Source organism: Nelumbo lutea, chromosome 8, assembly GCF_056320005.1.
Source record: "Nelumbo lutea isolate HS-2025 chromosome 8, American lotus-T2T, whole genome shotgun sequence".
Classification (NCBI taxonomy): Eukaryota; Viridiplantae; Streptophyta; class Magnoliopsida; order Proteales; family Nelumbonaceae; genus Nelumbo; species Nelumbo lutea.
This window is the reverse complement of record NC_142691.1, coordinates 15,445,550-15,516,750: the sequence shown is the minus strand read 5'-3', so window position 1 is coordinate 15,516,750 and position 71,201 is coordinate 15,445,550. Positions and strand designations below refer to the sequence as shown.

Here is a 71,201-nt window from a genome sequence, read left to right as displayed (position 1 = left end):
TGGAGCTGACGACGGGGAGGGAGTGCAATCATCAGGTGTCTCTGGTGCGGGCGCAGGCGACTTGGGAGTGGCGGGAGTAGAGGGAGGTGGAGAAGAGCTACCGGATGGAGGGGGTGTTGGGGCTGGTGACGGGGAGGGAGTGCAATCATCGGGTGTCTCTGATGTTGGGGCCGGCGATTTGGGAGTGGCTGCTGGAGTAGTGGGAGATGGAGAAATGCTGCCGGATGGAGGTGTGGCGGTACCGGAAGTGCCAGCGACAGTAATAGCTAACTTTTGTCCATTGGCGCAGTGACGGCCGATGGTGCAGATAAAGTAGTGATCGCCTTGAGAGTCTAGAGTGATATTGGCCGGACCGGTTGTGAGAATGGAACCGATCGGACTCTGTGAGGTGCAGGCATCGTATTCTGCCTTGGTCACTTTGGCCACGTCGTGCTCTCCGGTGGCGAAATTGAAAGCTGGAAATTAAGAAAGCTAAATTAGAAAGAAAGAATATTGAAAGAGAGTACAGTTCGCGTATATATTGTAATGGAGGGGGAGTACAGAGTTTCTTAACATCTTACTTAAAATGTCTCCAACCATGAATTTTATAGATGAAGCCCAGCTTGCGTATGTAGCTGTATCTGATGGAACGGTCCACCCCGTGCTGTTACCCACCACATATGTCGTCTGCGCAGCAGAATACCGTAGCAGAGATGCTACGAGAACGATCAAGATTCCAACCTTACTCATTGAACCCGCCATCTCTCTCAAAATACAAGCAGAGCAGAGTGATCGATGAGGGAGGGAGGTCTCTGGTGTGGATGAGATGCTCGATAACCACCCAGTGTACACTTATAAAGGCGATGAGAATGAAGGTCTGCTGCTGCCTGCTTCCATGAAGGAGCAGAAATCAACTCCGTTTGGACCGGTGATGCAATGCCATTCTCCACAGACTTGGGACCTTGACGTGGTAATAACAAAGAAACGTAGAGGCAAAGACTCGGCTCACCCAAGTTACCAGAAGTTGCGGAACGTTTCAAATTTCAACGCCGGACCGCGACCGATAAACCGATGTAACGGTTCAAATTTGAGTTCACTTCAGCCCCCATCGCCCCACAACGTCCTATAGCACATTCCAGCCGTGCATTGGGAATATCTCCCGTTGATGCTTTATCATTCCCAATACACGGCTGGGATGTGCTGTGAGACGTTGTGGGGCGCAAAACGACGATTCTTGCTTCTTACCAACTGTTATACAACTATAACATGCCCCACAACTGGGGGTTCGAATCTGACCATGGATCACAAATCAACGATCTGATCTTAGGATTATGGTGATTGGTCAGTCCGTATGAGAACATACGCGTAAGTATGCGTGCAGTTAGAGCTCTGGAAAGATCGACGGTCCTAAGTAAATAATCAACAGTTCAGGTGTACGGGTGCAATCGAGCCGAGTCAAGCCGAACTTTGACATTTCTTGGTTAGGCTTGACAGACATACTAATAGGTTCAAGTTCGATTCAAACTATATTTTTTCGGTTTGAGCAGTAATATATATATATATATATATATATATGTTAATCAATTCAAGTTCCCAAGCCTTCAATCCAAACTTAAATTGAGTCTAATTGAATTCAAGCCTAGAATATTAGATTAGAGCTCAACTCGGCTCGATTAATTTGTTGATCGGTTCGGTTTATTGGTTTTTTTATAAAAAATATATAAATATATAATAAAACACCAGAAATATATAAAATATTATATTTTAAATAATAAATAATATATTATACATTATAAATATATATTTATATATAATGTATATTTATTCATTTATAATATATAGAAAATAATATATATACATAAAAATACTTAAAATATATAATAATATATGTATATTGGTTAGTTCGGTTAACCGTTGGTTTTCTATTTTGATTAATCGAAACCAAATCAATACCTTCGATTTTTCAAAATACTGAATCAAAACCAAATCGACCGATTTGGTTAACTGAATTTTTTATTCGATTTTGGTCAGTTTAGTTTTTCAGTATTTCTTGCTCATCCCTACCCCCGACACATATCAGGGAACATCTCTCATCCCAATTCACGGTTTTGATGTGGTGCGTAGGTTGTGCTCTGTGCAGATCCAACACGAATAAAGAGGGTCATAGAGTCATAGGGGGAGTTAAGGAGGTAGATAAGGATGTCAACGGGTCGGGTTCGACATTGGATTGACTCAATGCTAACTTGACCATCTAGTGTCCCAACCAGAACCCAACTCGTCTCGTCTCAAAAATACATAATTTCTGAACATGACCCAATCCTATATGAGGTCTAGCCCTATACCAACCCAACCCGATCCAACCATTAGCATTTCAATTATATTTTTTAATTCCTTTTGAAGAACTAAAATCTATTAATTTAAGTTGTTTTATAGATTGTTAAGTGTCACTTTTTTTATTGAAAAAAAAATCAAAATCAATATGTAAATAAATCCTAAACTTTAAGGCTATAAAGAATTAGATGAATAAGTTATGAGAATACTTGGTATATATGCAAGGTATCATAACCCGTTGGGGTGGGTCATCCAAAACCTGAACCCGATCCTATAGGGTTGGGTCAAGCCAGGTTTACCATTTAACCCGACCCATTGACATCCCTAAAGGTAGATTATTATCAAAATTTCAAACCAGACATGGTTAGTGGATTTGTTTGTTGGCCTACTGAAAAATGGTACTTGTTTCCAAATTGAATTGAGATCTGCTCCTCACACCGACCTAACACTCACATTCCACCATGTATTGGGAACATCTCTCCATGAATAATAAATATAAGTAAGGGAGAGGTTTTCAATATGCAGCCAAGACATGATGTGAGGTTCGTGTATGGAGTGCTCTGTGACTGTGCAGAACAGATCCGGAGTCTCTCAAAGTGGGATAGTCCAAAAATTAGCTACATAGTTGGTTCAGATTGCCACCGACCTAATACTCACATTCCACCATGTATTGGGAACATCTCTCCATGAATAATAAATATAAGTAAGGGAGAGATTTTCAATGTGCAGCCAAGACATGATGTGAGGTTCGTGTATGGAGTGCTCTGTGACTGTGCAGAATAGATCGGGAGTCTCTCAAAGTGGGATATTCCAAAAATTAGCTACATAGTTGGTTCAGATTGCCTATGTACGGCGTACCAACACAGCCACGGCAAATTGGAATTAGCATTTGCACTCCACAAGGGCACCCCACAAAGTACCCTAGGGCACATCGTAACCGTGTATTAAAAATATTTTTTATAGTTCTCATTGGGAATGTTATCAATACACAGTTGGGATGTGCTATGGGGCACTTGTGGGGCGCAGATATAAATTCAGCAAATTGGACTGTTTCAATGCCCGTCAAACCGGGCTAGTGGGCTAATAAGATGTCTCCGTCCCATCTTTCCCTTACCATTTATTCCGGCTAGCGTTTGTTTTTGCTTACCTTTCTTTATAACGAAGGTGACGGTGTTGTCACCTAGAGAACCATATGTTTTTAAGGTCAGTGCAGATTATCCCGGATCCTACACTGCACGTAATGGATGGCCGGTGGTTAACCACTTCATTGCTCCAAATAGAAGAAAATGATAAGGACCCAAACTGATGTGTTGTATGAATGTTCTTAGGAATGGCAATGGGGTGCGGCTGTGATGGGGAGCCATTCCCTATTCCTCTCCTTACGAAAATTTTTATTCCCGTTCTCATTGAGGGCAAGGCTATTTTCATCCTTGTCCTTGATTTTTTATAATATCAATAATTTTGCTTTTTGTTTAAAAAATTAAAAATAAAATAGTTAAAATCGAGAATGCTCTCCTCATCCCTGTCAACGGGAGGGGATAATTTAAATGTTCTTGTTACTTAAACAGGATAATTTAAAGTTGAAACTTTGAGCAGAAGAATATCACTTCTAAGACAAGCTAGGCTGAATATGGAGCCCAAATGGGATGGAATCACCAACACACCGTCTATAAATAGAGCTGAATTTTGCCAAGAATTGTTAAAGCTCGGATTCAGCTCGTTTAACTCAAGTTCTTCAGGACATAATGGATTAATTAAATATGATTATTTATGGTGTTTCCATTTTTTTATAAATCAAGAAAACCACCGCTAACAAATATTGTAATTTGCTGTTTAAGAAGAATGGTAATGGGGCGGCTTCAAATGCAGGGGTCATACTCCCATCCCCACCCCAACTTTTAAGCAAGTTCTCCCAACTCCAATCTCCATCGGGATTAAAATTGATCTCCATTTCCAATCTTTAAAGGAGATTGATCATTTCCCATCAGGATCAGGGACTTGAATCCCTAAAATAAATTGTTCCCCACATCCATACCCTAATCTCCTACTAACAAATTGGGGTTGAGGCAGGGCATGGACTTCACACTCCTGTTCTCCTACTAACAAATTGTTCCTGCATCCATACTCACAGTAAACTATTACTGTGTTTTGGGAACATCTCCCTATGAATGACAAGGGAGATATGCCTGATGGGTTTATGTAGTGTCCTATGGGCATGATGTGTAAACCTGAGCTCTATATATTGATTCTTATCTATATCCATAATAGATAAAGAGAATTTTATGTTCAATTTTTCGTCAATAATCATTTTTTTCCAATAATGCCCTTTTAATTCATTATATATCCAAACAGCTTGTCTTGGACTTTTTCCTCTCTCTCTCTCTCTCTCTATCTATCTATATATATATATATATATATATATATACTAGTTATAAAAGTGAGAATGGGGTCCAAATTTCTGGAATTTTTATTGTCCCTATATCTTGAGTTCTCCTAAGGCTGTGTTTGGTTGCAATGCAAATTTATTTGCACTGATACAAAACCTTGGTAGTGTAAATGATTTCAATGCAAAATTATGATTTATTTTTATTTCAAATCTACAATTATTTTATTTGATTGCAGTACAAATAAAGTAAAATAAGACCTAAAGCAGAATAAAGTAAAACCCAAAACAAAACTAAACCAGAATTTGCATTCTTTTCATTTAAACTCCTATGTATTTGTACCAGTGCAAATGAAATTGCACTGCAACCAAACACAGCCTAAGGCTATGTTTGGAAGGAGTACAAATGCAAATATGTATGGTACAAATACAAACAAAATAATACAAAATATAAGGTTTTACACTACATATTTGCATTTTTCTCCTTCAAAACTGAGCCTAAAGGGCAAATTTGTATTTTGATAAAGAAAATGTAACTGAAATTAATTGTCATTGAAAGGTCACATAAACACACCACCTCATTCTCCCATTAAAGTCCATCCAACAAAAAAGATGAAAATGTCCCTCATACACCAAAACATTAATGACCATAAATGGATAGAAACTATTAGGATTTGGGTAAGAAAATAAAAAAAAAAACTTAAAACTGATATAGGAGGCGATTTCATTTGTGATTCAATTCTCTCTTTAGAGATTTCATTTGATATCTTTGTTCAATGTTTTAGACCCAAAATTTTGTTCTCTTTCTATTATTTATTTAATATTTTTAGGTTTCCAAATATTGGCATACTATCATGAATTTGGCCAATTTATTACATACCTTACTGGATTTTATACCAAATTGCTCAATTTTTTTTTATAATTCTTGGAGCTTTTCTCTATGGAAAGAGGGTGAACTGAAAAAACCTATCAACCTATTTTGGGTTACCCACCTTGGGCATACCATCTATTAATAAGTAGCATGTTTTTTTTCCTAAACATTGCAAAAATAGCATTGCACTTAATTTTTTATTGTTGATGAAAATGAAATTCAAAAAATAAAACTGACCAAAAATGACATATTTTCTTATTTTGTAGTGGATTAGTAGTACAACTTTTTGGGTCAAATGTGTCAATCCTTGATGTCATAATAAAATTATAAAATTAAAAAAAGATAAAAACACAAATTAGACAAAATACAAAAAAATTGTAAAAAGTATTTGGCACATCTCTAATATTTTATATTCATCATTTCAAACAAAAAAGTGAGTGTGATACATAAGAATTATTTTTATAGAAAAATATATAAATTTTGTAGAAAATTATTATTATTATTAATATCACCATCATTATATATATATATATATATATATAACTTGCCAAGTGAATCACCTCCATCCACCGATTTAATTTGCCAAGTGCCAACAAGTTCATAGAAGTTTGTTTTGGTTTTCTCTTGGAGACTCCTCTCTCTTATTTCCAATTTCCAATGGTTTCCAAACTCCAATTTAACCCACCTTTTCATTCTCATTTTCTCGATGCCGCATTTCTCCTCCTTATCTTGCTTCTCTTTGTTACTTCCCATTGATGTAGACCATTTGTCTCGATGGGCTTTTTGTGCTTTTCACATTAATGAAGTTAAAACCAGATAAAAAATAAATTGGCCCAAAAGCTCAAAGTAGGCTTTTCGCATTAAAAAAAAAAAACTGTTTGGTAAAACAGAAAAAGAAGAAAAAAACTTCATTTGTCTTTAAAGTCTGAAAAAGCTATTTTGAAAAAAAGAAGAAGCTAGTAAACAGCCAAACGCTAAAAGTTCTTTTTTAAAATGCTCGTTTAGAAAAGTATTTTTTTCTGAAGCGCATTTAGGCTAAGAAGCACTCCCAAACGGGTCCATCTCCTTTGTTTGATAGTAAAGTGTGTGGACTGTGGTTATTGGAGACTGGATTTGATCCTTACAAAATTTGTCCTTACAATTCACAACTCCAGCTTGCATTTGAAATATCTCCCTATTTATATTTTTTCATTCATGGAAAATGTAGCCAATGCATGGCTGCAAGTGTTGTAAAGATGGTGTTAGGACAAATTTTGTAAGCACTAAATCTAAATTCTGGTTATAGCACTCTGGTGCAGTAATCTAAAAACCTGAAGCCAATATCCAACCCTTTCCATTGTACTACTCTGCGCATTGTGTAGTTCCATGAATCACAGTTAGAGACCTTACCAACTAGCCAGTTGGCACCTTTAAATACTGCTTAGTTGATTTAAATGCATGTATAGACTGAAAGTTTTCTGTGTATTTGCTTTTCTGTTCAGATTATATCAATGCTCTATAGATCAGGTTGGTTGTGAATTTAAATATTATTTTGAGTTATCTTTTCGGCTATCGTTAGGCTCTATAGTGCTTTTTTTTTGGTAGGAGTCTATGTAGTTTATATACTCCTACTCAAATAGATTAATTTCATCACATTGCTGTACTATGCTATGTAGATGCTTAATTATATCAACAGCTTGTGTTCTTGATCTGATCATTTAGTTTCATCATAGTGTTGTGCAAGCATGAATAGTGGGATGCTTCATTTTATCTTGACCTTAAACTATTCAATACTAATTGCTTTTATCTTTTAACACGATCGATGCAAATACTTTTCAAAAGCCTTAGGCTGCGTTTGTTTACAATGCAAATGCCAGTTCGATGTAAATATTTATTATGGTCCAGTTTTTCCATTGTTTGTTTATGGTGTAAATATATTATCAAAATTGATGTAAATTCGTGAATATATCAGAATTTCCGTTGATATGAGCGTACATGTTTCGACTGCTGCTACAGCAATCTGGACCAGCAAGAGGAAGAAGAAGAGAAGAAGAAGAAAAAAAAGAAGGGACAGTCAAATTTGATTGGTAAACCCTATCAGTCGACCCCTTAATAGTAATTAGTCTCTAATAATTTCTACAAAGATTAAACTGCCCTTATTTAAGTGTGGGGCAGAGTGTCTCTAATAAAATTGCCACATAAGCATACAACTTAACAAAGATAAAATGACTAAACTACCCATATTCGGCTCACTTTAACAATACACTTTGAAGACCATCTCGAAGAACTCCACCAAAAAAGCAACTACAGTGGTAAAATCCGATCTCAATTGTTTTCCATTGATGACCTCTGAACCTGCAAATTTAACCAATGATCCAAGATACCGATGACTTCTTGCTACACTGCTGCTTCTACATCTGAAAGGTAAGGGATTTCATAGTCGATTCCTCTGATATTTTTTTGGAAGAAATCAAGATCATAAATATTAGAAGCACCAACAAGTGAATGATTGAACTCTCTTCTTCAACAATTGAATTATGCTTTTGGAGAGAGAAAAGGCAAGAGAAAGGAGAATGAAATCCAGTGGCTGTAGTTGGCAGGACTGAGAGGGTTTCCGAGAATTTCATTCAACAATTAACACCAATCGTAATGATTCATTTAGATTGCAACCGGAGTCCTTGATCAATTTCAATCCGTCACAGAAGACAGTTGAAACTCATGAAGGCTCTTCCGTTGTTGAAATCGTAACTTGTGAGTTGGTTGGATTTTGGTTTGGGTGTTAATGTTGAAATCACCAAAATTGATGAATGTTATTTACTTGTGAACTCTGCTTCTCAGTAAAAATCAAATGCTAACCGGTTTGAGAACTGAAACTCTCTTTTTGGATCTTTCCGATAAACCCATTTGTCTAAATCTGAACAGAGCCAAGACACACTGGCTAGAACTAAAAATGGAACTGTATATTTCCAGCAATGCAGTCACTCTTCCAATTGTTTTCATGTTATAAATCAAACGCTCACAAAACTGCATTATACTCTGTATTGTTAAATGCCAAACAAAAAGAGAACAAAAGAAAATCAAAATCCGGTTCCATTTTGTATTCACTTGAATCAGACAAGACATCATTACAGTGTGCAAAATTGTATTTGCACCGCAATCAAAAACAGCCTTAGGCTCAGTTTGGAAAATATATAAATACAAATATATATAATACAAATGCATATAAAATAATACAAAATAAAAAGCTTTGCAATCTACAAATTTGCATTTATACTCTTTTCAAACTAAGCCTTAGTTTCTCATCAATAATATAATGATCAATAGTGAAACTTATATTTAAAACCTCATCCACAGTAATGTTGTTAAGTATTTTTACAACTTGTCAGGCCTTAAATTCAGGATGAACAAGTAGATTATGAAAGAAAATGGAATTTGATTTGTTATTTTTAATCCAGATTAGGAAATGAAATTTGATATTTCTACCTGTTGGGTTTGTCCTATCCTTTTGTTTTGAAATGTTGAATTTTCAAGTTATAAATTGTAGTTATAAAATGATCCTTCTTGATCCATTAGAGTTGACCTAAGTTTTGGACTTTGAATGATAATCACATTGGATTTGACTACTGGTTCAGTGGCTAACATTAAATCTGCTTTGAAGATGAGAACCTTTTACACCATTTTCTTTTGATGAATTAAAAAAAATTAATTTGTTAATTTTTTATGTATGACAAGTTGGTCAGAAACAAGCATAACAAAAAAAATTAATTTAATTTGTTAATTTTTTAACATATTAAAAAACCCTTACTGGTGTTAAATGCCTCTAATATCCACTATTACTCTGCTAATAAGATTGTTCTCTCACCTAGATAGTCAATATTTATAACATCTTCTCTCATCCAATTAAATTTCATATATATATATATATTATTACAAGATTGTCCAAGCATAGTTATTTTTTTCTTTTTTTTTTTCCTAAATTTTATAAGCTCCAAGTGTTGACCATGATGGTGGCACAATGTCAATTTGTATAACCCTGGGCTTGTCGTAGCCAAAACATAGGTTTCAATTAATCCTATTGCCACCAAGTTTAGGGGGAAGGGGTGTTATGGTTATGGTGTTGCTCTACACAACAGCTCCTATGGGGGACATGGGTATATTATCAACATAAGAAAAAAAAGTTAAATGACAAAATTGGTCTTGAGTGCTTATAAAGCCGATGGCTTTCCAATATGCCCCTATAGGGGTTGTATCAGGTCAGACCATGGTTCAGAGGGTATTTGAGACACTAACTGACTCTTTTGAATCGGTTTTGAAAAAAAATAAAACATAAAAAGAATACCAATACAGGTTGACATGCCCTACTGATACTTTGGACCTTGCTAATATGTGACAATCAAATCAGGAAAAATTTCACCCAAATTATTATTTCATTGGCAATTTCTTATTGAAGTCTTCCCGTATAAATTGTGCAGCGCTGGTTAAGATTGAAACAAAAGGAAGTCTTTTGAGTTCTATGTTAGAGTTAGAGAGCACAAATGATCTTGCATATTGATCGTTATAAGCAAGATATTTATGATCCTACGCCTCACTATAATATTCTCTCTTGGTGTAAATTCTAATAAAAAAAGGTTTTTAATGTTAGGCAGGGAAGACAGAACCGATGGTCTGCCATAAATTGAATGATTAATTTATCGTATGGTACATAGGACGATATAATATTTTTTTTCTTATAATAATTATTAATTATGATAATAAATAGTAATTATTAAAAATAATAAATTCTATTTTATTTTGCTCAATGATACTACTTTCCATTATAATATTATGATTCCATGCCAAACATCATAAAATGATTTTACCTTTGACACAAAATCGATTTGAGCACACAATATGTGATTTTATTTTAATATGGCCACACCACATTTTGTATCCACGTTATATGCATGGGACTTAGATGCAAACATGAAAGAAACCTCCATTATTTGGGGTGGGGCAGCAAGGGATGATTACATTGCAACAAAGCCGTCAAACCAGAGGTCTTATCTTTCAAACCTATTCCAAATGATGCTTATTGTTTCCAAATAAAATTTGATTAAATCTCTTAAATTAAATAAAAATATCAAATAGAAAACTAACCTAAATATAGTTATCGACGTCAGACTCTCATATTGCTTCCAAATCCCTTTTAGAAATTTGTAGCATTTTTGGAAGCCTAATAAGAGGTGAACTTCATTAATAACTCATGGATAAGTCACAAGCAATGCATGCCTCCAAAAAGGTAAGAGTCGAGTCCCAAGTAAAAAACAGAAGATACAGAGAGGGCTTGATGTGCTAAACAAATAAACAATGGGCCGCTTTGTTTGCTGATCTAGGGGAGAATATGAAAATGTATGGAGAGAGGAAGGAATTAAGAATCTTGTAGTTTTTTGGGTTCGACTATGATATGGAAAAGATATGATATCTGAAAAATGTTTGACCAATCAATTAGAATCCTAAAGCGTGGTAGTCAATCAAGTGTTATTTATCAAAATTTATGGATGGGTTTTGATTGGTCAAAACTCTTTCGATACCATATCTTTCCCGTATCATAGATTTTCCCTTTTTTTAATATTTAAAATAAAAAGATACTGAATATGGGACTATTTAGATTCATCTACAACTAATTCAGTTAAAAAACTGAATTTAACATAGGCATCATTCTAACACCAGATCATGTATCACTGGGCTCTTCTAGTTTACAATATAAATAATGGGTATCAAACAAAATTGATCAAAATACTAGCTCCATAATTACTAGAGTATGATCATTCTCTAATATGTTACAATAAACACGCTGAATGGACCCTGATGAGGGCAGATTTGGCTCTCTAGTGAAATTGTGACACCTGACACCTCATGCAAGCCAAGTGCAGCCTCTTGGCAACTGGGTAGCTTGGCATAGCTCGCCAAAGGTAGTTCGACAGAGCCTGCCATAGCTCGCCATATGCAGCTCAACAGAGCTTGCCACAGCTCGCTACAGGTAGTTTCACATATCTCACCAAAGGAAACTCGGCAGAGCTCGCCACAAGCAGCTCGGCATAGCTCCCCCCTAGGTAGCTCGCCATAGGCAACTTGCCACTTGCAAAGTAGCTCGGTACAGAAGATCAGTTCGGCATATCACAGGAAGATCTCCTGCCTGACAACCGGACCTGACAGATCCAGAGACCTACGCCCACGTCTCTCGCCAAGCGGCGCCGTGTCAGCCAGTCCTGAGAGTTGTCCCTTGCCTGGCAGAGCCATACTCTGCAACAGCTGACTACACCCGCCACCTCAGCTCTAGTAGTAATGGCTACGGCAAAGAGGCAGAGGCAGTTATGCCTGACTTGACAGAGGCTGTTACGCCTGATTTGACAGGACACCACTATATAAGGACTCTGACCCCCAAAGACAAAGGGGGGGGGGGGGGAAATGGAGGTAATCCCTACTCTCTAGCTCTCTCATTTCTCTAATATCATCTTCAAGCTCTCTACAATCAGAGTGTTAACTTAAGCATCGGAGAGTCCCCGCCGGGTAAATACCCCCGGGTCCCCTGATTCAGTTCTTGCAGGTCCCTCAGCTCCCACCGCCTACAAAGAGTAGGAAAAGATGGAATTCTCATAGGTCCCTTAGCTTCTGCCGAGGAGGAAAAGATGGAGTTCTCGCAGGTCCCTCAGCTCCCGCCGCTTGCAAAGGAGAGAAGATCACCTCATGCAGATGGCAGTCGAGTTGCACTACACCAGGGAGCTCCACCATTCTCTGAGTCACAGGTCTTCTAGGAGCAGAGCAAATGATGAGTCCACCAAGGTAGCTCACCACAGGGAGCTCGACATAGCTCTCCCCTAGGCAGTTCACCATCAGGGAGTTTGGCATAGCTCTCCCCCAGGCAGTTTGCCATTAGGGAGCTCGGCATAGCTCTCCTTCAGGTAGTTCACCATTAAGGAGCTCGACATAGCTCTCACCCAGGCAGTTCGCCATCAGGGAGTTCGGCATAGCTCTGCCCCAGGCAGTTCGCCACCATCCTTTGAATCATAGGTCACCTGGGAGCAGGTCAAATGACGAGGTACTTAGCCAAAAAAAATAAAAAAATTGGTACGTGACCAGAATCAGTTACATCAATTGGCGTCGTTTGTGGGAACATGCTACGAAAAGCTAAGTTCTCATCCTACAAAAGCTAAGTTCTCATCTTACAAAAGGTAAGTCCTCTTCTCCCGGAAAGCTAAGTCATCACTTTTTAGAAATTGGAACTCTCGCTCTATAGTTTACATTTTTTTATGAACTCAAAGACTATGCAGGGAGCTAACAGACTAAGTAACTTTACTTTCAATTCAGATAAAGCCTCATTAGTCCACTTCGCAAGGTCCCCCTTACAAAGATGAGTTCTTCATGGCTTCCGCAGGAGTTGGCAGCCAACAGACTACATAGGCGCCCTTACTAGTCGAGCCTTCCAAGGCACCCATGTGAGCTGGTGACCTAAAGTTAGTAGTGCTGCCCCTGAAGGTCGAGCTCTTAATAGCTTCTTGTAGGAGAGTGGGTGACCGACATTACAAAGCTGATGCAGCGCAATCATAGCTCTAAGGCACCCACCCAGTCAGCTCTGCACCTGGTCATTTCAGCACCTCACAGGTAGCTCAGCACCCAGTCAGCCCGACACTTCACTGGTAGCTTGACACCTCATTGGTAACTCAGCACTTAGTCAGCTCAGCACCTCGCAGGCAGCTCAACTCCTGGTCAGTTCCGCACCTCATAGGTAGCTCGACATCCGGTCAGCCCAACACCTCACAGGTAGCTCGACACCTCACAGGCAAAGCCTACGGGCCACATTACTGCTTAAGACCTAGTAGCCTCTTCGGCACGGGCAAAGTCAAAAAAGAGTGGACTATGAGTCTCTCCCAAAGCCTACGGGCCACATTACTGCTTAAGACCCAGTCGCCTCTTCGGCATGGGCAAAGTCAAGAAGAGTGGACTACGAGTTGCTACGGGCCACATTATTGCTAAAAACCCAGTCACTTCCTCAGCATGGGAAAAATCAGCAAAAGTGAACTATAAGTTGCCCCCAAAGCCTAAGGGCTACACTACTGAACTAGCGGAGACCTCCTCACCTTACGGGCAGCTCGCCACATGTAGGCAGCTTGCCACATGCAGGCAGCTCGCCACATACAGGCAACTCCTAAAGTCTAAGGAATTGGATCAGCACTTACTAGCTCGTCGACTTATGAGCCAAAAGAACAAATCTACTCCCTTCGCTGAGTTACTCTTAGCTCGAGAGTGGGGGGCAAATGATGAGGGTGGATTTGGCCCTCTAGTGAAATTGTGACACCTGGCACCTCATGCAAGCCAAGTGCAGTCTCTTGACAACTGGGCAGCTCGGGCAGCTCAGCATAGCTTGCCACAGGTAGTTCGGCAGAGCCTGCCATAACTTGCCATATGCAGCTCAGTAGAGCTTGCCACAGCTCACCACAGGCAGCTCGGCAGAGCTCGCCACAAGCAGCTCGGCATAGGCAACTCGCCACTTGCAGGGTAGCTTGATACAAAAGAGCAGTTCAGCATATCGCAGGAAGATCTCCTACCTGACAACCGTACCTGACAGATCCAGAGACTTGCGCCCACGTTTCTTGCCAGGCGGCGTCGTGCCTGCCAGCCCTGAGAGCTGTCCCTTGCCTGGCAGAGTCGTACTCTGCAACAGCTGATTGCATCCGCCACCTCAGCTCTGGCAGTAACGGCTGCGACAGAGAGGCAGAGGCGGTTATGCCTGATTTGACAAGACATCACTATATAAGGACTCTGATCCCCAAAGACAAAGGGGGAAAATGGAGGTAATCCCTGCTCTCTAGCTCTCTCATTTCTCTAATATCATTTTCAAGCTCTCTACAATCAGAGTGCTAACGTAAGCATCGAAGAGTCCCCGCCAGGTAGATACCCCCGGGTCCCCTGATTTAGTTCTCGCAGGTCCCTCAGCTCCCGCCGCCTACAAAGAGGAGGAAAAGATGGAGTTCTCACAGGCCTCTCAGCTCCCGCCGCCTGCAAAGGAGAGAAGATCACCTCATGCAAAGGGCAGTCGGGTTGCACTACACCAGGGAGCTACACCATTCTCTGAGTCACAAGTCGCCTAGGAGTAGGGCAAATGATGAGTCCACCAAGGTAGCTCACCACAGGGAGCTCGACATAGCTCTCCCCTAGGCAGTTCACCATCAGGGAGTTCGGCATAGCTCTCCCCCAGGCAGTTTTCCATAAGGGAGCTCGGCATAGCTCTCCCCCAGGCAATTCGCCATCAGGGAGCTCGGCATAGCTCTCCCTCAGGCAGTTCGCCATCAAGGAGTTCGGCATAGCTCTGCCCCAGGCAGTTCGCCACCAGGAAGCGCCACCATCCTCTGAGTCACAGGTCACCTAGAAGCAGGTCAAATGACGAGGTGCTTAGCCAAAAAAATAAAAAAATTGGCACATGAGCAGAAAGAATTACATCAGACCCCATACAACTATACAAACACACCTCATGAGGCTTATTTGGGGAGATGATACTAAAATAGGGCAGTTGGGCTCATGTGTGTATTGCTGCACTCACGAGATTAAAAATCGATCTTCATCAAATCTACTTTGGTTTTATAAGAACTGAGAACATGTTATTAGCGAGTAGCGACCAAGTGCTTAAACATATCTTCTAGAGTTGTAAATTGGGTACCCGACGGTATCTGGTTTTATAAAAACTCTTTCCATAGTCCATACCATCTCTTTCCCGTATCATCAAGGAGGCCCATTTAAATTTTAACAAATCCAAACCCGAGCCCACTCACGTTAATATAAACCCTAATTTCATCCAAATGTCTGTTGGCTAAGTAATCCATCTCTTTGAATTGCAGAGTGTGTTCAGGTTTAATATCTTTCAATTCATTGCCAAAACTTCTCTCTCCATATGACACATTGATTCATACAGCCATACTTTGAGTTTCAGTTTCAGTAATGTTGTTGTGAAAACGGTGTCACCGCCAATGACTAAATAACGTCCCACATCACACTTCGAAATTTGAAAACACTGCTTTGACAAAAGAAGGTCCCCAACAACAAATTTTGTAACGCTTTTCAACTTTGCATCCAATGACTAATAAACGAGACCTGGCAATATAGATGTGTGTAACATCATTTTCATCCATCTCATCATCGCTAAATTTGAATACGCTTCTTGCCAGATTGGCTTAGAGAAAGCATGTAGGTGACTAAGCAATTTTATACCTGGCAATATAGCATACGTCCTTCCACAAACGATATAGAGCTCCTATGCATCATTAGGTGTCGTGTAGTTCATTTGCCCAATGCAGAGATTCACTCGTTTAAATCAAAATCAATTTAGATGAATTAGATGGAGCAATAATGGTCTAAAATATTTGGTGGATTATTAGCTAGATTGAATTGGACCAGTTCAGATTTAATGGTCTAAAGTATTTGGTGGATTAACTAGATTGGACCTGATCCATCCATAATTAATTTATATTAAATTGCGTCATATTGAATCAATATCGTGTTCATTTATAAAAGATAAGAATTACAAGTGTCAATGGACCAAGTTTAAGTTAGAACCAATCTAAATTAAAACTAATTTGAACAAATTAAACGACTAATACATTGAATTGGATTCATTGAAAATGGCCCAGAATATTCATTAGATTGAATTGTACCTGATCTATATGTAATGGACTCGTATTGGATCGGGTCAGATTGGACCAAATCAGATCCAATTGACTTAATGACAGTTATAAAAGAATACAGTGTCTAAGGTAGAGCTAGCTAGCTGATCGATGCGAGTTACAAAGTAAATATACTATCAAATAAAGGATAAGAAAATCCACCCAATTATCAATATGATCAGAGCATTGTATATTATATAATAGTAGTGGCTGAAAATCAAACAACCTTATTATTTCCAATACATAACGTAATCAGTCAATTGTATACATACAATGCAACAGTCGATCACGTATCAAATAAATGAAGTAGTAGTATGTATTTATGTATGAAGAGAATACAATCTAACAAATAAAAATAAAAAAACAGCCTACAACTACAATAGTTATTAGTGTATATATCTAAAACAAGAAGGCAACAGTGAAGGACAACAAAGTGGCAGAGATGCCGGCAACAGCAACAGCAGGGGCAGAGTTAGGGGCGGATCCTCCTGCCGTGGGAGCTGGGGATGAGGTTGGGCTTCCTGACGATGAAGGTGTGGTGCTGCTGCCGGAAGCTAAGACGTTGATGGCTAGCTTTTGACCAACTGCACAATGACCATTGAAGGTGCAGATATAGTAGTGCTGGCCTTGAGAGTTGAGTGTGATCCTTGCCGGGCCGGTCGTTTGCACGGAACCAATGGTGCTGCTCCCATCGCAGTTATCGAAATCTGTCTTGGTCACTTCGGCCACATCGTGCTGTCCGGTGGTGAAGTTGAACACTGAAACATAGAAACATCGTACGTAAAAGAGATACCAAAATTAATTAATTAGAGCATGATTCACTGAAAACCAAAACATCTAACTGACCGACTATTCTCTAGTCATCTAGCTAAGCTAATTATTCTGAAGGCAAAGACCCGTTAGCAGAGAGCCGGAGAGGGATAAGAATCTTACCGAGAATGTCACCGACCATGAAGGTGTTGCCGGAAGCCCAGGTGGAGTAGGCGATTGGGCCACCAGGTGGAATCCTCCAACCCAAGCTGTCTCCCACTACATGGGTCGTCGACTGGGCTGCGGAAGGGTGTAGCAGCAGGGCTACAATGGCAACAAGAAAGCAACCAAGCAAATCCGTGCGAGCAGCCATCTCTCTAGTATATGTTCCTTAATTTGTGTTCGATCAGTAGGTCAGGTCACCCCTGCTCTATCTGTCTTTCTCGCTCTGATCTTTGTCTTCACAATTCTATTCCACGATGTGGCCAATACTATATATAGCCTTGCCTAGCTAGCTAAGATCCTCTGCTCTTCTTTTCTTATATATATATTTTTAATAACTCTCAAAGAATCATTCAACCTAAAAACTAGGTTATTAGATGAGGTCATTGAATAATAAGTTGATATTCTCAAACAATAACTAGTATATGGAAACTTACATTCAATTTCAACAAGCAAAAAGTATGAGATAATAAGTTATGATACAAGGCAGACGGGTGGAAAGACAACCACCAAACGAATTAAGCTCTTTCAAACCTTGTTGTAACCGGCATCGTTGAATGAATGACACGCAGATTCAGAATTGGTGTGAGCTCAGCGCATATTTGATGCCGCGGGAAAACCAACGTGTCCGTGTATTACTTTGTCCACGATGTGAGGCTCTGACTGCATCACCGTCCCATCCTTTTAAATATTAATTTGAATTTTGAAGGTTTCTAGTCTCGGCGAGAAAAACGAAATCCTCCAAATAGATGTGAGAGCTGAGATGCACATGCTAGGTCAATTTTATCATTCTTGCCGCTTGATCAAACGTAATTTGAATTACAATGATAACTATAATAATAATAATAATACTCCAATGTCAGCTTCGGTGGGCTCTCAGCCTCTCGCCTCTACGCTGTGGCTTTTGACTTTTGGAAGTAGAGGTAGGATCCACATTGAAGAAATCATGGCCTTGGTCCGTTGGATGTTTGCTAAGGTGGGCCGCAATTGGAAGAAATCATGGCTTCAGTGCAAGGTCCCGTTCCAACAGTCTTTATGGCCTTCCATTGAGAATGGGAATAATAAAGTATTTAGATAGCGATATAAAGAGATATTCTCAATGCAAGGCTATTGGAACTAGATTTTTTTCATGGGCCAGGGTTTAATTTAATTTTTGTCAAAATTTTAATGGGCACGGCATGGCTTGAAGTCCAAGCCCAAGATAGTGTAAAGTTGGGCCTAAAGCTCGGCTTATGAATAGGTCTAGTTGGAACTGAATGGCCTTATCGATCTCAATTTAGTAAGCGTACAAATACAAATATTTACACAGAGCCAGATAGAGGTGGGTGACTACGAGCTGCGCTTGAGTTCAATTTACAGACTTATTTATTAATCAAACCGAGCTCAAGCCTAATAAAGCTCAGCTCGTGAGGCTCGCGAACCGAGCTTGAATAGCTACATACATACATATAATAATAGCAATAATAATAATAATAATAATAACTAATAACTAATTATTATTATTATATAATATTTTATTTTTATATATAATAATAACTAATTATTATAATTCTTAATTTTTAAATATTAAATAAAAATATTATATATATATTATTTTTATAAAATATTTTTCTCAAGTTAAACCATACTCAAATTTACGAACTTTTAACCCAAACCAAACTCGAGTTCAAGGTTCGAGCTTGAGCTTCGTACTATCTCGATGAGCCAAGCTCGAATAGCTAACTATTCGACTCAGCTCGGCTCAATTCGACTCACCTCATGAGCCTAGATGAATCTCCTAAATGCAAAAACTTTGAGAGCACGAGCACGACCAGGAATACCTCTTGTACAGCCGATGTGCGGCTACGTGCCCATGCTTGCATCTAGTGTTGTTTAGTGAATAAAGCAAAAATTAACAGCCGATGTGATTGGCTGATTGCAGATTGCAGTTGCAGGCTCAATATCAATGTTGGTATCACGGTATCACCCTTCCGTCCGTTCTCTGTCCAATAATGAATGAATGACGGCGGCCTTAGAGGCCCCTAGATTTTGTAACAGAGGCAGGAAATTTGGCATTCAAGACGAACAACTCATTCAGGTTGAACCCTTAATATATGATATAACTCTCTCGTATATAATCTTGCTTCGGGTGGGATTGAAAAAAGTTTGAGCTGCATTAAACATCACCATCCTTCACCAGATGAGAACTTTTCTTTTTCATTATTAGTTTTCTATCATCTTTTTTGCGTAGTTAAGCTTGAGCATTCTTCCTTTAAGTAGCAGAGTTAGTGCTCTGTAATTCTCACTGTTCTTTCAACAAATTAGCATCTTCTGTTATCAAAAGATTCAAAATACACAACACAAACCTTCTCAATCCTTGTCTCACATGTAGTTCCACCGGATAACTATATCGGCAACAAGGTCGGGAATAGATACTATTCCAGTGGGAACTGGGAAGTCGTACATCTATAGCGGGGTTCAAAAACCACCGTCGTTGAACTGCGAATCAAATATCCTTTTCATCTTGAGAAAAACATTGTAATATATAAAGTCGATTAGAATATTAGGCTCAGTTTGGAAGGAGTACAAATACTATAGTGTAAATACATACAAAATAATATAAAATACAAGGTTTTGCACTCTATAAATTTGCATTTGTACTCCTTCCAAAGTGAGCCTTAGGGAAAATTTTGTTCTAATCTGTGGCGATGGCACTGACAAGGGAATGCATGTCTTCTCAACAGCAGACGGGGGTCTATTCCATCACCCCTGTGTCAATTGAACTAAAAGAGACCTTAAAAGATGTAAATCGTGATGTGATGGAATGTCGACTGCCTTTGTTTGTGAGAAAGCAAAATATATATTGTTAGAATTAAAAAAAAAATCAGTAATTACCATTGATTAATGGATGATACATGAAAACGTTTAAAAGTATTGTATTCAATTGGGAACTTTTGACTGCCTCCTCACGCTAGTTTGGCATTGAACAAGAAGAAATGGGAGGAAAGAGTGATAGAGCCAAACCTCTGATTTTTATTTAATCATGATGTAAAAACCAGAAGCAGCAGTGAAGCACAACAGGTCATCAAAACCATTGAATAAGGCCCAAACCAACCTCGAGTTTGAATGTCCTGTAATGTTGAATATCAGAAAAAGATCTATACCAAAGGGCACCAAAAAACACAAATGATCAAAAAGGAGCAATTCATGCAATGCAACTTGCCATAAGTGGGCACTAATTACAAGGCAATGTATGTCATGATATCACCAAACTACCAACCTATGTCATGGTATTGAACAGACATAGCTAACCAAATGAATTAGGCATTCTATAAAGTTCATATTCCAAAATGATGAATGTTGATACCCTGAAACTACTGCAACAGATCATGTTTCAGCATTTATAATGAGCAGGGATACAATAGCATCATTTTTGTTTATAACACCACATGATCAAGGTCGCCTCAAATTGATATGTGGGGTAGAAAACCTTATTCTAAAGTTCCGTTTATATAGTTTGCCAGTATTAGGCAGGGTGATTGGGACTTGCTGAGTTTGCTGTTTGTTGTCAACTAAAAAGGATTTTATTAATAAACAGTTGAAGGAAACATACACCTTGCATGCAAGGAGCCACAATGCAAGGTCTCCGACACTAAGGTCATCAACTCAAAAATAGGGAAAGACGTCAATTTGGCCTGGAATTTTAGTAAATTACTTTGATAATTAGAGGTCATCAGCTCAAAAGTAGGGAAAGACGTCAATTTGGCCTGAAATATTAGTAAATTACTTTGATAATTAGGAAAGCTTGACACCCCTAACGTTTATGGTAGATAATTGGTGTACCTCCTTTATGGTTTATTGTGCTTCTTTCCTTCTTATCAAATTAGAAAATATAGTGCATACAAAGCACCCATGTAATCCAGATTAAGTAACCTATATACAGGCTGTTCATCCATCCTCAACCTTCTTTGGTACTATGGTTATAAAATCTGTGTTAAATGAACTATGCTCTTTGATCAGTTTGAGGTTGGGGTTTTTGAAGTGACATAATGGAAAGTCATTTGAATCGTTTGCCAAGAGGAAAACTGATAATAAGTAGGTGACGAAAGATTATATGAACTACAAATCCATCCAAATTTTGCGTAAAGCCAACTTAGTGCAAGTTTTGGATGTTGAGCTAGAATATACAAGTTTTATGAATTTAGACCAGTTTATCCTATTCATTAATCATACAAGCAGGTGCTTGAGGAGTACATGTCTCATGCCAAGGAACCATTTCCATGAAATTAGGACAAAGTTGTTGTCAGAAAAAGCAACTTCTAATCCCTGCTCATAGCTAGTATTTTTTTTTTATCAATAACAACAATTCATTAATTAATCACAGAAGTAATTACAAAAAGGAAGATAAACTGACTTCTTGGATATCTGTATCTGAGGAATTTAAAAGTCTGAATTTGTCTTCTTTTTATTGTTCTGATTTCTGGCGGAAAGTGTGACTGCTGTGGTCTTCAGACTGCCCTTCTGGGTCTGATCCCAGCTTTACCTTTTCCAAAAAAAAGTAATTACAAAGAGGAAGATAAACTTTCTTATCTTCCAACTGAAGCTTGGGCCACTGAGAACATAAAAAGAAAAAATTACACTTGTGCCCAAAACATTGACTCCCTCTCGACCTCTTGCTTAGCTAACCCATTAGCAGAAGAGTTAGCTGATCTTGACTTCCATCTCTTGAACCAGCCACCTAAATTTCCTCCTCTCATTACTATAAATCCATAACCCACTGTTGTCTTTATTCAACCACCCTAAACCACCATAGCTAGTATTTTCCCTAAGCCACCATATACAATTAAGCAATATTCTGTAAATTTTTCATCCTTAATTCTATTTTTTTATTGAATTTGATTATCTTGGCATTTAAAATATGTTAAGCTATTCCCGAAGATAGTCTGATTGCAAAACTTGGTAAAGGGAATTCACTTACATTCCAATACATCTACGACCAAATCATCCCAGTAAATTGTCAACCAAATGCCATTGAGCTGAAAAGATTGACGTAAGAATAGAAAAAAAAAACCTTAATTCCAATAAACTTGTTCTAACATCTATTGGTGTTTAACAGTGCCCTAAATACCAATCAAAGTTAACCTACTTGCAAATAGTTGTCAAGAAAAGGCTCCCTCCTCTCTCTTTCTTTCTCTATTGCACTCCCTCCTCCCCGCACCCCCCTCCCATCTCTCTCTCCCTCCATATTTGAATTTGAAGGAAATAGGGATCAGGTCTTGCATTTTTTTGTAGTATTGCATTTGCAACACAATAACTAGACCCCCTCAACTTCTTCAAAAATTTTCAGCAATTTTTCTCTAATCGCATATACCCTATATATCTAACTGTTTTTCCCTTTTGCCACATAGAAAGGCTAATTGGACTGAAACCTGCCATTTTCCCAGAAAGAATGAGGAAAGAGTAGCCACACATTCTTATTTTTAATCTGGTTGCAATCTTGTGTTTAGTATTGAAATCAGATTAAGTAAAAATGCTATCATCTTATATATTTATTTTTTATATGTATTTCATTGTAATTTACTGAAGGCTATTGGTAATTTACATTCTAGATCATTGTTGGTGCTAGCTTTGCATAGTGATTTAACGTAGAAATTATGTTACTTTTTATAGAAAAAAAACCATTGCCTAGCATCTGGACACTCCATTGTCACCTAGCTCTACAGTTCATCTTTCTCCCTCAACAACTATGCTTGCAAAACGAATTTGACTTGTGCTTGTTACATCTGTTACATTAGTCCAGAAACTCAATTCAGAAGGTAGGAAATAAGATTTTTATTAATATTCTGCTGATCCAGCTTCTAACCATTCTACCACTACAGACAGTAGCAATGCCTTCTTTTATTTCTATTTATTTTCAAAGAATTCCTATCACTTCGGGGAAGGAAACATGTTGATGAAAGACTCCATCGGCACACAATTAAATCTAACCCATCAATATCTGCAAAACTTAAATAGAAAGACAAACAAAAGAGGTATTAAAGAATCCCATACCTTAACAAATAGATGAGAAGGAGCTGCAGAAGAAGGTATTAGCCCTGTAAACCCAATATCATATGCAATACTCCCATCTGCTTTGAACAGTCCAAAGTTCCTCTCAGAGGTTGGCCCAGTTTTCAAATTCTCATTAAACAAGGCAAAGATATATGCCTTTACCGCCACCTTTGGTCTGTATGGGGTTCCCTTCTTTTTGGCAAGCCGTTTACGCAGATTATAATTGTAAGTCCTTGCATTCTTAATTGTGGCCCCAGCTTCATCACTGTCCCCATGAGAAGCCCAGCCAGTTTCTGAAACAATGACTTCCATCTTACCATATCCAGCCACCTCCAAAGCCGCATATGCAGCATCAATCTGAGCATCAAACATGTTATCATAGTGAAGATGAGTCTTCTGGTCATAAATCCCAGAATTTGGCTGAAAGAGAGCATAGTTAAGATCAATATGCTCAGGATCATTCTTGTAGGCCAAAAATGGGTAAACATTGATGTAGAAAGGAGAACCAATCTGCGAGAAGAACTCCAAGAGGGGTTTCATGAATGGAAGGATATTCTCCTTAAATGTACATGCTGATGGAGGATAGGAATTAGCAAACACAGCCTGTGAATGTGGAGTCATTATCTGAATCACATTGGTCAAATGAAGCCTGTCAATAGCACTGTAAACATTCTTCACTGCACCCAATAGAGCTTCCCAGAGATCCTGATCACTCCCACCCAATACCTCATTCCCCACTGCAATTCCACGGATTTGTGTCCCAGGAAGAAATGGCTCCACATTTTCTTTCACCCAATCCATGGCACGATCCTCACTTACACTCATGTCTTTCAAGTACTCATTGCCAAGTCCAACCACTATTTCAAGTCCTGAACCTTTGAAGGCCTTGAGGACACTATGATCAGCATCATAAATCTTAACATTTTTAACCTTTGCTGCTTTGAGAATGGTTACAACACTTTCAGGAGGAGGGATATTATCTGCAATCCTTCCGTAATTAATTCCATAGGTTCCGGTAAATGCGTGCACTGTTACAACTTCTGTATAAATGAAAGAGAGAGTAATTCCATTAACCACTGTATCATTTTGAGCCACAAGAATTCTTCATGAAATGGAGATAATCCAAATTCTAAATTTCATATCATCTGATAAAACAACAAAACAACAGTCTATGCTTCCAGAAGAGGATCTAGACACAACAGGAAGGTCAGGGGATTGACAATAAGCCACCTAAATTTATAGTAAAGACAGAGAGCTCTAATATAATCAAGAAACCCAACCCCAGTAGTCTTATGCAATTAAGCAATATATTTCTTCATCTTATTTTCGGCTTTCCATAAAAGCAAAACGACTGTAGTGTAGACTCATGTGCATGAATATTTACAACAACACATATAATAGATACAAAACTGGTTTCAAGAATGAGACGAGATGTTGAACATGTAGAATTCTTGAGCGTTATTACTAATACGACCGAAACCAGAAGAAAAAGAAAATTTACTTCAACTGAAACGGGAAAGATTTCCCCAAATTAGAAAAAATAAATAAATAAAAATACACTCTAATAAATCAAGTTTAACTGTTGTCTAGAACATAAAAATATTGATCCAGCAACAAGATGCACTTAATCTGCCTAAGCCCAAACTGTATAGTTGAAAACATCAAAGAGCAGTCCAAGGCAAATAAGAGTAAGAAAAGAAGCAAAATTTACAGACGTCTAGGACACAGGAGAAATCCACAAAGTCAAATAAGGTCAAACAAAGTAAGCACATACCGTTGGGAGAGACGAAGACAAGTGAGAAGAGGAGAAGAGACAAGAAGAGGAAGAAAGGCGAAATTCCCATTGCTTTGGAGGAGGAATAAGCGAAGGGGGATTCCACTTGTAGTAATAAGGGTCTCGATTTGCGTAAACTAATACAAATCCAAGAATAGCAACAACGTCGATGGCGACGATGACAACCTCAACTCCAGTTCTTTCGATGCAATGCTTCTTCTGTTGGCATGCCATAGACCAGATTCCCCCCCAAACCCTCCTACAGAGATGACTTAAGAGGTTCTTGGGGGCTTCGAATCGATTCCCTTTTCACTCATTCACTCACTCTCTCTCCTGCCTTCCATCTCAAAGTATGCCTTTTTCTTTCTTCTTTCCTTCCTCTTTCCTTCCTTCGACTTTTGTTTTTGTTTTGTTTCGTTCCGTTTTGTTTAATTCCCTATCCCTTTCTTTCCTTGTCTTTGTAGTTAGTTTTTCTCTTTCCGTGGTGAAGATATATAATTACTTATGCCTTTCGTGCACCGCCTGAAAAGTTAGGAAGCAGCGGCATCACCGTACCCCGGCCGTCGTCGCCACCGGTAAACCGGCCTCATTCGCTTTGGCGGTTGTTTTTCTGGTTCTGTTCTGCCCTCGCGGCCTCGCCCTCCTATTACTACGGTGTTATTTATTGGGTTTTTTTCTTTTTCATTTTCCCCTCTCTCTCTCTCCTCTTTTAGGTTTGCTTCTGAGTTCTGTCCTGTCATAAAAACTAAAAAAAATTAAAATAAATAAAGGGTACATTTATTTTCTGTTAGTCTGTTTGGAGACGGTACAAGTTTAAAAGCATTTTTAATTTGGATAAATTACTATTTCCACCCAGCCTTTAACGGAGTTAGGACAGAAATCAGTGTTTTATAGAAAAAAAAAGTGTCATACTTTTATCAAAGTGCCGCCCTTAAAAAAGTATTTTTTTGGTATTAAAGTAAGTATTAATTTTACTTCACAAATATAATACAAAATGATTTTCAAAGAAAAATGACTATAAAATTGGTAAAAATATTTCCATTTATAAACATTAAATAAAATTTTAACATGTCAATATCTATTTTATTTTTTATCTATTTTCAATTTTTTATTCTCATTCTTGATGCCAAGGCAGAAAAAAAGGTTTGTTTATGAAAAATAAACAAGGATATAATTTTAACCACAAGAAAGAGAAAGGGTAGTGATGAAGGAAGATTTGGCCCGACCTCACAGTTATGCAACATGTGGCAAAAGCAACAGCTCGGCACAAAAGCAAGCCTAAGGCACGAAACACCAAGGGGAGAAACCAGCGGTCTGAACTCCCTACTAGGGGCCCGAACTCACCCTTGGCCCCAAACTAGAAAGTAATCCGAACTGGCCTGCCTTGTAATAGTTCGGGATGCACCTCGCCGAACTGGCCTGCCTTGTAACAGTTCGGGATACACCTCGCCAAACTAGCCTGCCTTGTAACAGCTCGGGATACCCCTCGTCAAACTGACCGACCCTATACATACCTCCGAACTCAAGACTTCACCTCGCTCACCACTCCACCACATCACCTTCAGGGCACCAAAACCAAACAAACCGTACTATGCCTAACACTGAGGAAGTCCGTACCCGAGGGCGCTGCACCTGACTGACTTGGGATCTGACGCTTGACGGCCGCACTCTAAACAGCCACTTGCCACCGCCTCCTAACACCGCCATCTCCCGTTAGAGAGACGGTTAGGCAGTGGCGGTTATGTCCTAGTAGAAAGGACGACGGCCGAATTGACAGACGCAAGGGTAATCATACCCGACCTGACAAGGGCCTCGGAGCGAGTGCGCAAAGTGGTTATAAAAGGCCCCCTGCCCCCAATAAACAATGTATGTTAATTTTGCACTATCTGGTCTACACTTTGCCTTTGAGAGATTACTGACTTGAGCTTCGGAGTTATCATACCGGGTTCCCCCGAAGTTCTCTCATCTTTCCTGTTTCAGGCTCCCCGACGCTCCAGCTCAAAGGAAAATTCGTTGACAGCTAAGATCGGTTGGATTGCGCACCATCAATTGGCGCCATCTGTGGGAACGCTTCTAAAAGCCTCCCTCTAGATCTCTTTTACCTACCCTTCTTTCAAAAACTCCAACACCCACTCCAACACCGAAATGGCCTCCTCCAGCAGTGCCGGACGTGGAACCGAAACAGCCACCACCGGAGAACAACTTCATGTTCCGGCGGTGTGCATTGGGCAGTTCACCATCCCCCTTTTCAGTGGATGGGATCCCAAGTCTGAATGTGCCACAGGCGGTGGCACCTCTGAACATTCCCTCGTTGAACATTCCCCTTCCACTCCCCATCGAAACGAACTTCACGGAACCAACTGCTGTCCCACTAGCATCCAGCCAAAACTAGCTAGATGACCTCATGCAATGCATGCGGGCAATGCAGGCCCAAATGCAACAATTCCAGCAGCACCAACTCCAGCAACACCAGGTGTTGCACCACCTCTCCCAACACCATTATCAACAACAGTTCCCTCAGCTACCCTTGAACCAACCACTGCTTCCACCCCGGCACCCCGTCTCAAAGCCGGTCAAGGCCTCCCCTCAAAGTGGACGACCTCACCAAGGAGAGGCTTCCCGACCACAGAACCCCCCTAATAGTCAGGCCTCATCCCCGGGCCGTAAGCAAATAAAGATCACCCCCGCCTTGCAGCTCGCGGGTGGGTCGGGAACCTCGCCCCCGAAGTCACCCCGGCGCTCCAAGCCCGAGTTCCCACTCACGGAGAACTGCTTCAGCGCCTTAGCAGCAGGCCAACATTCCAGGCCGTCGAGCTCGGCAACACGGAGGCCAACAACGCCAGCACCGGGCCCACGCAAAGAAGGCGCCTGCGAAGTCGCCGAACTGCTACCCGTGTCCTGCCCGAGCTCAGAGGCAAGGAAGAAACGAGCTCGGGCGAGGTAAAAACCGTCCCCATTCTCTCAGTTCCTTCCCCCATTTCAGCAGAACTTTTGGTAGTCCCCTTGCCTAGAGATTTCAAACTCCCTTCTCTGGACAAGTATGATGGGTCCTTTGACCCCAACGACCACGTCGACACGTTCCAGTCGCAAATGCACCTCGCTAGGGCAAGTGAGTCGTGTATGTGCGTGGCCTTCACCACCACCTTCAGAGGGGTGGTCCGCACCTGGTACCGAAACCTTGCTTCTGGGTCAATAAGAAGCTGGGCCCAGTTCGTGCAGATCTTCACTGTGCACTTCGTTACCAACAAAAGGTGCCCCAAAACCGAGGAAAGCATCTTCGGGGTAATCCAAAGAGAGGGAGAACCGATCCGGAGCTACATCAAGCGGTTCAATGAAGCATGCTTGCAGATCCCTCGGTTAGACCCCGCAGTACAGCTCGCCGCGGCCAAAAGAGGGGTGACGCACAAAGAGTTCAAATGGCACATGGTGGCCAGCCAGCTAGCAACCATGGCCGACTTCCTCAAGCTCGCGGACAAGTTTATGAGAACAGAGGAAGAGATCAACCAGAGAAACGAAGGCGGGGTTGAAAAAAGAAAAAGAGAAGGCGAGCCCTCCAACCCCAACGACAGAAGAGGCCAGAACCGAGAGACGAAGCCAAGCAAGCCGTCCCGAGCTCCCTTAGCAGTTTGGACGGATTACACGCCATTGAACACAAGGCAGACTGAGATCCTGATGACGATCAAAGACGCCCCTTGCATAAAGTGGCCACCTCGCCTGAAGAGCAACCCCAACGAGAGGAACAAAAATTTATATTGTAGTTTTCATAAAGATCACGGTCATAGCATCGAGCAATGTAATAATCTCCGCGATGAGATAGAAGGACTCATCCGTCGCGGGTACTTAAGAAATTTTGTACATTATGACAATAGTAATAAAGCAGGTCAGCAAGGGGAACACGGGAAGGATGTCCCTGAGCCGAGTAACAGACTGATTGAAGCCTTGCAGCGACCTCCCCCAGAAGAGAGGCCAGTCCGAGAGGAGCAGAACCCTCCCAAGAGGCTGAAGAAGGAAGAACCAATCTTTTTTACAGAAGACAACGCGCGAGGTGTTCACTACCCCCACGACGACGCGCTCGTCATAAAGCTAAGGATCAGCGACTTCGAAGTCCGGCGCGTACTGGTAGACTCAGGCAGTTCGGTGGACATCCTATTCAAATCAGTGTTCGACCAATTGCAGTTGCAGAAAAATGAATTGAAACCCACGCACACTCCTCTGGTAGGCTTCAGTGGAGAGGAAGTCAGGCCCCTGGGGAAGATAACAGTACCTATGGAAGTTGGCACATGGCCATGCACGGTAAGACTCAACCATGATTTTCTGGTGGTCGCGACCCCCTCCCCATACAACGCCATAATAGGGCGACCAATTACGCATATCCTGCGTGCTATAGTCTCCACCTATTATCTGGCAATGAAGTACCCAACGGACTTCGGTGTGGGGGTAGCGCGGGGTGACCAACTTGAGTCCCGCAAATGCTATGTTGCCACCCTAAAGGGAAAAACCAAGGCAGCCGATGACCTCGAACTGGAGCGGCTTGCGGAGCAGGGTGAGGAACGAGCTTCGCCCACTAAGGAAATAGTCGCAGTCCCAACCTCGGCTACAGATCTGGCGCAAACACTCCAGATCGGTGCCTCCGTCAAGGAACCTTTGCGAACTGAAGTGGTAAGTTTCTTACTCCAAAATTTAGATATTTTTGCATGGTCCGCGGTAGATATGCCCGGTATTGACCCTGGCCTTATAACTCACAAGCTTAACACTGACCCTGTAGTCAGACCCATTAGACAGAAGAAACACAACTTAGCCCCGGAGCGCTGGAGGGCGGTCGACGAAGAAGTCGAAAAGCTCCTCGAAGCGGACTTCATAAGGGAAGTTCATTACCCGAGCTGGGTAGCCAATCCAGTGCTGGTAAAAAAAGCCAACGGCAAGTGGCGCATGTGCGTCGACTACACCGACCTGAACCGAGCTTGCCCAAAAGAATGCTTCCCCCTGCCCCAAGTTGACCACCTAGTGGACGCGACCTCGGGACACGAGCTGCTAAGCTTCTTGGACGCCTACTCAGGCTACAACCAGATCAAGATGGACCAGTCCGACCAAGAAAAAAATAGCTTCATTACTGAGTTTGGCTTGTACTGTTACAAGGTCATGCCCTTCGGGCTAAAGAATGCTAGTGCGACCTTTCAAAGACTTGTAAATCAACTTTTTCGGCCTTTAATTGGCACAAAAATCGAATGTTATGTAGACGACATGGTCGTCAAAACACAATTTTCACGAGAATTAATAAAAGACTTGGATTCTGTCTTTCAAATTCTGCGTCAATATAACATGAGACTAAACCCGAACAAGTGTGTCTTCGGTGTCACCTCAGGTAAGTTTCTAGGGTACGTTGTCAACCGGCGCAGTATTGATGCCAACCCGGACAAAATAAAGGCCATCCTTGATATGAGACCACCTCAGAAAGTAAAAGAAGTTCAAAGGCTCAACGGCCGCATAGCCGCTCTGAGCCGCTTCATGTCCAAGTCGGTAGACCGCTACCTGCCTTTCTTTAAGGCAATCAAAGGCAAGGGTTCGAATGGACCCAAGATTGCCAGCTTGCATTCGACGAGCTAAAGACTTACCTCGCCACCGTACCAACCTTAGCTAGACCCGAGGAGGGCGACGTCTTAGAACTGTACCTCTCGGCGAGCGACGAGGTGGTCAGTTCGGTATTGGTAAAACAAGTAGATCGGGTCCAGCGGCCCGTCTATTATGTTAGTAAAATTCTGCAGGGAGCAGAGACGAGGTACCCACAGATAGAGAAAATAGCCTACGCATTGGTGGTATCAGCTCAGAAACTCCGCCCGTACTTCCAAGCTCACACAGTCGTCGTCTTAACTGACAAACCCCTAAGGCAAATCTTGCTGAAGCCCGAGGCCTCCGGTAGGCTGACGAAGTGGGCCATCGAACTCAGCGAGTACGATCTCCAGTACAAACCAAGGACCGCAATTAAAGCCCAAGCTTTGGCAGATTTTATCGCCGAGTGCACTTTCAGCCACGAAGCCCAACAGGTTGAGTCCGAGGTCCCCAGTTTGGGTGAACCCGGAACTCCCAAGCCAATAGAGTCTAAACCTCGTGAAGTAGCTGCCAGTGTGGCATCTCTCCTGGTCAGGCAAAACGCGAACTAAAATGAGGAGCCCTGGATCCTTCACATAGATGGTTCCATGAACCAGCAAGGCAGCGGGGCTGGAATAGTCTTATGCAGTTTGGACGGCACAAAGTTGGAATACGCACTACGCTTTGAGTTTGCGGCATCCAACAACGAGGTAGAATACGAAGCACTGATAGCCGGGCTGAACTTAGCGCAAAGGGTAAGAGCAAAGCACTTGGTCATCTGCAGCGATTCCCAGCTCGTGGTCAACCAAGTCACGGGCGAGTATGAAGCACGCGAGCTCTCTATGATCGCATACTTGGCGAAAGTAAAAGAGGCCCTGCTCAACTTCCCGTCACACTTCATCAGGCAAATCCCGAGGTCAAAGAACACTGAGGCCGACGCTCTGTCCCGGATAGCCAGCACAAGTCACAACAACATGAGAACCATGTACATAGAGAATTTACCTCGGCCTAGTATTCTCGGGGGGGCAGAGGAGGTCGCTCCCGTCCTCGAAGTAGAGCCGAGTTGGATCGACCCAGTCGCAAGCTTCTTGATAGACGGAACCCTCCCTGCAGAATGCAATGCGACCAAGAGGGTGCAGCGCCAGGCTGCCAAATACGTCATAATTAACGAACGGTTGTACCGACGGTCCTACATGCTCCCCTACTTGCATTGCCTGTGACTTGCCGAAGCCGAGTTTGTACTCCGCGATACTCATGAAGGCCCATGCGGCGGACACCTGGGTGGCAGAGCACTCGCCCAAAAAGCACTTCGACAAGGATACTACTGGCCAACGATGAAGGGAGAAGTAGTCGAGCTCGTCAGAAAATGCGACAAATGCCAGAAGCACGCTAATATCCACCACCAGCCTGCTTCCGACCTCAAATACCTCGCCAACCCATGGCCCTTTGCACAATGGGGCATCGACCTCCTGGGGCCATTCCCGCCAGCAACAGGAGGGAGAAAATTCCTAGTTGTGGCAGTGGATTACTTCACGAAGTGGATAGAAGCCGAACCTCTGGCAACAGTTACGACCCAAAACATACAAAACTTCTTTTGGAAGAACATAGTATGTCGTTTTGGGTTACCTCGGGTACTAATCTCTGACAACGGCAAGCAGTTCGAGGATATCAAGTTTCAAGAGTGGTGCTAGAGCATGGGGATTTGGCAGAACTTCACATCAGTCACGCACCCGCAGGCAAATGGTCAGACGGAAGTTATGAATAGAGCCATCCTGCGTGGACTGAAAGCACATTTAGATCGAGCTAAGGGATTGTGGGCCGAAGAGCTACCAAGCGTTTTATGGGCTCACCGAACTACAAAAAAAACTGCCATGGGAGAAACCCCCTTCAACCTCACCTACGGCACTGAAGCAGTGATCCCGATAGAAATTGAAGTACCAACATTGCGACTAGAAACATACGACGATCGGATAAACGGAGACGAGTTACGGACCAACCTTGACCTACTAGACGAGGTAAGGGACCTCACGCACATCCGGATAGCGGCCTATCAGCAGCAGGTAGCTCGCTACTACAATGCCAAAGTAAAGCAGCGAAGCTTTCGGGTCGGCGACCTGGTCCTTCGTAAAATTATGGTGTGAGAACCCGGCGTGGGCAAACTTGGACCAAACTAGGAAGGGCCCTATAAAGTAAAGAGAGTGCTTGGGGGGGCATACGAGCTCGAAACCTTAGAAGGCAAACAAGTACCTCGAGCGTGGAACATTGTGAACTTAAGACGATACTACCTATAAACCGCCAAGCGAAGTGGATGAAATCGCTTCAAGGGCCTAAGGGCTATGATGCAGAGCCAAGAGGAACCTCGGCGTAAGCAAGCAAAGAAAAGTCAGGCATATTATCAGCTCAGCAAAAAATCAGTTCGCTACAAAATCCTTAGCGCTGAAACAGGTCGCGTAAGTACAATAACCTGGACGAGAGTGGAATATTATTAGATCGACAAAGAATCAGTTCGGGAAAAAGAACATTTGAGCAAAAAGATTGTCTATTCCATTGCAAGAAACAGGAGTACATTGGCCATCAGAAGACACTTCAAAAAAAAAATCTTTACATGCCCGGAGCTACTTCTTCGCCATCAGAAGGCACTTCAACAACACCCGAAGGCCCTGCCTCTCCTTCAGAATCTGGCTCGCCATCGGCAGCATTGGCCATCTCCTGAGTTATACGCGAAGTGGATATGGCACTAACATCGAGGTCGGGGTACGTGTTCCGGATCATCCACCGGCTCAGCTTGAACCCCCTTCTGTAAGAATCCGCCATCAGATCGTCAAAACGCGGAGAGGCAATATAGTCTTCAACGGCCTTCTTCTTGGCGTCTTCAATGCCTTGGGAAAAAATCTACGTTTTCTTCCTAATGTCCTCCTGAAGATATTCGACTTGATGCTGCAAGTCCAACTTTAAGTCCGCCATGTGCTTGACGACTACCCCCATGGCCTCGGCATCACGCTAAGACATCGCCTGTCTGGCCATGGCGATGCGAGCAGCCTCTTCGGCAGCATAAGCGGCCGCCTCAGCAGCTCGGGTATTCGCCTCGGCAGCATGGAAAGCCTCTTCAGCAGCATGGGCGGCAGCCTCGGTAGCTAAGGTGTGAATTGAAGAATTCACCTACCAAAAGAAACAAGTGAGCAACAACAACAAAAGCGATAGAAAATGAAGAAGGCAGACGAAATCTGACTTACCACCATAGCATGTGTTACGGCACGACAGGCGACCTAATTCAAAGGAAGATCGGTTCACGTCGCGATCTCCTCGGGGAAAGTAGCCTCCCTACTCTTCTGAAGAGCGTAGTTTGGCATCAACACGCTCCTCAACTCCCCTTGAGCTCCCGAGCCCGAGGGCCCAGCTCGCGTATGAGCGGACCCAGAGTGAGTAGGAGCACTGGAGTATGCAGGAGCACCCATATGAGTGGTCTCAACGCAAGGCGCCCTGGTAGTTTCATGCACCGGCTGAGTCACCTCGAGCTCCCTGGGTAGATCCTCCGGCGTGTGGCCTGGAACTTGAGGCTCCTCATCCGGGGGCAGCTCGGCACGAGTTCGCTTGGTGACCCGCTTCCTCCTCTTCATGCCATGGAACAGGCACCCCCCACGAGTTCTCTCCGCATCCATCACACCTGTAGAAACGAGTTCGACATTAGAAAAAATGAAGAAACAAAGCAAACAAGAAACCACAGAACTAGAAACCTACCCAAACTCAGGCCGACTGCAACAAGCTTGGCCTCCGTTAAGTACTGATGGCACTTTAAACCTTGCCATGCCCATTGCCGGAGGCCCTTCACCGTCTCTTTGTCGAGAGTGACACCAGAATTAGGAGCGGCCTCACCCCACCCGGTCTGAAAGGGCCATCCTTGTGCGCTTCGCACACCGAAGTAATCCCGCTTCCACGCTGGGACCTTATTAGGAAGATCGTGCAGAAGCTTAAAGCCCGGGCGAGGAGAAAGGTAATACGCCCGTCTTCCCCCAGGAAGAGAACCCGCTTGTCTCTTGCGCATCAAGATGGAGGAGAATATCTCCAAGTCTAAAGAGAAATTCTGCTCGCAAAAAAGGGAGACTGTCCCCACTAGGTTCTGAATAGAGTTCAGGTGAAGCTGGCCAATGGTAACTCCAAAGTGGTTTATGACTTCGACTAAAAGGGGGTGGAAAGGCAGTCGCAGCCCCGCAGCGAGCTGCACTCAAAAAATCACGATCTCGTCAGGACCGTGTTCCCAAGGAAAACTACCCGAGGGAATGAAATATGTATACCCCTAGGTAGATTGTAAGACATGAGTATAGATTGGATCCCCTTGGGCGTCATGGTCGAGGGACCAAACCTGTCTAGCATCCGACCTCGGTGAGAGGTAGACGCCAAACTGCCCAAAGCGGCTCGGCCTACGGGTTCATAGTCATCCTCAAGTTCCACCTCAGGATCACTAAGGCAGTCGGGGGATACAGATCGGTTTGTAGAACCTACATCAGTCCTACTTGAAGAGTCGTCTAAGCTATCAAAGCTAGACATCAAGGAAAAGAGGTGGATCCAGGAAAGTACTCACCGGAAAGTGTTGAAGGCTTCGGAGACGGGAACAAGCCAAAAACTTTGAAGGCTAAGTAACCAGCCTAGACGCGAGCTGAAAAGTTGGACGCGAGCTCAAGAGGCAAACCGCAGAAGTGACAAATCGACTGGGGTCTCCCACTATTTATAGCTACAGTAACCAAGAACCGACCATGCAGATCAAAGATGATCCGACGACCCACATTCGCGCTGACCGCACGTCCCCTGAGGTCAAGACTTGATTGGCGCACGTCTTTCCAAAAAGAGCGAAACGTCAGCGCACGCCTTTTCGAAACCGACGTCGCGCCGGCGCACGTCTTTATGAAATTGACCGCGCCGCACGTCTCCCTGCAACTGACAAAACCGCCAACGCACGTCCCTTCAGAACGGCGGTGGCGCGCTTTTTTCAAATTTAAATGACCCGCTGTCACGTCCTTGCGGTGCAAATTTTTGAAATTTAAATGCGCGCTGTCACGACCGTCAACATTTATGAGCAGTAGGCACGTTTCCCACCTTCTCGGAACCGAAGAACCCTGGAAAAAGCAACTCGCATAGTCAAGATTCGAAGAACGGGACAAATCCACCTTCCACCTTGCCGAACTGGCCTGCCTTGTAACAGTTTGGGATACACCTCACCGAACTGGCCTGCATTGTAACAACTCAGGATACCCCTCGCTGAACTGACCGGCCCTATACATACCTCCGAACTAAAGACTTCGCCTCGCTCACCACTCCACCACATCACCTTCAGGGCACCAAAACCAAACAAACCGTACTATGCCTGACACTGAGGAAGTCCGTACCCGAGGGCACCGCACCTGACTGACTTGGGATCTGACGCTTGACAGCCGCACTCTAAACGGTCACCTGCCACCGCCATCTCCCGTTAGAGAGACGGTTAGGCAGTGGCGGTTCTGTCCCAGCAGAAAGGACGACGACCGAATTGACAAACGCAAGGGTAATCATACCCGACCTGACAAGGGCCTCGGAGCGTGTGCGCGAAGTGGTTATAAAAGGCCCCCTGCCCCAAACAAACAATGTATGTGAACTTTGCGCTATCTGGTCTACACTTTGCCTTTGAGAGATTACTGACTTGAGCTTCGGAGTTATCATACCGAGTTCCCCCCGGAGTTCTCTCATCTTTCCCGTTTCAGGCTCCCCGACGCTTCAGCTCAGAGGCGAATTCGTTGACAGCTAAGACCGGCCAGATTGCGCACCATCAGGTAGTCTGCACTAATGAAATTGGTTAGGGACTATGGAGGGGTTATGCCGTGATCGAACCACTTCTGAAAAGTGGTTGATTTGGACTTCGGAGAGACAGGGCCAAAGAAAAATAAGAAGCCAAGGGGGAAAAGATCTTTGCCAACTAATCCTTGCGAAGGCTACATCAGCGATGGAAGAGCTCGCTACTTCATCCTGCATCAATTACTTGATAGACTGAAGCCAATGACAGAATCTCAATAAACTAAATTCCATCCCTTAATTTAATTTTCACCTTGTCAACAAGAAAATATAAAGTTTTGCGCTCTACGTATTTGTATTTGTACTCCTCTCCAATAGAGTTCTGGCCGTCATGGGTGAGAAGAGGTAAAGAAGTTTATAAAGTATTCCTTAGTTATAGAAAGCAATCACATTCTCATCATCGGTCCATCTACCAGTATAGAAACCAATCTCACAACTTCAACCTAGATCTAAATGATCGGTGTGCTTCTTCTTTTTCCTTAGCAAACCCCCAAGACATATATATATATATATATATATATATATTATTACACCCAAGCATCCTTATAATCCTCTCTTTCTAATAAACATAAAGAAGGGAGGGAGAGATTGAGATTCATTAAACTATAATTAATTGGTCGGTGTTGATGTCTCAATGCAGTCACAAAATTGAAATGCCCTCTCTCTCTCTCTATATATACAAATTATACTGTCATTTACAAGCTTCATTGCACTTGTAACCTTAAATGATGCTCCAGTTTGAAACTTGAAAGAACAAACAAAGTAAACAATAATCTACATTTCTTTCTGTCCCTTTGCCATTCAAAGGGAAACACTTCACTGCTTGCTTCCATTAATTATTTTATTAATCAAGGTAAAATATTGGTACCTTAATTCTTTTTACGGCCTTACTCACCCTTTGTAAGTTCACCTTTTTTTTTTCCTTTTTGTATTACAGTATTACTTACCCACTGTACTTTAGAGTTAAAATTATTCTGGCCCTCCACAAACTTGCAGTCAACTTTAGTGAGTAAAAGTGCTCAGGTTGCATGTAAATTAAAACTTTTCACGACTCCATATTACCCTTTTCAATACTTTTTTCTGGTATATTATATGGATAAAAATACCCTTAATTCTACTTCTTGGAGCTTGAAGGAACAAACTTTTTCTGCCATGGCATCCAGAATAAGAATGAAAAAGTTGAAAATGGGTTGAAAAGTAAATAAAATAAAATGAATTAGAATATGGCATGCTAAAGTAATAATATTTAGTATTAATTTGTAAATGGAACCACTTTACTTTTATCAGTTTTAAAAATATATATATATATATATATATTAGAGGCAAAATCAATACAAAAGGCACTTTGACAAAACACCTATTTCTGTCTTAATTCATAAAAAAAAAACCCATGTAGCTTTTTACTAGCAAAAGGAGTATTTTTTTGGATGAATATGGTCAAAAGGGCATAAGATGGTAGGTCAACCTAGGGGGTGCTATGAGTATTTGACCAAAACCTTTGGGGAGGGATAAGTAATTTACCCATATTAATTTAAGGATCAATTTATAAAGCATATTGCTTTGGATGAATATGGTCAAAAGTGCCTTGAGATCCATGCACGTGAACAAGAACACAGCACACCAATGAGCTTACTTTGGATAGATTTGAGAGACAAGTATCAGCAAAGTGATTGTCTTTGTTCAGTGTGCTCACGGAGTACGACTACCAGTTCCCATCTGGTGAAACTGGCGAGTCCGGATCAGGTAGGTATAAATTTGTAAGTACGTTTAATGAGTATTTAGAAAATTTTTTGACACTATCTTTCCTTTAAAATAAGAAAAATTAAAAATTACTTTTGACAATTATCAAAATATTTATTAAGTACTCATTAAACATGCTTACTATATTATGCATAGTAGATCCAGCTCCGAAATTGGCATCCTTTATTTGATAATGCTGCTGAGCTCCAGAGAGAGGTATCTACACATATTTACTGAGTCAGTAAATATGCATATTTCTGAAAAATATGGGATTTTTCATAAAAATATATAATACATAAGCAATGTGAATTTTTAAAATTTGAATAAAAATATGAAAATGCTTTATTTCCTAAATAATAATAGATAGAAAAGTATTAATTAAATTACCAATATTCATACATTTAGTTGTGTTTAATTTGGGTTTATTAATTATCTTCATTAATCTTTTCTCTCTATGTGAGATGAGATGGAAGTATTACTCTAAGCCATAGTTTCTGTTAAGTGGTGGGATATATATACTTCCCTTGTTATTAGGATTTCCAACTTGATATTGGATGGTGTTTCTCAATGTTTTTTAGTCAAAGTACATGGGAGAACTTTTGATAATTAATAGACAAAGCTCAGGGGGGGGACAGTGAAATTTAGCATTATTTCTACTATAGATTGATACAAACAAGTTAGAATCCAATTAAAGAAATCTACCATTACATACATCTTTTGCTGGTCAAATTGTTTAAGGTATAACAACTTCTTGCATGGCTAAGTGCCAGTCAGTTCAAGCCAGCTACAAATTTCTTTAGTTTTACTTTTATTTTATTTTTTACTTTGGTTAGAGTTTGCTGGAAGCAGAAAGTATCTGGGATGGGCCAAAGAATCTAATACTAAGTTTGAGTGGAAGTCTGAGAGGCCTCCACTAGTTTGGCCACACCATCACTGTTAAGTCTTAATGTGCAAGTTATAAGCTCACACCTCACACCAGCCTCCCTTAATGTGTAAGTTTTTTTTTTTTTATGTGAATCCTGAATGGCAAGCCCCACTCAGCAAAGAAAGGATATAGGTTCATTTCTAGTCATTCCTTAGCCTAGTGATTGGGCCTTCTTCGTTTTGTCATCATCGCCTACAAAGCAAACCTTTGTATATACTTAGTAAAGAACACATAAAGGCGAATTATGTTGTTTTCAATTGAACACTTGTTCACTTTTCCTTTGGTAGGGCAACATTTGTTGATTAGATTAAGGTTATGCCTCCTTGTAGAAAGACAATGTCTACCCAAAAATTGATAGAAAACATTTTCCCTGAAAAGGAGGCAATGGAAGCCAAGATAAGAGAAATGCATGGTTTGTAATATTTTCATAAAAAAAAATGAAAAATGTACTAAGGCCTAGTTTGGAAAGAGTATTCACCAATAGGTACAATTTTGCTTTTGAAAATAAAAGCAACTGTTGAATTGGATGAATTGAATTGTTTGATCACATCAGTCTGTTTTTTAGTGGACAAAATACGTGTATAGTGAAATATTTAAGGGTAAAGTAGTTACTCTGAAATGCAGTTTCACCAATTAAAGAACTAGCATTCTACTGACAATCAATTATATTCAGTTCAGTCATTTTCAAGGGGAAGAAGCTCCCAAGCTTCTTGGGAGCTTCTTGTATATGACACGTTGTGGGGCAAAAGAGTAATTATCTTTAATATTCTTTTGACTGAAAAACAGAAGAGACTGAGTAGGTTGATGTATCATGTGGAAGAAGCTCCCAAGCAGCCAAAGTTTTCCCAAGGTGCCATATGCTAAACCCGGTTAAGAAAAGTAGAAAACCTTTGGCTGTCACGTTACAATGGGTGCGGGGCAAAAGAGTAATCACACTAGTCTATTCTTTTGATAGCCTAAACTGTCAACAGGGTTCCCCAAATCCCCATGTGTAACACGAGTGATGAGTTCACTCAAAAATGCATCCACGACTAGTTGTCTGTGCCAACCAATGCATCCTTCTGCAAAATTTAGGGGGTATTCGGCAATATAATTGTTTTTTTTTTTAAAAAAAACAATTCTAATGTAGTAATTATTATTATTTTTTTAAATAAAACCAACCATATTATCAAACACCTTTAGCATGAATTCGGATTTATTCCCCACAGAATGTACTTTACACTGACCTTATCGCAACTTGTCTCGGTTTCATACTTTTATTTATTATTCATGAAATGAAAAGATGTTCTCAATACAATACAGGATGAGATGCAGCTGTGAGGTCCCTAGAGGAGCAGATCCCATAATCTGTTAGATTAGTGGGGCTGAGAGGAACAGATGATGCACGTAGAGTCCAATAGCATTTCCTATGATAGTTCATAGAGAAGCACAGATTAAGTTGTCTCAGGCAAAATGCTGTATGTATGCTATGAACAAGTATAAGAGATATGACGATATTCCCAATGTGTGGCTGTAGTATGCACAGCAGATCGGGACTCATTTGGAGAGCTTCCCTTGCTACGGGTTTGATTTGAACATAGCTTCCCGATGAGAGCCAATTGACCACTAAGGCTACATGGTCATTGACAGAAGCTCCTTATATTAATGGATCGTGGATATGAACTGGGGAGCACAAAAGCACAAAGGCTATCTCCTCTCCCTGGGCAATGAATGCAAAAAGATTTTCTGGGCTTATACCCATTCTTTGAGGTCTTTACACAATATTTTCCCCCAAATACAAAAAACTGATGGATAGAAGATGTAAAAAACAGGAAAAAAACCTGTTTTCAGTGTTAAGGAATTGAAATTGATTGACTCTTTTGTCTGCTTCGGTAGACTTCTTGGTTGGAGAACCTTCATGCTCTGCCCCTATTTTGACATCAACCTAGCTCTCAGTATCAATGATGCGGGTCAACTCTGAATCTCCATGATCAAGTTTTGGTCCCTTCTATTTTGATGTTAAACTCAATTTGGCTAGAAGGAAAAAAAAAAAAAAAATCCATGCTATGGATTAGGAAAGAAAGTGTCCTATTTTGGATATTTCTTACTATGTCACGATTTAGAATTGTGATTGATTGTAATTCCACTTTGAGCCTATTTGTTGCGGGTGGGAAAGGGTGATTGGTTCAACATGCCCAATTAATTGGATTTAAAAAATAAAATATTAAAAATGAAAGTAATTTATAAGGAGATTTTACAGCAAATTTTGAAAGGGAGAAAAGGTTGACATATGGACTAGTTTTTTAACAAATTTAGAGAGAAAGAGAGAGCATTGGAAGATTCATAGTGTTTTAGACAAGGTTAAAAGTATCAATACAGTACACCATGTATCGAATATATCATATTTTATTTATATATTTTGATCTTCAATATGCTATATATAACTAATTAGCCAATCAAGACATCTAGCTAGTAGCCACTCTTAGAGTGTTAATACCCCTCTTAGAGATGTCATGATTCATATTGATACTTTGAGTTAGGAACTGCAAAATTTTTGAAAATATAGATCCATTAGGTAGAGTCACCCTTGTTGTATCTTATAGGATGTAGAAAGAGAGAGACAGAGAGTGATGATTTCCCAAACAGAATTGTGAGATTCTTCTCTTCAATATTCAAGTCTTAGAAATCAACATATTACTTTTTGGGATGCACTAGAATCAGCGGAACTTATGATGAATGTAGATGGGAGCTTTTTCTGTCCTGGAAATTCAGGTTTTGGTGCAATATTAAAGAATGCTGATGGAACAGTGATAGCAGTAGTTTTTGGCAAATCAACAACTTCATCTCCCATCCAAGATGAAGTGATGGCAATCCTCAACAGTTTAGAAGTTTTGAGTATGTACAAGGATGAAAATATATCAGTGGAATTTGATTGCCAAACTCTGGTGCAGGCATTGAAGACAGGAAACTTTGATATGGCTTTGGATGTAAACTTTTTGTGCATGAATATCAAATTACTTACTAAAAACTTATCTATTTTTTTTAATCACGTAAATAGATCGTGTAATATTGTTGCACATATGCTAGCTAGAAAATGTCTAAATGAGTTTGGATTGTTTGTCCATGATCCACTTGAGTGGGTCCAAGATATGGCGAACCAAGACTTAATTATACCTTAATTTGTGTTGTTTTGTTATGCTACTACTTGTTTTAATATGTATTCTCTTCCTAGTTTCTACCAAAAAAAATCAAATAAAGGATATAATGGGCGAGCTTGTCCTTATATTGCATTGAAGTTTTTTACTTAACCAGTATTTAATGAAACTAGACTGTACCGGTTGAAGCATGGCCTGAGGCTCTGGCCAGGTCACACCTCAAGAGCATGAATTCTTAAAAGAATTATTAAAACCAGTTGTCTGGCCAGTTTAACCTGAAAATCAGTGAACTGGTTAATCATCTGAGTCACGAAGTAATCGAAATTTCAAAATGACTTTTTATTTACTTGTTTTTACTTAACTATCATTAATCCATTTCTTTAATTAATATAAAAATTTAAAGAAAATGCTAATTAAGAGGTTTTAACATTTGATCATTTGGTTTAGTATATGTTTGGCACCAATGTTGTAGAATGGTGCTGCATATGCGTGGGTTGGAAGCACTGTTTTTTGAGAAAATTATTATTTTTTTGTTTGGAAGCAAACGTTTCTTGGAGTAATAATACCCTCTGTTGGTGCCAATGCTCCATATATGTTTTCAGCACTGGTACCCATTATATGAAGTCCATGTTACTCCCACATCATATCTTCCTTGGTAGCAATGAACTCCAATTTGAGAAAACATTGAATTCAACGTTGCTCCAAACCATGCCTTACTGTTTTTTATGGAAAAATGATTTCAAGCATATTGACGTTTCCTGAAGCACCAATTTTTCCAACATGGCACTGATGTATCACCGTTTTCTAGAGCAACGTCATCAATTCTAAACACTGCCTTAAAACTTATTAATCTTACCATGCAACATATTTAAATATGACAAAATTTGTAAATCATATTATATATAGTATTTATATGACTTATAGTATATACATATATGCCATATCATCATGATTCAACCTTTGGTTTGACCTCAATTATGCCTTTGCTTCATGAATCTCTCCTTTTCGGATTGTATGACATCTAATTCTCTAAACATTGATCTTAACAATTAAGGGAGCACTAGTTGTTGGGATTTTGAGAATGGAGAAAATTGGTCAATGGGGTTTTGGTTTCCATTGACCAAGAAATCAATGATTTTTGTTTTTTGGATTTATATTGGGATTGGGGATGATTTATTATTCCAATACTCATCTCATCTCTCACGTGAATAAATAACTTTCTCACATGAGAAAAAATTGTCAACACCTGAATATGACAAAAATGGCCTTTTAAATAATAAATTTTTATGAATAAAATGATCATTATTTTATTTACCTCAATTTATTTTAATAAAAAATTTAACAATATTCAATATTATGAATCTTAATGGAGTAGAATCTTAATACGATGGATAAGACTCGATTCTATACGTATATTAATCAAATTCGGATCTTGATATACCCGATCCAACCGGACTGCAGTCATTAATCCTTATATTATTCGTTTATTTTAAAGGGCTAAAATAGCCCTAAGCATTTGAAAAATGACTGGATCAGGTCGTCTGAACTCTGAATCCAGCACCAGCAATCTTATCCTCCAACTGCCACAACCTCGCGCTTCTCTTTTCCCACCAAAGGGCAAAGGTGGGGAAGGACAAGGACCAAAAATAGGGAAAAAATGGCAACTACGTTCCTCTCTGCGAATACCTTCGGTCCTTCCCTTCGATCTTATTCTTCTTCTTCGTCGTCGTCGTCGTCGTTAACGCCATCCATTTGTGTTTGTTCTTACAAGTACAACCCCAAGAGACCCAACTCTCTCACTGTGGCATTCTGCAAGACAGGATCTGAATCTCAACGTCCTTGTCCAATTCTGACCAGACGAAGTCTCGCTATCTACCTGACCACCACCTTGACTCTCTCATTATCTGGTAAGGACTGCTTCTCTAATGCCTATGCTGCTGTCCTAGAGGCTGACGATGATGAGGAGCTATTGGAGAGGGTTAAGAGGGACAGAAAGAAGAGGCTCGAGAGGCAAGGCGTTATTAATTCATCCGACAAAGAGAAAGGTCCGGCTCTTCCCTCTGTGTTTTCTGCATAAAACCCAAAAAATCCAAATTTTTTAGTGCGCCCGTGTGTTGTGGACCTTGTGGCTTTTCTTTTCTTGTTCAATTTATCGTTGCCATTTCTTGTTAGCTTTAATTTGATCAATCTGATGTATTCAATTAAGCAAAATGGTAATGCCTTCCATGCCCAGACATGCTATTCATCACAATTGGCGAAGTAAATATTATGTAGTTAAAGAACTCATGATACTTGATATCAGGCTAGCCTAAATCCTTCTTGGATTCTCATGATTTTCTCTTGTGTTCTAAATTGATGAAGTGGAGCACCCAATGATTAATGGTAATTCCTAAAAATAAATGGCTGAAAAACCCAAAGCCATAATTATATCCTCTCTTGTGAAGGTGGAATTGGTCAAACGATTAAAAATTGGTGTCATACAGCTCGAGTCCCGGAATTTAGCCTTGGTGTAGAGACTAGAAACCTTATCAGCTTCATTGTGTGGTCAATGAGAGGCATGGTATTACGTGGAGAATAATTGACTACCTGTAGAAGGCTAGAAGCCAATAGTTTAGTAACAGGGGAGTCCTTTCTCATTCTTTCTTTTGGTATGTATGTCTGTCGCAAATAGGGTAGGGATTGGTATAAGTGATCTTTGTTTCTATCCTTGCGAAGAAATCAATCTAAGCATGAGGCATTGGTTTTAGTTTGTTGATCCGTGTGAGGCATTAATTTACTGGGTCATTGGGTTGAACCTGTACCTCGAGTTTTCTTTTGGTATTTTGATGTTTCATTCAATGGCAATGAAGTGCTGTACCATCACCTAGTCAGAGTTTGTGTCCCTGGCTCAAACTGAACATGAACTGTAGTGCGGTTGAATGTTATTTTGTTTTCAACCATCAGCCTCAGGTGTTTTTTTTTTTGGTAATAAGTCGATGTTTATCTGAAGTTCAATACTGATTACCTATAAATCTATAACTAAAATGAATCTCCTACTGTTGAGTATGATACGAACATCTAATATTACTTAGATATGGAAAGTAGATCAAAACCATATTTTTTCTCAGTATATCATAAATAATTTGTACTTTTATCTTTCATTTATTCCATGCTTCATATTTTATCTATATACATATTACTTTAAAGGTTCATTCTAATATATCTATGTCAGTTAATCCACTAAATACTGAAAAAACAGAACTTAAGAATAGTTACTATAGTACTATTTGTTACCATGCAAAAGAACTAAAAGTGTATTCCATGTACAAGTAAAAAAGTTTCTCTCATACATTTGAATTTTTCAATATTACTCAAACTTTTGGCAATTGCATTTTTCTTATTCTTATTTAAGAAAAGTGGGTTACTTCCTCTGTGGCTGATTTATTCTATTCCCTTGGTAATAAAACTATAAATCACAGCATCTCTGCAAGATCTCGTGTACAAGCTGAGCAAAGTGGGCCAAGCCATAGAAAATAATGATCTACCCACAGCAAGTTCAGTTCTTGGTTCAAGCACGGACTCAGATTGGGTTATAAAAGTCAATGTAGCTTTTACCAAGGTCTTTCCACTTTCAGTACTAATACTGTTAATGAGTTTTGTTTGGATTTTGTCGGCCTCAGATTATTTTGTTTCTCATTGTTGTTTCTCTTGTATGCACTTTTGACAGCTGAGTTCCAGTCCTGAAGAGAAGACTGAGGTTGATACATTCAATTCCTCATTAGCTTCCTTGATTTCATCAGGTGGGTGTATATTTTTTAATGGTAACTTTGTAATCAATGCATTAAAATTACCATTAATAAAATTCTTGCTACATTGTCTTCTGTTGCAGTCAGTCAGAATGACATAGAATCCTCCAAGAAAGCTTTTGTGACTTCTGCCAGTGCATTGGAGAAATGGACTGCATTGACTGGGCTGGTTGAGCAGCTTAAGGGCCTATGAAGCAAAGCAGGATTTTGGTTTCAACTCATACCTTTCCTCATTTGGAGTTCTTTTGCTTTTTCTTTTTCTTTTTTGTAAAGAGTCATCACTCTTTTTTCTCTCAAGCTATTTGTTTCTTTATTTAGAAGTTAGAACTAGCCAGCCATGGATGATTTAGATTTTGAGGATTGGAAAATGTGAGTCTTCTGATATGAGCTTTGGTTGCTTTCTTAATTTGCTCATGCTTTTGTTATAGCTTTCTAGAATCAATCATTTTTGGTTATTACTTTGTGGAAATAAAACAACAATGTGCTGTTACAACAATGTTGGTTGGATTCCTTTTTACCAGGTCCTTTTGACAAACTTATTCACCCCTTTGCTTATGCATTTGAAGGTCTTTTGAGATTTCTTCTGAATGGAATGGAGACATTTATTATTTGATGAGCTTTGTACCTGAAAACTGCTCTCATCTGCACCGTGAATTCAAGAACTTGTAATACAGCAGCTAGATAAAGATTCATTGATTTTCTATAACCATAAGTTTGGGATTGTTTTACCCCTTTTGGGTGGTAAGCAATGAGTTAAAGATGTTCCAGCCTTCAAATGTTTGACATAGACGAATATGCAATGTTAAAGAACAAGGCATGATGTGGTCTGGGATAGTGTGCTCCTCTGATGGCATCAAGGAGACTTCTCCAAAGCAAACTTCTATCTGTATCAGACCTGAAAGGGAGTTAAGATTATCAAGTTTCATCTTCACGTCAAATTTCACCATCCTGACCAATGGTAACCTAATATTAGGTTGAGCTCTTTGTTTTCATTGCACACACAACAGAAGAAAGTAGAGAGAATGCATTCTTTTTTTTACTCATTTTACCAAGAAAGAGATCAATCTTTGTTATGATGGTACCAAATGCATGCTAAATCAACTTACAGAATTTTAGTCTTGTACGGAATGAGTTCCATGGTTGACACCTTTGAGAAACATATTGCTCTCATTTGACAGAAAATAGTCGTTTGAAATCCATGAATCAGCTTGTCTATACATCTGCTTCATACTAAGGTTACTTCTGTATAATTGATTCTTATGTTCTTCTATATAGAAATATGTAAGCTGTCCAAAGAGGAATTATAGTTATATGCCCTTCATTATACACACAAGTTGATGCATTTTCGAATTGAGTCATTTAATGGCATGGTCTGACAAACTGACAAATTAACCATCCAATAGATTTGTTTTCCTTTGGGTGGTCAGTAAAAATGTGTATTTTCTTACTGCCCATAACAATGTGTCCCCTTTTCTGGTTCGGTCTAATCAATTAAGTTTTTTGTCAATAGAGTTGAAATTAAATGTGGTACAGTCAGATTCTTTAGTGGACTTCATCTCCATGTTAGTTGCATAATTTTTTACTTTCACTCCCATGTTAAAGGGCAACCCAGTGCACTAGGTTCCCGCCAATGAGAGGCCTGGGGAGGGATAGATGTATACAGCCTTACCCCTGCACATACAGGGCTGTTTCCAAGATTTGAACCCTGGTCAGCCAGGTCCCAATGGAGTAACCCAACCATTGTTCCAAGGCTTACCTTCAGTTGAAGTTACTATGTTAATTTTAAATTCTTATTGATAGTGTGATTTCTTATACTTTCATTCACAAGAGGGTCTGAGAAGGTTGAGTCATAACCACACTTGGGAGTTGAATGTCAACCCAAAAGGGGTTGCTCATCTAAAGCTTCATTTAGCTTGGAAATGGGAGATGGAATTGTTGGCTCATATCTAATGAATTCAGTTTTCACGATATTATGTGTTTGTGGATCCAAATTGTAGATCATTTTAACAGGGCACATCTTCTGTGTCTATAACTGTGGAGTGTCCTGTGACTGAGCCATGCATTGGTGGGATAACTGGCTTAAGATTATGGTTTGAATGGTGGACCACTGGAGAAACTTTCCAAACCAGTCAAAACTATCTAATTGGACACATTTTAAATATTATCCATGAAGGAGGAAACCACCAATTGAGTAATTTAATCACTGTGCAGGTGGGATACCTTGAATATGGGATGAGGGTGAAAATATCTCCCTATAAATGAAACTATGACACTAATATTATGAGTCGTTGAATCCTAGAGGTAAAGCCAAAATTAACATATTTCTGATTCTGTTCATTTGTATGTTGATGAATACTTGATGCTGCAGCCACTGCTGTAATGTGGTTTCCCACATTATCTTACAGAAAGATGACAACTTACACTCTTCGTGATGTTAATATTGTTCGTCTTTTTATTATTACTCTCGGCATCCACATGAATTATAAGAGATTCTCTTGGTGGTGTCATAGCTTGTTCAGCTAATAGCCTCTTATAATGAAGGATGAACCACTCTGTTGACATATATATTATGCAATTGGTTGGCTATTTTTTGGATCGTCTGGGTAGTATATTTAATCCGGTGAGCTTTTTAAATATGATGGGCACAGTCTGAAGTGCAAACCATGTATCTCATTCATGGAAGAGCATATCATTTCCACTTGTGTTAGACCAAAGAGATTCAGAATGGCTTTGATTTAAGTATTCAATTAAGAAAACCCCAACATCAAATTTGCAGTTTTCTGAACAGTATGTTGCCCTATTTATTCAAAACCATCTCCTGAAGCACATAGAGGTTTGCACGGTCACGTCAAAGAGATTGCTGGTTCGAGATATAACCTTACTAGGTGAACTTAGGTCCTCTAGATTTTAGTTTTCAAAGTAAAAGATGGTCCGAGCGAAGTTTACTCCCTTTCCATCACAGAACGTTGTCGGGAGAGCAGGAGGGCATCCATCGAAATTTTCGTATACATCGAAGACTTGCATAGAGCGGACTGAACCGGCCATTGTCCAGATCATCCCTATGCCCTGCCATAATGCACTTCTCGGCAGAACGGTCAACTCAAGTACTTAAACGAGCTCTTGCCTTTTTAAGGAAATCTGTCAAACCATATGGGCCATGCAAATGGTTCAAAAACAGTAAGATTAGAGATCAGTAGCAGATTACATTACATATTAGCTAGTGTTGGAGATCACAATTTCAGGCAATAGCTACAAGGTTCAATCTAAATCCTCCCCTATGCAACAAAAAGCTGCAGCATTAGAGGCCCGTTCTACCATGATACAGGTAAAAATCTTATCTGACATCAACATTTGAGATTACAGTCATCCAAAGAACACAAGAGATGGAGTAAGCCATGGGAAGTGTAAAACATAAGGTAAAGAGGACATTACATTCAACAGCTCACTGGAGCAGGTGCAGGAGGAGGTTGTTGTGAACCGACTCGTCCAATTTGGTTGACCTCCTGCGTCTTGGTCTCCCCAGCTTCTCCGTTCTGGCTGCAATTCTCTATCACGGGCCCCTCCGTCTTTTTACCTTTCTCTTCAACGTGCAAACCATATTGATCCTCGTTTGCAGGTCCTGATTGGTTTTCCTTGATTTCCCCAATGGGTTCAGGTGGACTTTTGTTGTGCTTCATTTTCTCACCCACCTCTTCATGCTTCACTTCATTGGCAACAGCTGTCTCTGGTTTCTCTTGTTCAGCATGATTTAGGCAATCTTTTGTATCTGCTTCTGTCTGCAATGGCTCTCCCTTTTCTGGGACCTGAGCTTTCTCAGCGTCAGCAGCTTCAGTTTCTGTGCTATCGTTCTTGGTTAATTCATCACCTTTAATATCCTTTCCAACATCAGATTTGTCCACAGATGCCTCTCGAGAATCATCCTGCTTTTTGTCTTCATTCATACCTTCATTTTCTGCAGTAACAGCTTTCTCCATCTTTATTTCTCCAATATTTTTCTTGTCAGCCTCTGCCTCTTGCATCTGAACTTCATTTTTCTTTTCAGATCCTTCAGGGGAGACTTCTGTTTCATTACTGTCTTTCTTTGAACCCGATGATTTCCTGCTTCTCTTCTTTGGAGGTTCAGGTTCTGGTGGTGGAGCTGCCTTTGCCTTCTCACTGATCCTTGCTGATCTCCTCGGTGTCTCACCAGTGCCCCAATCAAACTCTGATGCTGCAGGTTCACCAGGATGTGACTTGAGATATTGTTCCAACTGCCTTTTGTTATTGATCTCCTCCCCAGTTGGAGCAATGAATATGATTTCATTCTTCTTAGGTGTCCCTCCTTTTTTGGGTATGAACTGCATAGAATAAAAGGGAAAAAAGACAGGCGTATGAAATTATCAGAAGGAATTAGTAAATGAATGACCATATAAAGGAAAAATAATTTAAATATGAATTGCAAGTAGTTCCAAGTCTGACTTTGTTGTTAAGTACTTTTAACTAGAAATACGATCCCAAACATGTAACTCTTTTTTGAAAGGTCAGTATTGTATTGCCAAAAGGAGGAACCACAATGATTTCCAAGAGCAGCCCCCAAGAGCAACCACAATGATTTACATCAATAGAACCAAATAAGAAAGATCAGTCATGATCAATACCTCTGAAATCCCTTTCTGCAACCACCCATTTCACCCATTTGAACAATAACCTCACAGCTCTACCGATCACACCCTCTACCAGGGAAACAGAACCCTCTGAAAATTTGGTTGTTCCTTCCCCCATAAAACTCAGCAAACAAGAGGAGAGGATAGCCATAAAAATCTTCCTTTCCTGCTGAGCCCCCCCCCCCACCCCCCCCCCCCCGGGACCAAGAGGAGAGGATCCAAGCATATAACATGAATGCAACTTTGGGAAAGGAAACCTGTACTGGATGCACTGGAATGTGTCAAACATGGCAACCAGATAACCACCTTTATCAGCACTCTAATTTCTACCCTTCCAGTAGTTATTAGATAAGGGGAAAGGAATGGAAAACTGAAAACATCCAACTATTATTTGACAGCTGTTTTCCACCATTTTTTGTTCTTATAATATAATTTTCTTTGTTGATCAACAGATCGTTCTCATAATGTATTCACAACATAAATCAGATATCCAGGACTGCTTTGGAAAATTTTATCTCCAAACATTTACAACAAAATCATTGTAACTAAGATTCTTCGACAGAGGTTAAATCTCTTGGGGCATATGATGTTTGATATCTTAAGTTTTCTTGGAAGGTTGATAAATGGACAAGTAGTCTAGTGTACAGAATTACCAGGATGCACTAATGGATTTAACTCATGCAGACACTCAGACACTGTTTTAACACCTCCTGTAACACTCCCATGATGCACCAAGGCCCTTTCTGTTTTTGCCAATGGAAGGTGAGGTGGGGTAAGTTGGGGGCTCACCACCAAACACACCCATGATGCACCAAGGCCCTTTCTTGCTCAGGCCCTGGATCCACCACCCTTTCATGAAATCTTCTACAGATGCTGGAAAGAATCAATAGACAGCAAAACTCTTGAACACCTTCACCCAGATGTTATAAGTGAAGCTGCAATGCAATAATAAGTGATGTACAGATTCTTCCACCCTATTGCACAGGACACATTCTAGTGAATCAATCCCCATTCTTCTATTTAACAAGTTGTCCTTAGTGAAGATCTTATTTAAGTAGGCAGACCAAGCAAAAAGAACAAGCAAATGGCAAAACCCCTAATCCCAAAGACCAGTAACCAAGCTAACATGTATTTTCTTTTAACTATATCAGCTTTAAATTTCAAGAGAACTTCTCCTCATACAAGACAAAAAGAAGCTAAACTAACTTTAGCCCTAACTACATATAATATAAAGAGAAAAAGGTATGAAAATCACATAATAATGCAACAGCAGAACTCCAAGACCAGAAAGTAAGTAGCAGATGTCAAAGGTAAAGCATAGAATTCTTCATTCATACCATAGAGAAAGTGGCAAAGATCAAAAGTAAATGAATAAATTCTTGCAACTATAGAAAAGAATGTGGTCCCCCCTTTATCCAGAAAGGTGGAACCGTGGAAGAAGCAGAAAATCAAGCAAACAGAGAAGAAACCCATGTACTACTGCTACTTCCCTCCAACATGGTAAACTTTACCCCGAGGTTACCACAGAGACTACAATCTCCCCAGTTCACCGAATTCCACATTTCATACAGAACCTCTTTTTCTCAAATCAATAAGAGCAGCCAGAAGAAACGAGAGAAGATTATTAACTGGAAGCAAGGAGACAATAAATTTTTGCATAGGATGAACTTTTACCTCCATAAAAATAAGAGAAATGTACAAACCCTAACAGAAAACATATAACCCTTCCAGCAACTGAAACAACATAATCAACAAACAGAACAATAATAAAACCAGAAATTTTCAGAACATAAAAATTGAACACTATAATATAATTAATTTCTAAAAGAAATAAAATATACCGAACATCAGAAGTATCCTTCAATATGCCCTAGCTGGTAACTTACAACTACTTAGCCCAATTTCCACCAAAACAACAAACAAATTAAGCAATTCAACAAAACCAGAAATGATTTTACATAAGAGAAGAAAAAAAATTACAACAGAAACACAAAGTAATTGAACTAAAACTGAAGCCGAAGAATCTAATAATAGCAGGGAGAAAAACACTAAACCTTTTTCTTCCAGCCAGTAGGTGCCGTGAGTTCGACGGATACTACTTCCTCCTTCCCTGGTGTTTGTGTTTCCTTCTCCACTACCGAGCTCGCCATTTCCAGCTAAGAACAAGAATTTAACCCAAGAACACAAAGAGTAAAGAGTAAGGGAGTGCAAGTCACAACAAAAGGAAAAGCTCCCTTGCTCCTCATAAACACATACAAACTCTGCACTTTCTCTGTAAAATCTAATCTCTAATCTCTCTTCCTTCTGTTCCTACTTCCATAAGAGAAGATATGACAAGTACTTACTCAGAGCGTCAGAGAGACACGTCGTTGCGTCGAAAGCTAATTTGTTCTTCTTCGCTCTTTCCCTCCCGGATCTCTCTCTCTCTCTCGTTCCTATTTTCTGACCTCTTTGTTAGTTGAGAGTCGCAACTCGCAACGCAACGGTATTACCAAAGAGACACATGGCCCATTATGGGAACGGTTTAGATCACGTTCCTCAACCGACTCATTTAACTGGATTGGAATAACGGTTTCGTGTCCGGATTAGCTCCCCACCAACCACGAGTGACGTCATTCGGTAAAACTTGCCTCTAGGAGTTGGTTCTCTGTCTGAGTCAGAGACTCTGCCTCTGGTTGCCTTCCTCAATAAATAGCGGTCGTCGACTGTCATCTTTATTTATCAGTCCGTCCGTCTCGCTTTTGTCGGTGCTCCTCGTCCCGCTCCTCGTCCGCTCCAAGTGGTCTATCTATCCATTTATCATCTGCTCGGCAGAATGACTAAATGACAATCGGTCGCGTTTCCTCTCTAAGCTGGAACTGATGGTAAGTGGGTACTGTAGCAGTTGTTCATCATTATCTTCGATTTAAGGGGGTTGATGGGGTGTTCTGGAATCATCTGTTTTACCTTCACTCTAACTTTTGGAAGCAATTGATTGATTAAGCCAAGAAGTGTTTATATGGTCAGATTAAGGTATTTTCAGAAAGGAAAATAAAAATTGAATTCTACCACAGTAAAGCCAAATTCAACATAAGAGGAAAATCAATTCTAATCTGAACCGATCGTTTTCATTTTTAGGGCTATGGATGATTCAGGGATTCAGGTGCTGACAGCAACCGGTTCCAGAAGGGCAGTGAGGGTAGGCAGCTTTTACTTGGTGGGTGCCACTGGATCGACGGTCACTGGGCCTCTTTGATGGGTTTCAGATTTCTTACCAGAAAAACTTGTCAGCGGCATTCCAAGAACGAATAGGCTTAAAAAGAGAAACGATTTCATCGGACCTTATTTAGTTGGTCAACGGCCATAAACTAAGCTTTACAGTTACTATAGGAAGCGGAGAGAGCAGGGTAATTCCCTCATTTAGATTTTGAAATTTCAATTCCATGATCAGATTTACAGTGACCCCATTGTTGGAGTTAAACCAAAAGTATTGTATTGTGTGGCCTTCTATCCAGTAGCTGGGCCAACTTTTGTGCATTCTAAATTGGGGAATTTGAGTTCCTTTCATCATCATCTCACGGAGGATAGTTGCAGGTTTTCTTCCTCCGTTGTAATATGAAGTTCTTTACTTTTTATTCTTGCTGTTTTGGTTAAAAGTTAAAATGATTCTTCTCATCTTCTGACTTCTGGACTGTAGTAAGTACATTGTTGTGTTGCATTGGAGACCAATTGCTAAGTTTTAATCCAGTGAATGGATAGTGTCAAAACTTTATGTATATATAAAGATTGAAAAATCCATCCTACTAGTTAGAGAACCGCAAAACAATCAGATGTACAATTAATCTATTGAAAAAATCCATCCTCTGCTTCATCCGAACAGGAAGAAGAAGAAGATGCAGAAGTAGTGGAGCTAAAGTGGAACTCAATCTGCAAACGTCGATAGCGGGATAAGCCTGAGACTGACCGGCCCTTCTTCTCTTCCATCTCCAATTCCTTCAATGGAATAGCAGCAAGAAATCTCTTTATGAACTCCCTACAACACTCCTTACCCCTGTAAACAAGCTCATGGGTATTCTCCCCATTGTTGCTGTCTCTCTCATTTCTGTCTTCCTTCGGCAACCCATAAATGGAGGATGCGTCATCAAATTTCAAGATGTAGGCCTGGCTGCACCCCTCGAACAGTCGTTCTCCCAAAGTATCAATTATATAACAGGCATTGGATGCAATCTTCAAAATGAAGAAATGATCATTCCAGCTGACCATATAAACCTGATGCTCACCATCGTTGATGCTACCGCTTATCATGTCCCATATACTATCGAAGGATATATGTCCCTTCAAGGACTCAAACTTCTCAGGACTGAAGAACCCTATGAAAGATCTGTCTGGCATGATTGAAAGAGGCCTAAGGTCTGCTTCTAGCACAGTCTCGAGATCGAAGTGCTTGTCAGGGAAACGTTGCATGTAGTCCTCTTTTTCGCAGAGATTCCGCCACTCAGAGGAACCTTCTGTTATCAGAGTGTTGAATTCATCCTTTGTTGGAAGGGCACCTCTGTTTGACAGAAGCCAATCTGCAATGACTGCAACAAGGGCAGCGCAGGCACTCTCTCCGGAAGCCTTCTCACTTCGTTGGTCGATGGAAGCAAAGAAGACACTGGCTTTGAGCTTTGCCAGACCGTCTCGGCTGATCAGTTCCCTCTCTTCCCATCCATCAATAGATAAGCCATGGTTGTTACATTCGGACCTATGAGATGAACCTCTGCTTAATTTTTCACTGGTTTTCTGCTACAAGGGATACCACCAAGCAAGCTAGCTTAAGACAATTGAACCCAACTCCACCAAATGTACATGATTATTAGCATGTGCCGTGTGGGTTTCATTCTTTCATCCAAAGGTGGATACGGTCCACTTTAAATATTTGAACATGTGATAACTAATGGCCCAAGCCAGCAAGTAGCCCAGACACATGCACCCCACAAAAAATAATAAGTTGATCGTGACATGGGGGCCCAGTTTTGTCCCTTGCTCAAGTTAGCCCACCATGAACGCATGGGAGGATACTGGACCAATCATGGTGGACCATATCAGATTGACTTGTGGAGCCTTGTGTACGAATATGACGTGGTCTATCGCGATTGACTCTAAAAATGAGTCTAGATCTTGCACACGTAAAAACTCACTCCATGTAGCATCCAGCCGTGCATTAAGAATATCTCCCATTGTGGGACGATGTTTCCAATGTGCTGATGTATTCCCATCATCCCATGTTTGTAGGGAATCCCCACCGGCCACCGCGTATAAAGGAGTCAACATTTTTTAAGGTCATTTTCGTCATTTAAATGGTCAATTTGTGTGTGTGTGTGTTTTTTCCTGTTTTATGGGCCCCTATCATAATTATCATCTACGAAGTTGTGACGCGGTTTGGGGTATATTTTGGTAATATGAAATTGTAAATATAAAATTCTAAAAATATACATACCGCTTCAAAATCAACGGTTTCGTTGCGTTTGGTCTTCCTAATCAGTGGCTCATCTTTTCTTCTCATTGACAGCTTCCTCTTCTTCCACGACAAGAACCCAAACTTCGGTACTGAGTCCAACTGAGTTTTTGAACTCAGAGACGGTCCCAACTGAACCTTCGTCATACTATTTTCACGATAGTAAGCTGATGGCTCGTCTCCAGTTGCTACCATCGCGCACTGTTTTGAGAGGTGATCCATCTGGCCTAACTCCTGCTCGATTGAACCTGAATCATTTCCCTGCGAGATGTTTGAGTCAAATGTGGATGAATCGTCCATCGTCTCTCCAGAGTATATTTTCGAGCCCTTTCGGCTCTTCTCCGCATACGTCTTTTTCTTTTTATTCTTAGAGACATAGCCTGTTAGATCCATCATTTTTCTTAAGAACCCATCATCCTTATCAACCATGCATTCGTCGTGGGTAATTTCCAAGGGTTCCTTGGAGTAGTAGGAGCTCTTGATCTCGACAAAGCTTATCGATACCTGTAGATTTCAATATTCGATCCGAAGAAAGACTGTTAATTTGCAGAAATGAATGATATTTTGTTATAAAATTAAATAAATAAATAATGTACCAAAAGCGAAGCTTCGCTGGCGACGCCGGCAACCTGTAAAGTGATCGGAAGCTTCGTTTCTACCTGAGTTTCCATGCGTGAAGCCAGTTCGGCAATGTTCAGCGTAGTCGTCCCTATCGTTGGGAGTTTGTTACCCTTTTGTCCCTGCATATCACTAAGGTCACGTCAACGAATCGTGGACGATAAGGTCTTTTGAAGCAGGAGTTTTGTCAAATAGAATAGGATTTTCTTTAATTCTTAAGTATAGGGAAAAAAAAAAAAAACTTACAAAGAGAAGATTGAATGAAACATTGCATGGGTTGAACGAGTTGTCCTTCTGCAACATCGACAAACTAGGCACGCTTTCGAATTCATCGTCGTCCCATTCAAGCACACCACCTCTTGTTGGAATTATCTCGGCGGAAACATGTCGACGGCGGTGCTTGGACAACGACCGATGCAAGGGGACTAATCTCCCTTTGGATGCTTTCCATTTCATCTCAACAGCCACCACTTTCTCTGTGTCTTGCTCTTCATTTTCCTTGCCATAGCTGTCGAACTCAAAACCTTCCAGTCTCTTCAGCTTCATCCTCACCTGAAACTTCTTGGATGTCGGTGACATCCATGGTGACCATTTCACCATCTTCAGCCCATGAACTAGCTCTGGGTTAGAAGGAAGGAAGCAAAGCGAATTGAATTTGACTCCCCTCCTTCCGTCTCAACAAAGATGTTCACATGGGTATTTATGTTTCTGACCTTTCTTTCCCATTTTCGCAGCGAAATTGTGTGCGTGTGTGTGTGTGAGACAGAGAGAGAGATGGAAGGACGGGGTGGATTGTTTTTTCTCAGAATATATTATCCTAGAAAGGAAATCTTAAACGGGATCAACGAACGACAACCCGAAAATTTCGAAATGACTTTAGTAGAATGAACAGGGGTTTTTCCTTCCGTGCTTCAAGAAAAGACGCAAGCGTCCTAATGTCCTTTAAAATTTCATTGGCCCATGTCATATCTTATGCCACGTCAGATTAAAATATGACATTTAGGACGTTTTACAAACGGCGGTAAGTTTTTTAGGTTTTTGCTCAACCTATCCGTCTCAAGTCTAAACCATATTCATTTCTTTATTTTTGGAAAGACTATTCATTTCGTTCTCTGCCGTGGAAAACCTTTGAAATGTCATTGCTATTTATTAATCTGACGTGGCATAAGAGACAAGGTGGACCAATGAAATTTAAGATAAGGATGCTTGCGTCTTTTCGTCAACGAACCAAGGAAGACTCGACCTAAGAGCTTAACCCTCCTTCCTAGGCTCCTAGCTAGTAGAGTTGTAAATTACCAAATTTAGATACTCTTCATGTAGTTTATATCAATCTATTCCTGTTTTGTAGACACGTGTGCACTGATCCAGTATTCTACCCATCTGTTTGGGTTGTGCCATGTGAAAGTAGGGGTGATGTTAGAAGAAAGTCCAGATTTCCTCTTCACAAAGTTATCCTCACACACATCTCACTGCATTTACAACCACGCATTGGAAACATCTCCCGAAAAAATTAAAAACATACAATTATGGAGTATGAAGGCAATCCCAATTTGTGGCTGCAAGGGCTGTTATGGAGACGTTCCCCATGTGGCTGGAAAGGCTGTGGGTGGGTGTGAGGATCAATTATCTGAGAGGGAAATAAACAGCAAAAATAAAAAGTGATTGAGAAGGGGAACAGCAAGTAGTGTGTACGTGGTTTTGATTTTAAAATATGACAATGTTTCACATGGGATGGGAGTGTACAGATTGTTTTATTAGGTTTCCTAATAAAAAGAAAGGAAAATTTTCCGATTAGTATATTGTAATTTAGGTGCCATTTTGGTCTCTCAACGTTAAAATGCGATATTTTAGTATCCAAATTTTCAAAACATGTCAATCCAATTTCTATCATTAATCAGTTCTTAATTAGCCATTAAGTGGTATTTGCAAAAAACACAAATGCACTTTGAGTATCAACTAATTTTCTTAATCAACCATTCAAATATTGACAAAAAATTAACAATCCCAAATCCTTACCTCTTCTATTCATCAAAGTTGGGGTCACCAAAATGGCCACTAAGACATGACCTCAACTTTCTTGAATAGAAAAGGCAAGGATTTGGGACTGTTAATTTTTTGTCAACGTTTGAATGGTTGATAAAGAAAATTAAATGACACTTGAAGGGCATTTATGTCTTTTTCAAATGCCACTTAATGGATGATTACTGGTGATGATGACAAATTCGGCCCTCCAATGACATCGTGACACATGGCATCTTGGAACAACTGGATGACATATAGGCGCCACCTAAGCAATAACTTGGAGTCCCAGATCACGGTTCCTCTTCGCCCTGACCTGGCGACCTACCTTCACCACCAACCTGGCGACCTTGACCACAACCCAGGTCGGCTAGAAGCACCTTGCCCGGGGCTGACCTGTAGCACCTCATCATTGGCTGATGTGGCATCGACACAAGGAGCAACCTTCCTCGAGGGCATGCCGGCCTGATTGAGTTCTAGGTGGCGACCTGCGAGACGTGCTCACCGACAAATTCAGCATGCATATCCCGACACTCCCACGTTTCTTGGAAGTTGGCCCACATACCGAACATTCTGGAGGTTGGTCAACGTGCATGGTGGTTACCTCTGAGGATTTCAAACAATTTAGGCACGACCTCCTGAAAATCTCGGATGCGGTGCATAAAGCCCATGCCAAATAAAGCCTATATAAAGGCACCAACCCCAATGGCGTAGGGGGCAGAAGGTACGCATGATTATTTGTTCACTAGCATTCTAGCACTCAAGTATTCAGCTTGCAACCAGAGTACAATACTAACTTAAGCATCGGAGTGACTTCGCCGGATTAGCCACCCCGGGTCCTCTAACGTTGATTCCTTGCAAGTCTCTCTGAAAAGGAAACGTAGCTTGGCAATCAACCTAGCTCCGCCAAGTCAGATCTTTATCAGAGCCTTCATCTAGTAGAAATCATATAACTTACCTCTAGAGTCATTAGCCATCAAGAAGTAGCCAAATGACCAAAGAGCAGTTAGATTGCGCACCACTAATTAGCAGCGAGCGGGGGAGCTGCCAAAATCTGCATCATCAATTGGTGTCATCTGTGGGAAACGCTACAAGATGCTAAGTTCTCACTTTCTAAAAGGCTAAGTCCTCTTCTCCTAGAAAGATAAGATCTCACATTTTAAAAATTTAAGTTCTCACTCTCTATTTTCCATTTTTTATTAACTCAATGGCATTTTTAAGCAGCACCAACATCGAGAACAAAGAATCAATTACTAGGGGGCAAGAACATGAGAACCCTCCTCCATGACCATTAAGAAGCTTAGTGCATTCGAGCAATTAGCAAGAGAACGACCTTAACAACTAGTAGTCCGGCGATAGGAACCTTGAGTAGAGCTGCCCCCACAGGTCGAGCCCCTTGTGGTTCCTGCGGAAGTTGATGGCCAACCAACTAAGCTGCTTTGTCGACCCCATTTCAACCCGGATGAGCCTCATTAGACTTTTTCGTGAGGTCTCCCCTATAGGTTGAACCCTTTGCGGCTTCCGCGGGAGTTAGCAGCCTACGGACTGTGTGGACACCCTTGTTGGTCGAGCTTTTCAAGACTCCCATGTAAGTTGGCAACCAACAGCTAGTCGAGCTGCTCCCGTAGGTCGAGCTCCCTATGGCTTCTCGTAGGAGTTGATGACCAGCGTCTCCGAGGGCTGATGCAGTGCAACCGTGACATCAACTTGTCATCTGATGTCAAAAGTAATGACAAAACCTGCAAATAGAACATAAATGAATAACCAACCCGGGTGAGCCTCAGCGATCTGACCCAGACTACATCCAGCCCGAACTGTGAAGCCTCACTACAAGTCGAGCTTTTATGGCCCCCGTGAGAGTTGGAAGTGAGTTGAAAGTGGAACCACCCTCATAGGTCGAGCCCCTTATGGCTCCCATGAGAGTAGACGACCCACAAACAACAGAGCTGCCCCCTCAGGGTGAGCCTCCCATGACTCCAATAGAAGCCGACAGTTAGTGGTTCTAGGAGCAATACGCCATGATCTTGCAAGAAGCTTCACGAGGAAGCCAATCTCAAGTGATGTTGTAGAAGCAGCCATATGAGAAGTTACTACAAAATGACCACCCGCTTAGGCAGAAAAGTCAAGCTGCATGTCGGCTAAATAAGGATAAAGATAGTGGACCACGGGTCTCTCCCAGAGCCTAAGGGCTAAGGTGTCGTGCTGATAAAAGACCTCAACACCACATGAGACCGAGTCGCCTCTTTGGCATGGGCAAATAAAAAAGTAGATTGTCCGTAGGCAGGACGGGCATATACGCTACAATGTCTGTTCACTTTGGCATACATTGAGATCATGTTATTCCTATTAGAGCCTAGCTCGTCAGCTTGGCACTTCATTAGTAATCCACACTTAGAAAAATCCACGTCAGCTCGAAAATATATCCAATCGCCTCTTCGGCATGGGTGAAATAAAAAAAAAGCACTTCGCATTTAGCCTCATCGGTGTACATACAGTTTGGCACCTCAGGGCAAATCCACACTTTGAAAACTTTTACGCAATGGAGTGGAGGACAGAATACAACACCCGTTCACCATACCAGTTCGGCATCATGACAAACGCAAACTTGGTCGATCTCTTCACAATTGACCTCCACCTCGGTTTTAGGCTCTGCGTCAAATTCACTGGCTACTCTTTTGAGAACCAGTTCAAGTAACACTACGTCGAAGTCTACCTAGGTGCAGTGACCTAATAAAGCAGCCACGCAGTTAGAACCCTTCTTGAGGATGGCATGATGAGCTTCGCTCTCGAGGTAATGGTTGGATGTAGAACCCCTTGATGATTGCATCCCTAATAAGGTATATGTCCTTGGGGTACCTACTTCACCTCTCCTCGAGCAGATGAGTTCACTCTCATGTCCTGAGAATCAAGATGGCGAGGTCCTACGTAAGGCTACAAACACTTGAACTCTTCCGATCTGAGAAGCAAACTGGACCGATGTTACGACTATGAGCTCATCAAACAGTCATTCCCAGCCAAAGGAACAATCTACTCCCTTCGTCGAGCTACTCTCAATTCAGGAGTGGGGGGCAATTGATGAAGGCGGATTTGGCCCTCCAATGACATCGTGACACATGACATCTTAGAATAGCTGGATGACACATAGGCACCACCTAAGCAATGATTTGGAGTCGTAGATCGTGGTTTCTCTTTGTCCCGACCTGGCGACCTGCCTTCACCGCCAACCTAGCGACCTCGACCACAACCCAGGTTGGCTAGAAGCACCTCACCCAGGGCTGACCTGTAACACCTCATCATTGGCCGATGTGACCTCGATGCGAGGAATGACCTCCCTCAAGGGCATGCTGGCCTGATTGAGGTCCAGGTGGCGACGTGCGAGACATGCTCTCCAACAATTTTGACATGCATATCCTGACACTACTATGTTTCTTGGAAGTTGGCCCATGTACCGAATGTTTCGAAGGGTGGTCAACGTGCATGGTGGTTACCTCTGAGGATTTCGGACCGGTTAGGCATGAGCTCCCAGAAATCTTGGATGCGGTGCATGAAGCCCATGCCAAACAAAGCCTATATAAAGGCACTAACCCCAATGGTGTAGGGGGCAGAAGGTACGCATGATTATTTACTCACTAGCATTCTAGCACTCAAGTATTCAGCTCGCAACCAGAATACAATACTAACTTAAGCATCAGAGTGACCTCGCCGAGTTAGCCACCCTGGGTCCTCTGACTTTGATTCCTTGCAGGCCTCTCTAAAAAGGAAATGTAGCTTGGCAATCAACCTACCGCGAAGTCAGCTCGGCATCAGAGTTTTCATCTAATAGAAATCATATAACTCTGCTCCAGAGTCATCAACCATCAAGAAGTAGCCAAATGACTAGAGAGCAATCGGATTGCACACCACTAATTAGCATCTGAGTCACTAGTCCGAACAACAGGGTGCTGCCAAAACCAACATCATCAATTGGATTGACAAGTTTTGAAAGTTCGGGTATTAAATTATCTGATTTTAAAGTTTGAGGACAAAAATGGCTCTATATTTAATTTTATATTTCAAAATTCAAAAAGTCACAAAATTCCAGAAGGGTTATGAAGTAATATGAGGAATCTGAGGTGGAGAATTACATTTTTGAATACAATATAAAATAGTCACACAAATAATCAAATATTTTGTTTAAGAATCCATTAGTTATGTTAATGATTAATTTAACAAGGGATATATATATATATATATATATATATATATAGAGAGAGAGAGAGAGAGAGAGAGAGATAGATAGATATGACATACCTTGTTACATTTAAAAATCCTATTTTGCCATTCTAATAATCATTTCATTTCGATGGTTATCTCCAGTTTTAACTAGCTAGGTAGGTGTTTGGCATTGGTGTTGGGAACACAAAAGGGCAATTCTTGTTTGGAAAATGGTGTTGCCACATAGGCTGTTTTCTGGTAAAACAACATTGGTTTTGAGAATCCAAGATGATGCCACATCATTGTATCGTTGGTAGCAACGAGCTGTTTTTGAGAAAACATTGAATTTGGCTTTTCTTCAGACCATACTTTCCCGATTTCCAAGGTGTGGTCTGGAGCAATGTTTTTTTTTTCTAGAAAAGAACTCCTTTGCTTCCTTTTTCATCTAAAATTAATTTCCCTCTCTCTTGCTCCTCATCCAATATCTTTTGCGCCCTTCTTCAGTATGAAAATACATAAGGCTGCATTTGGAATCGGTGTAAATCAAGAACGGTGTAAAAGTTTACACTAGTTCGACTTTGTCCGCATTTGGAAGGAGAGTGTAATCATGATCAACGTAAAACTCCACTTGGTTCAGTTTTTGCATATGTTTGGATGGAGTATATACATAAAGTTTTACATCGATTATCGATGTAAATACTACATCAATTTTATCAATGTAAAACTTTACACTCTTCATCCATTGCGTTTTTCAAAAAGCAATGGTCACTTTCTCAGTTCAGTGTAAAACTTCATCGGTGTACTTTTACACTGATTCTAAATGCAACCTAAATTACCCATTATAGAAGTGCTTTTGCGCCCTTCTTCATCCAATATCTTTTGCACCCTTCTTCAGTACTTCCATAAAACTATTTTTTATAAAAGTAATTTTGTAGAAGTACTTCCTTAAAAGTGCTTTTATAGTGTTTTTGAAAAAGTTCTTTTACAAAAGTACTTCTGTAAAAATACTTTTATAAAAATGCTTTCGTAAAAGTGTTTTTATAAAAATACTTTTGTAAAAGTGCATTTATAAAAGTACTTTTGTAAAATTGCTTTCATAAAGTGCTTTTGTAAAAGTATGTTTACAAAAGTGCTTTTATAAGAGTGCTATTATAAAAAGTACTTTCATAAAAGTGCTCTTGTAAAGTACTTTCGTAAAGTACTTTTGTAAAGTATTTTTGTAAAAGTACTTTCGTAAAAATGCTTTCATAAAAGTACTTTCCTAAAAGTGCTTTCATAAAAGTATTTTCCTAAAAATGCTTTGTAAAATTGCTTTTGTAAAAGGAGATAATTGGTATTCTAAAAATTTACCATGGATAATTTTGGGAGTAAAAATTTGAATGAGTGCTTTATTGCATGGGCACTTAAAAAAAGTTGAAAATTTGTGCTTAAAAAATAAGCCATTATTTTTAAAATAAGCACCTATTTTGGGCTTATTTCCCAAACACCAATAAGTGCTTAATGGTGTGGTCCCCGCCCAAATAAATACTTATTTTTAAGAACTCCCAAACATGGCCTATAGATAATAAGGAATTAGAAAGTTGGGTGCTACAAACCATGTAAGTTACATTAGATTCTAGCAAGCCAATGAGCAACGCGATTATAATGATAGGAGAAAAAGTAATTGGGTATTTAGGAAGGTAAGTAAGAACTCTCTTGCAATCCATTATAAGTAGACCTGTTCATGGGCTGGGTAGCCCGATGGCCTGGCCCGCACCCTGATCGGGCTTGGTCATGTAATTAGGCCCGTGGGCCTGACCTCGGACCTAACACAGTAAGCCTGACTGTGTTTCAGGCTGGGCTCGAGATTTGTCAAAAAAGCCCGACCCGATTCAACATTATATATTTTATAAAATACATAATATGTATTTTATATATTATATATAATATATAAATTATATAATATTTATTGAAATATATATTTATAATTTAATATATACATTTTTTATTTTTTTTTTCTTTATAATTTTCTCTCTCTCTCTCTCTATATCTCTATTCATCCGCTTCAACAGTAGTAACAGCATGGGTTAAATTTCGGGCTCGGGCCCAGGCCCAGGCTTCGGGCTTTTTATGATGACCGGGCTCCGGCTCAGGCCTTAGAAAAATCTATTAATATAGAGTGAAAGTCCAGCCCGAGCCCGAGCCCGGCCCGGCCCGACCCATGAACATGTCTAATTATAAGTGTGTAAACACTCCAAGGAGGTGAAGGGTTATCATTCAACAAGAGATGGATCAAAGTTTGAGCATCACCTTTAATAATAGAAGAAGTAATTACTCGAAGAGTGGAGGCAAAAAGTAAGGTTCTCAGAAGAGCCGAAGCCTTAGTATAGAAAGCAAAATGGGGAGCTAACGGAACAACATTGGAAAAAGCAAATAAATCTTGGTCATCACCTGTCTCCCCCATTTAAATGCTCTTAACTAGGTAGGCTTTATTCCAAGGTTTTTAAAATTGAACCAGATATCGAATCGTTCAGGGGTCCAGTTCCCAGGTCAAATGGCCTAATCGTTTGAACCGATGGATAGCTCGTTCTGACAAAAAAAAAAATAAAAATAAAAATAACGGCCAAAACCATAGGACGATTCGAACGGTTTGACCACTTGGGTCAGTGGTTTTCTTACCAAATTAACAGTTTTTTCCCAAAAGGGAGTAGTTCTAGGGTCAAACAGAACCAGTCAGGTAACCAGTCCTGGTTTTTCTAGCCCAATCTGGTTTTTGAAAATATTGCTTTATTCAAGGAAGACAAATCTTCAATAATATCATTTTAGCAAGAGAAATACTACACACAAGGTTTTGGGTAACAAGTAATGGGATTTCCCCTCTCAATGGATTGAAATGATTAACTAATGTATCTCAATTCAGACCTTTTTAATCCTCTTAAATGGCTCTCCATCAAAACCTATTTGCACCTCAAGAGGACTAAGACAAGGGATCCTCTCATACTTTTGTTATCGGGATGCAAGTGTAATCTTTAGGGGGCGTTCTTTCTTTGGATTTTGAAACGGGGGAAAGTTGGTCAATGGGATTTTGGTTCCCATTGACCAAGATCTTATGTTCTTTTTTCATATTTATGTGGGGACCGGGAAAAGTTTATTTTCCTAGCTATTGCTTATCCTGGTAAGTGACACCCATCTCCTAGGTGGGTAAATAATTTTCCCACCTAGGGGGAAAGTTGTCAATATTTGAATGGGACAAAAATGCCCATAAGAAATAAAGCAACATAGGTAAATGAACTTACCAAGATAAGTGTTTCCCCGGAAAAACTTACCCAGGTAAGTAACTTACTGAAAAGTGAACAATGCCTTAATGTTGTAGGAGGCAGAAACTCACAATGAGATCCATGGGATTGGTATAGCTCGTGGAAATCTTCCTATTACACATCTACTCTTTGCATATGATTGCTTCATCTTTTGTAATGGTAACCCTCCACAAATAACAAAATTAACAGAAATTTTGGATGAATTTAAGTGGTTAATCGGGCCGAAAATCAATTATAACTGGTGGGCCATTGTTTTTAGTAAGAATGCATGTGACCAATGTTATAGCAGAGAAGCGTAGGCTCTTGGTCCTTAAAAAAATGAAAGTAAGTATGAAATACTTTATATCTAAGCAGCTTAGAGTGTGAAGAAATAAGTGAAAGGAATACAAAGAAATAGTTGACAAGGTAAACAATCAATTGGCTTCTTGGTAGGCTTTGCGCCCTCTTGCAATTAAGTTGGAACCATTGCCAAAGCTAAGAGTGATGGAGGACTTGGCATTCGTAGAGATGAAGCTATGAATAAATTAAATTCTCTATGTAAAGCCATTATGGCACTATATTTCAAGATGGTTATTGTATTTTTTGAGCTCTCGATGATATTGTCTTTTTAACAAAAAAGAAACAAGGAATTACTTAATTAGTTTCCAAATTGTACTAGTTATAATATCCTTTTTGGCCATGCATGTGGATAACCCACAAATATACATCAATTAGCTCATGAAGCAAATTAATTTGCCTCACCCCTAGCATGCATGGGATACTTGCATAGCATAGGCACTTAAAAATACACAAATGACTATAGGAAGGTAATTTGCTAAATGCCATGGAAGCTTTGACAACTGCCGACTGTTGTTCTTAGATTGATTGATTTGCTTCAGCAATTGATCCACCTTCAGAGGATGGGAATTCAAGTGTCGCACTTAACTAAAACTCAAGAAAATAGATGGTACCAAACTAGAGAACTTGGAGCTCTGTTGCCATCCAAACTAACAAATGATGAATAAAATACAAGAACAACTTCTATTCGAAGGTATTTATAGATACAGAGATGTAAGTGACTCGAGACAACTTGACATGTTGCATAGATACAACTAGACTCTGTAACAACTTAAACCATCTTAAATCGACTGATTAATCAGTCGCCCACGAGTAGCTAGTGGAGGGTGGGAAGGGACCTTAATTTTGTGTTCGTGAGCTTGTTTTAGCTTTCATTTATCTTTCCCCCCTTTTTTTTTTCTTTTTCATTTTCATGCTTGTTTTCCTTCTAGAGGTTGGTGTTTTGGCTGTTTTGTGTACAGAATATTTTGTAGTTTAGGCTGTGCTTGGTTGCAGTATAAATTTATTTGCATTAATTATTTCAAATGCATGGAGTGCAAAGGAAAAAAATGCAAATTCCCATTTAATTTTGTTTTGGGTTTTACTTTGTTCTGCTTTATGTCTTAATTTACTTCATTTGCATTGAAATCAAACAAAATAAACTAAAATTTGAAATAAAAGTAGGTTAGAATTTACACTCAAATCATTTGCATTGCCATAGTTTTGCAGTGCAACCAAACACAGCCTTAGGCTCAGTTTGGAAAGAGTGCAAATGAAAATATGTATAGTACAAAGTCCACGTTTTGTATTTTTAAACTTGTATTTGCATTGTACCCATTTGTATTTGTACTCCTTGGAAACTGAGCCTTAATTTGGAAGGAGTTGAAATACAAATATGTAGCGTGCAAAGCCTTGTATTTTGTATTATTTTATATGTATTTGTACTGTACATATTTGTATATGTACTCTTTGTTTTGAAAAGAGTACAAATACAAATATATAGAGTGCAAAACCTTACAATTTGTATTATTTTGTATATATTTGTATTGTACATATTTACATTTGCACTCCTTATTATTTTGCATATTTGTATTATACATATTTATATTTATACTTTTTCCAAACTGAAGTTTAGGCTCAATTTGGAAAGAGTACAAATGCAAATACATATAAAATACAAGTTTTTGCACTCTACGTCTTTGTGTTTGTACTCCTTCCAAACTGATAACTTCTATCTGATGCTGTTCATTGAGAGATCTAACCTCGAGATACAATGTGTCTCTAATTATTGTTTTTTTTTCTTAAAAAAATGGTAGACATTAAAAGCTTTATTTAATTTATTTATTTTTCTTCCACACCCCTCTCTCCCCTCAGCTTCAATTGCAGTGGATGGAGTGGAAACCTCAGGGTATGTTTAAGTATTTATAATTTATCCCATTTATTAATCAGTTATTTGAACAAAAAAAAAAAAAAGAAAGTCTAAAGCTGACAAAATGGGCTCCATTAAAATATGGGCCTTGTATTGGGGCCGTGCACACTGCTGATTTGGGCTTTTTGTTTCCAATTCTAGGCATCCAGCCCATACGATTTCGAATACGTTCGTTGATTCGGACATTGGGTCGTCATAAACAGGGAAACTCAACACCTACCAACGCTAATTAATTAAACCCAGTAATCAAGTTGAAGTTGAAAGAGAGAGAGGTTTTGTAATACAATTATGATAAGGAAATTCGAGAGCAGTTCAAATTTGGAATTGCGCCAGTAACTGAGACGGATGGATACCATTTCAGATGATGGGCCTGGGCTATATCATTATTTTCGCGAAACTCTACCTTAACCCTCAGCTTAAAAGCACGGCAGCAAGGCAAAACAATGAAGCTTTCTCGCCTTGGATGGGTTTCATTGTAATTACCTTTATAAAAAGAGCAAATTACAACAGTGATAATCTACAAAGATAATAATTATCCGGCTCGAGAATAAGAATAGGCTCTAGAGGTGTGATAGACCAGTTTTGGGTTGGATCCCATTCAAATCAAAATCAATTTGGAACGAATTGGATGGAACAATAAGACATATTGAATTGGACCAATCTATACTTAATGGTCTAAAGTATTTATTGGATGGTCCAGACATTAAATTGGGCTGGTCCAAAATGATTCAAAGTATTTATTAGATTGGATTGGACCTGATCCATCTGTAGTGGAATCATATTGGACCGGATGAGGTTGGACAAATAAAACAGGGCCCTTGGAAGGGTTGGGTTGGGCTTGGGCATAAGAATTAGAACCAACTTATTTTGGGCTTGGATTGATCTTCAAGGTTGGCACCAAGAATAAGAATATAATGACGTTGGTTTGAATCACTAAGGCCCCGTTTGGTTCGTGGGAATAGGGGTCTGGAATTGGAATTGGATGGGTTATTCTGATTCCAATTGTTTGGTTGGATGGAATCAGAATCCATTATCATTCCTGTCGGAATGACATTCCCTTATTTGAGGGAATGGCCATTCCCTGCCCCTCCCTTGGGAATGAAATCTCATTCTTGTTAATTCCAATTCTCATTATTATTCTTATCCGAACTAAACAAACTATAAGAATAGGCCATTCCGATTCTCGACTCCAAAAAATTTCAATTCCGATTCCAATTACAAACCAAACAAACCCTAAGATAATTAACCCTTAAACATTGAATTGCTTGTTGAGTTGTTGAACCATGGAAATCAATTAACAAGAAACAGCCCTCTTTCTAGTTTGTAACTATCATCAGAAGGGCAAGGGAGAAGAACATGGTAAGCCAGAAACTGAGAAAGTGATGTATCCAGGCTTCTTAATGTGAACATATGCATCTGGACATTTCTAAAAGGAACAGAACTTGGCATTAGTTGTCACGTACTCTCGTTACAAAGACGTAAAATCATCTTCTGGAGTTGGAAAGTGACTTACATCTACCATCACCTTAAGCTTTCACGATGTGAAGAAATGTCCTTACTGAGCTTTTTCTCTTTTCTGTTGTTTTCTTTTTGGAATGAAAATGAAGGAATGTTACAGGAAATATCTCAATGTGTAAATTACTTATACGTCCCTTGCAGTTTTAGTCAAATACTAAGATCTCTCTTCAAAGTGTTGATTCCTGTAATTCAGAAATGGAGTTTTATTATTATTCTTTCATTAACAATCCCTCTTGGTAATTTTATGGTCAAATAGGGTGCAAATCATGGGTCCAGGTTTAACACCTATGATAAGGAGTTTAGCCCAGACCGGGCCTGAGTGAGGTTTTGGATCTACTAAGCAATTAAATACATTAGATTTAATATATAATATGTTATATGTATGCATTTATTTATATATAAATAAATTCTGGGCTAGGAATTTCTGACCCAAGCCTGGAATTTCTGACCCATGAAGCCAGAAAATAATTAATCACCCTTACATCCAAACATAAAATTTCTTAACCCTGTGTTGTTAACCAAGCACATGGATACTTGCTCCTCTGGACTGGGGCTCATTCAACAGATATGAAGGTAAAATTTATATTCTGCTATAACATATATTTTTTTATTATAGTGAAAAATTATCTAAAATAAAGAAAATCGACCCAATTAAACAACTGAATACAGAGTTATAGCCTTTGGATTTGGAAGCTTGCATATAAGATAAAATAAAAAATAATAATTTTTTTTTTTGATTTTATGAAACCAGGACTGATTCACCCGGTTCTCCTATTGGATCAGCTGGCCTGCCAGTTTTGGCCGATTTTTTATCACCTCTTGTTTTTGTTTTTGAGGTATTATTAAACTGGCCAGTGGACTGGTTCATGGTTTTTCCAGTCTATTCGACCAATCCAGTCCGATTCTCTTAACATTGACTATTAGTTATTGAACCATTAATTTGCTTTTTTTTTTTCCTTATCGAGAATGTTCCAATTTGAGACATGAGTAGTACATGACTAGTATGTAAATGATCAAGAAAAAAAGTTTAATGGGTCTCACTAAAATAAATGATGATGATATTATAATGGACTGAATCATGATATTCTAATAAAGATACAAAATTCAAATAAATCTATACTCTATTCTAAATGCAGTTGTGTGTCAGACTCCTCATATTGTTTTCCAATTCCTATAGAATTTTATGTTT

The 71,201-nt window shown here is 40.2% G+C and overlaps 5 protein-coding genes and 1 long non-coding RNA gene across 9 annotated transcripts; 2 read left to right on the top strand and 4 right to left on the bottom strand.

The window, feature by feature from the left end:
• Positions 1-16,430: 16,430 nt before the first annotated feature.
• LOC148842962 (umecyanin-like) lies at positions 16,431-17,844 on the bottom strand. The gene is made up of 2 exons (XM_088959188.1): positions 17,171-17,844; positions 16,431-16,995 (listed from the first exon to the last, which is right to left on the bottom strand). Exons 1-2 carry the CDS (start codon positions 17,358-17,360, stop codon positions 16,637-16,639), a joined length of 549 nt encoding a protein of 182 aa, XP_088815314.1. The 5' UTR covers positions 17,361-17,844; the 3' UTR covers positions 16,431-16,636.
• A 2,221-nt stretch (positions 17,845-20,065) lies between these two features.
• Positions 20,066-25,694, bottom strand: LOC148842961 (glucan endo-1,3-beta-glucosidase 14-like). The gene is made up of 3 exons (XM_088956668.1): positions 25,014-25,694; positions 23,240-24,279; positions 20,066-20,319 (listed from the first exon to the last, which is right to left on the bottom strand). The coding sequence occupies exons 1-3, from the start codon at positions 25,081-25,083 to the stop codon at positions 20,230-20,232; spliced, it is 1,200 nt and encodes a 399-aa protein (XP_088812794.1). The 5' UTR covers positions 25,084-25,694; the 3' UTR covers positions 20,066-20,229.
• An 18,030-nt stretch (positions 25,695-43,724) lies between these two features.
• LOC148842960 (chloroplast thylakoid lumen protein) lies at positions 43,725-46,499 on the top strand. Its single transcript, XM_088958550.1, has 4 exons — positions 43,725-44,263; positions 45,677-45,816; positions 45,925-45,997; positions 46,087-46,499. The coding sequence occupies exons 1-4, from the start codon at positions 43,876-43,878 to the stop codon at positions 46,194-46,196; spliced, it is 711 nt and encodes a 236-aa protein (XP_088814676.1). The 5' UTR covers positions 43,725-43,875; the 3' UTR covers positions 46,197-46,499.
• Positions 46,500-49,167: 2,668 nt separating this feature from the next.
• LOC148842959 (uncharacterized) lies at positions 49,168-53,291 on the bottom strand. Its single transcript, XM_088959187.1, has 3 exons — positions 52,992-53,291; positions 52,701-52,802; positions 49,168-50,340 (listed from the first exon to the last, which is right to left on the bottom strand). Exons 2-3 carry the CDS (start codon positions 52,794-52,796, stop codon positions 49,438-49,440), a joined length of 999 nt encoding a protein of 332 aa, XP_088815313.1. The 5' UTR covers positions 52,797-52,802; positions 52,992-53,291; the 3' UTR covers positions 49,168-49,437.
• A 79-nt stretch (positions 53,292-53,370) lies between these two features.
• LOC148842958 (uncharacterized) lies at positions 53,371-54,300 on the top strand. Its single transcript, XR_016103643.1, has 2 exons — positions 53,371-53,510; positions 53,764-54,300. It is a non-coding gene; the product is annotated as an uncharacterized LOC148842958 (long non-coding RNA).
• A 61-nt stretch (positions 54,301-54,361) lies between these two features.
• Positions 54,362-57,626, bottom strand: LOC148842957 (uncharacterized). Of its 4 annotated transcripts, none has more exons than XM_088959183.1 (4): positions 56,987-57,626; positions 56,719-56,862; positions 56,105-56,626; positions 54,362-55,407 (listed from the first exon to the last, which is right to left on the bottom strand). In XM_088959183.1, exons 1-4 carry the CDS (start codon positions 57,338-57,340, stop codon positions 54,469-54,471), a joined length of 1,959 nt encoding a protein of 652 aa, XP_088815309.1. In that variant the 5' UTR covers positions 57,341-57,626; the 3' UTR covers positions 54,362-54,468. The 4 variants fall into 4 exon arrangements, with proteins under 4 accessions (XP_088815309.1, XP_088815310.1, XP_088815312.1 ...); XM_088959184.1 differs by having other exon boundaries at positions 54,362-55,410; positions 56,782-56,862; positions 56,987-57,544; XM_088959186.1 differs by having other exon boundaries at positions 56,782-56,862; positions 56,987-57,544.
• Positions 57,627-71,201: the final 13,575 nt, after the last annotated feature.

Coding starts and splice junctions, on each gene's coding strand:
- LOC148842962 (XM_088959188.1), bottom strand. CDS start 17,360: ATGGCTGCTCGCACGGATTTGCTTGGTTGCTTTCTTGTTGCCATTGTA. Junction 16,996..17,170: donor CATGGTCGGTGACATTCTCG/GTAAGATTCTTA, acceptor TCTATGTTTCAG/TGTTCAACTTCACCACCGGA.
- LOC148842961 (XM_088956668.1), bottom strand. CDS start 25,083: ATGGGAATTTCGCCTTTCTTCCTCTTCTTGTCTCTTCTCCTCTTCTCA. Junction 24,280..25,013: donor TGTCTTCGTCTCTCCCAACG/GTATGTGCTTAC, acceptor TCATTTATACAG/AAGTTGTAACAGTGCACGCA. Junction 20,320..23,239: donor CTTCTCATCTATTTGTTAAG/GTATGGGATTCT, acceptor TCAACATTACAG/GACATTCAAACTCGAGGTTG.
- LOC148842960 (XM_088958550.1), top strand. CDS start 43,876: ATGGCAACTACGTTCCTCTCTGCGAATACCTTCGGTCCTTCCCTTCGA. Junction 45,817..45,924: donor TCAATGTAGCTTTTACCAAG/GTCTTTCCACTT, acceptor CACTTTTGACAG/CTGAGTTCCAGTCCTGAAGA. Junction 45,998..46,086: donor AGCTTCCTTGATTTCATCAG/GTGGGTGTATAT, acceptor CTTCTGTTGCAG/TCAGTCAGAATGACATAGAA.
- LOC148842959 (XM_088959187.1), bottom strand. CDS start 52,796: ATGGCGAGCTCGGTAGTGGAGAAGGAAACACAAACACCAGGGAAGGAG. Junction 50,341..52,700: donor CTACTGGCTGGAAGAAAAAG/GTTTAGTGTTTT, acceptor TATTCTATGCAG/TTCATACCCAAAAAAGGAGG.
- LOC148842957 (XM_088959182.1), bottom strand. CDS start 57,340: ATGGTGAAATGGTCACCATGGATGTCACCGACATCCAAGAAGTTTCAG. Junction 56,863..56,986: donor TTTCATTCAATCTTCTCTTT/GTAAGTTTTTTT, acceptor AGTGATATGCAG/GGACAAAAGGGTAACAAACT. Junction 56,627..56,718: donor CCAGCGAAGCTTCGCTTTTG/GTACATTATTTA, acceptor TGAAATCTACAG/GTATCGATAAGCTTTGTCGA.